This window comes from Haliotis cracherodii, unplaced genomic scaffold (genome assembly GCF_022045235.1).
Source record: "Haliotis cracherodii isolate W230 unplaced genomic scaffold, xgHalCrac1.p SCAF_13, whole genome shotgun sequence".
Lineage (NCBI taxonomy): Eukaryota > Metazoa > Mollusca > Gastropoda > Lepetellida > Haliotidae > Haliotis > Haliotis cracherodii.
The window spans coordinates 5,247,481-5,319,569 of record NW_027266268.1 but is presented as its reverse complement, the minus strand read 5'-3'; the positions used below and the strand labels follow the sequence as shown (position 1 = coordinate 5,319,569).

The window sequence follows — 72,089 nt, the reverse complement described above, 5'->3', positions numbered from 1 at the left end:
ACAATCCGATTGGGATAGGATGACATTCATCAACCATGTCAGCGAGAGTGACCACCCGATCCCGTTAGTCGCCTCTTACGATAAGCATGGGTTGCTGAAGACCAGTTGTCATCCGGACGTTCACGAGTCGCGTAGTGATTGGCATGTGGCTGATTGTTCTGGTCGGGACTACTAGCCCTCCGAGACACCATTCCGCAGCTTGATTTGGATACTTACTGAGACACGGTATACTGACTCTAAGCCGACCAGACCTTGTTTTATCCCCTTAAATGTGAGCGCCATGCAGGGTATATGCAACAAGTATATTATTTTAACCTTTTGGTATTACGCGACCAGGAGTAATGAACACTCGGTGAAATCTGTCGAGTGGGGTCAGCGTATTGGTCAGCACTATAACATCGGCATAACACACGCACGCGCGTCAACATTTACCTTTCGAGAGCACATAGAATCGGTCGTAAAATCTCAATTTTGTAACCCACCATGTTGGGTTGGAGAGAAGAATAATTACACAATATCGTTAAGTTATCTATTTCTGATGTGTGTTCGGCCATGTTTGTAAGAATTACATGTTTGTTTCTCATGACCCACCGCCCCTAATATTGCCCTGCTCCTTATATTTTAATTAATATTTTAGAGCACATTTGTACACCACAATCCGACTTCTTCAACGCGCCATGTCATTCGCATTGTGTCAGATTCGCACGGTACCTGATATGGTCACCATATGGCCAGACTCGACACGAGTCGCAGGGGGTCGGGCTAAAAAGGTCAAACGGTGCAATAGAATGAAGTTTACTTTTATTGATTGATAACCTACTGAAGATACACCCATCCCTTCTACGCAGTATGTTTTGGAAAACATCATGCCAAATAAACACATTTCAAAATGTCCTAAAACTATTTTCTAAGCGCTTGATCATGAGCCTATAAGGTAGGCACAACATAGCAGATATATATAATAATTAGTAAGAGACGACTACGGAACCCGGTGGTCAGGCTCGCTGACTTGGTTGATGCATGTCATCGTATCCCAATTACGTAGATCGATGCTCATGATGTCAATCACGGGATTGTCTGATCCAATCTCGATTATTTACAGACCGCCGTCAAATAGCTGGGATACTGTGAGTGCGGCGTTAAACAACAAACAAAGAAAAATATAATGATTTTATGTAGAAGGGAATTACTTATTTGCTGCAATTTTCCTGCCATTACTTTAATCGACGCAGATGTATTTATTAAAAAAAATAATGCGTCTTTGATCTGAAATATCATAGCAGGTTCTAGCAACATGAACGGTCAGATTAGACTAACATTAAATCACACAAATAAAGCTCTTATTTCAGATTATATATCTAAAAAATACAAACATAAAATCCAACTGAAGGGCACAACAATCCTTAAGTTCAGAACTGTGGCAATTTAGACTTGACAAATCATTTTAGACTTGAGTTGGACTCAATTTTTTATATCATCTTTTTTTATAATTTCTTACTATAGGCAATTCATACGATTTTTATCTGTAAATATGAGTCATGGCAGTAACATATTCCCATAAATTTTCGGAGAAAATAGTAACACTTCCCCATAATTACTAGTTGTTGGAAGATTCACCGGTGCATCGATGGATCGCGATATTTTACTTCTCGATACAAGAATCGATTACAGTAGCAAACAAAGAAATGGATATTGATTCTTATCTTAACTGCTTTTTTTAATACCAGTAACTGTTACACTTAACACTAATTAATTATTGGCGAAAACGTAAATATTTTCATCCATTGCGTTATACTTGACACTGCCAACTGTAAATCAGTAGTGTGCCAGGTATTTGGGCTTGGTCTATGAAAAAGATGGCTCACGCACCACAGATAAGAGCACATGCAAGTATCGTGATACATATCGGATCGTGAGCAAGGTACCAGATATGTATCGAGTCGCACTCGGACAGTATGTGTATCGCCCCAGTCCTAATAATTACTGGACATGACAGTAATTTTATACTTCCCCTATAACCATTGGCCAGGACTGAGCCAAGGGAGATAACTGGCCATGAAAGTCCAGTTTCCACCCTTGCTGACATAGGCCGGAATTTATAAGTAATATTTTTGGCTGAACTAACCAGTCTATGCAAAGTCTAAACAAAATCGTGTAACGAAACTGGGCTTCGACAGATATTTTCCAACTCTGTTCATGTTTTTGATAAAGTGCTCAAGTGCTGTGCTTCAACCCACATGCACTGGCACATAACTCGTAAATGCCACTGGTGGCGATACGGTCGAGCCCAGAAATTCCAACCTAGTTCGGCAAGGATGGAAACTGGACTTTCGTCAGTTAACTCCCTTGCCTCAAGAAGATGGTTAATTACTCGAAGTGACAGTTATACTTTCTCATTTATTACTTGCCATGACAATTATACTTTCCCAATAATTACTGGACATGACAGTTACACTTTTTCATTGATCACTGGACGTGACAGCTATAGGTTCCCATTAATTACTGGACGTGACAGCTATAGGTTCCCATTAATTACTGGATGTGACAGCTATACTTTCCCATTAATTACTGGACGTGACAGCTATAGGTTCCCATTAATTACTGGACGTGACAGCTATACTTTCCCATTAATTACTGGACGTGACAGCTATAGGTTCCCATTAATTACTGGACGTGACAGCTATAGATTCCTATTAATTACTGGACGTGGCAGCTATAAGTTCCCATTAATTACTGGATTTGACAGCTATACTTTCCCATTAATTACTGGACGTGACAGCTATACTTTCCCATTAATTACTGGACGTGACAAATATAGGTTCCCATTAATTACTGGACGTGACAGCTATACTTTCCCATTAATTACTGGACGTGACAGCTATACTTTCTCATTAATTACTATACCATCTCATCACTTGACATGACAGCTGTATTTTCTCATCACTTGACATGACAGCTATACTTTCTCATCACTGGAAGTGACAGCTATACTTTCCCATTAATTACTGGACATGACGGCTATACTTTCTCATTCGTTGACGTGACAGCTATACTGTCCCATTGGACATGACAGTAATACTTTCCCATTTAGTATTGGACATGCCAGTAATACCTGCTTCATCTTGTACCACATCTTCACTGTAAGGAGAGACTCGGATAAGCTCTTTGCATGTCTGTCCGTGTCAGTCTGCAGGGGCACGCCACATATAAATGAAGGCAATGCGCTCTGAGAGCACAGGGGCTGTGGGAGTTGATGGCTGGAACCTGAGTTAAAGGTGCCTGATTCGAATCCATATGTATTCGCGAGGGGATGTCACGGGTGAGCTGGTTCTTGGTTTTATTGGTTTTCACAAACACGAAAGAGTAACTACTCATGTGTAAACCACCGATCTAGACTACTATATATTCATTTCAAAGCAATTTATTTATATGACACACTATCTATATGACATATAAATATATATAAATGAGGAATATCACGTACGACCTTTTGTGGCTATATATATGACTGATGATTGCATCTTATTAGGCGCTTCTCCAGTAGCTTTCCTTTTTAAAAATATGGGCCACACCTGTTGTTTTCGTTGATAGGGGCGGTGGGGAGGCAGGGAGACAAAAATGAAATCATGCATTCGCCATCCAGGGACCTCAATTCAGTACATGGGTAATTTTGTGAAGCGAGTTCCTTCTTGAATGTTCATGATTATAAAGGTCGCGTAAAACCGAACAGAACGATCTTACTGAAAGTGTTGGACAATAAAATAAAATGTTACATACTGTTTGCTGCGAAACGTTATGTATGCTTTAGATTCAAGCTATTAGACGTAATGTCAGTATGAGCTGTCATGTATATACAAAATAAGACTTCTTTCGTATTGTTTATAATCGTATACGAGTCATTAAGATATTTAATTTATAAACAATATTTGTTGTAATATAATAATTTGCAGTACCCACCTGTGTGTCTTCGCCTTATGTCACTGAACAGACTGATAAGACAGCATGCTCTCACTTTATCTTTAAAGGTAGCTCACCTGATTCGGGTTTTCGCCAATCACTGAGAACCCTATTTCAAGTGAGGCGAGATGCAATGGGGATTAAGTAAATTATAAAACACGCCTGCGACAAATGTCAGGGCAAAGTGCCTTTCTTTAGAATATCCCTGGGTCAGGGAAATGTTTTATGTTTTTTTTATGCCTTTTTTTCGTTTACTGCCGTAATGGTACATTCGAGTGATAGTGAGGCTCCTGCACCTCCAGTGATGACGTCATATAATATGTTAATAACTTAGGGCATAGGTCAGTGTATCTGGACATTTACACCTTAGTTGTTGACAAACGAGACAGACATGATCGTTCGAGAAGTTTCGGGAAGTGACAGTTTCTAGAAGGTTGGCTGTTTCTATGTGGGAGTAACACGAGGGAGAGTCGAGGCCTTTTACAGCCTGACTTCGCTCGACTTTTCATTTGGCAAATGTTTCTTGTGATTATGTAAAAGGTTTTGTCGCTTGTATTAACATTGGAATTATGTACAATTTCCCAACAGTTGCGTTCCGATTAAGGAATCGATTTCCATCCACACTGACGGAAAAAGACATGTAAAGTTCAAAAACAATTATAATCTAAATAAATAATGCATCTTTCGCTACATATTCCATCTTCCCTAGGCAAGTGTGTTAACTGACTATAAAAGTCCAGTTTCCACCCTTGCCGAACTAGGCTGGTATAATGGAGTATAATTTTGGCTGGACTAACGAGTCTATGCATAGTCCAATCAAAATAGCGCAACGAAATCGAAATCCGGTTCGTAAAACGTCGTGCAGATTTCGGTCGATTGCAGGATTTGCAAAGCATGTTAACTGTCAACTCGTTGTCAACAAATATTCCCAAATCTTCTCATGTTTTTGATCAAGGTGCTCACGTGATTTGATGCATTTCGGGATGTAAGACACGTTTTATCACGAAATAGACCTTGATTATCGCCCAGATCGTCTTGAGTGGGCGCCGCTGTTTTGTTTGAAGCAAATGCAAGTGATACAAGAGGTGAAATCTGATTGGTCCATATGAGAGGCCTAGAAGGGACATAACTCTACAATCTAGCCCAGGAAATCCAGCCTAGTTCGGCAAGGGTGGAAACTGGAATTTTAAAGTCAGTTAACTCTCTTGCCTAGGGAAGATGTACATATTCATGAAGACATCTCATCGACTTTAGTGTCGTGATTCACAATTTATGCGTGCATGTAAATGTACATAATGTTAACGAAACATAAATGCACAATTTTGATGTTTGAGTGCTTGTTGGGAAACATGATACCCACACACGTTCTTGTTTAATGTGAACAACACACAATGATTGTTATGCTATCAGGTGCTCGTGAAACACTTTTCTGTAAGTAACGCTTACGCAATACCACGGCTTGCTGAAAATCAACATTTATGAGCCCAGTGCATGCAACAGTCAAGGATGGAGCAAAACGAGGTTACTTGTATAGTGTTGCATCACAGCACATAGGAGAGCACTACTCATTATTATTCATTTGAATGGTGTACGCTACTGGGACGACATCGTTCGAGATCATGATCTCACCTTGGTGCAAATACAGGGACGAAACGTCACGCTGCAGCAGGATGATGCCTGCTCACACATTGCACATGCTGTAACAGACGTTTTGTGGCAGATGGACTCTCCCCCATATAACATGTCTGGGATGAGATGGAAAGACGCCTACGACACGAACAAAACCAGCCGGTAACGCTAGCTCAGTTGGCGCAATCTTTGGAACAACATCCCCAGGCTGTTTTTAATCATCTGGTGTCTTCAATGTACCTCCACTGCATCGCCTGTGTCAACGCAAATGGTGGTCACACGCGATATTGACATTGTTAATTGAGTTGTGACACCACCCCTGTTTTGTGGGCGTGTCGCTCTGTCTCCTGTTGCAGGTATCGCTTTGTCATGAAAAAACATTTATCAGGCAAATGGCCAAATATTATGAGGTTGTTTTTATATCAAAAGATTTACACCACTTTAAATAAAGCACAGCACTTTTCCGCTTGTATATGTACATATATTATTGTATATGTCTAGAGGATCAACAATGATCAAATATGATAAAGATTTAAAAGCAAATGGGATTCAAGCCCATTGGCGTGTGAGTAAGGAGGTCGGTAAGATGTGAGCTCAGTATCAAAAACGATAAACATGTGGTACTAAGTCATTAACAGTCTCGCAAGTACAAGCGAGAAGACCATTAAATCTAACCCAACTATCTGTCAAACAAGTGCGATTTTGCTGACAGGCTCGGTGAAGTACTTGATGAGGCTGATTCACAGCTGTTGAAATTACTCACATACACCTTGATGATAATACCTTCCTAAGTGGCGTTATCCCCAATTCACACACATCCCTACTTCTAGCCATTAGTCATTTGCATTCTGTACATCTATACACATTGTTTTGGAAAATATAAACTACTGTTCCTTCAGTAACAGTTAGGATCTTTTTATCATGCAAATTGTTTTCTTTATTGGTGACATGTTAAGTTACATACCTAAACGTACCACCCATCTCTCGGGCCTTGAACAGTTACACTGTGTGTATCCACCCATCTCTCGTGCCTTGAACAGTCACACTGTATGTATAACCCATCCCTCGTGCCTTGAACAGTTACCCTGTATGTATCTCCCATCTCTCGTACCTTGAACAGTTACACTGTATTTATAACCCATCGCTCGTTCAATGAACAGTTACACTGTGTGTATCACCCATCGCTCGTTCCTTGAACAGATACACTGTTGGTATAACCCATCGCTCGTTCCTTGAACAGATACCCTGTATGTATCACCCATCGCTCGTTCGTTGAACAGATACGCTGTTGGTATAACCCATCTCTCGTTCCTTGAACAGTTACCCTGTATGTACAACCCACCTCTCGTTCCATGAACAGTTACCCTGTATGTACAACCCATCTCTCGTTCCATGAACAGTTACACTGTATGTTTAACCCATCGCACGTTCCTTGAACAGTTACGCTGTTGGTATAACCCATCTCTCGTTCCTTGAACAGTTACACTGTGTGTACAACCCATCTCTCGTTCCATGAACAGTTACCCTGTATGTACAACCCATCTCTCGTTCCATGAACAGTTACCCTGTATGTTTAACCCATCGCTCGTTCCTTGAACAGTTACCCTGTATGTACAACCCATCTCTCGTTCCATGAACAGTTACCCTGTATGTACAACCCATCTCTCGTTCCATGAACAGTTACCCTGTATGTTTAACCCATCGCTCGTTCCTTGAACAGTTACACTGTGTGTACAACCCATCTCTCGTTCCATGAACAGTTACCCTGTATGTTTAACCCATCGCTCGTGCCTTGAACAGTCACACAGTATGTTAATAATTCAAGATTGTTACACTCCAAGATCACCTTATACAGGAGCGCTGGCTTCAATGGTGAAAGTATGGATGTAAATGAGGACATGTCAAATTTAGGAGATTTTGACAACTCCGTTTCCTCAGCCATTGTACACGAGGGAGAGTAAGTCCACAAGTAAAACTGTTTTCAAGTAACTTAATTCCTTTATGATATATGTAGAAAACAAATGAAAATATGTTTTAACCTATAGCGTATTTCAGGTAGCAGTCATGAAACTATTAGCTGTGGCATTATTATATTTCTTTCAGTTGGGCGCTTTACAGCGAGATCAAATATGAGGGGAAGCGGATAATAATAAGTGAGGGAAAGTCTTGCATCACTCTCCCTGACATGAACAATACTGCATCTTCCATCGCAAAAATATAAGGTACATGTATGTTAATTTACTAAACTGACGGGTAAACGATGCTAAAATTTAGAACGTCCGAACTTCGACAAAATGATGCAACATCTAAACCTACAGCTTGATATGTTTGAACCAAACGCAGCCAACATGTCCGTGTGTGAAAAAAGTAATTTGATGGTTTGGATACGTAAATAAAGGCGACAAAACCCTTTTCTAGATTCAATAGAAATATCTGCTAAAAGCACTTACGATTGTACGATTCCGACTTTATCATGAAGATGTGTGTATGATCGCTATCAAATAGTAATGACACCAGGTGTTCACGAAAACATGGGGTATCCTGGCCAACCAGTGGCACTCTCCACGATCCGTTACTGGTTTCCTCAATCTGACCCTTAACGCCACCTTAGTTCCTTGTCAGATAGAGATTATCGGAAGCTGATGCTGACTGTGTGAGTGAGTGAGTTGGGTTTAACGCCGCTTTTAACAGTATTCCAATTATATCACGGCGTGTCAGCTTAATGTGGGAGGAAAGCCCCAAGTGATGCAGGTCTCAGACGTTTACCACTTCGGTGAAACCCACGAGCACGGGTATGGTGCTGACAAACCTAGAAACATAATCGGGGCGCACCAGGATTCGAACCCAAAATCATAGGTTTCTGGCGTGCCCAAGGGACGCAACTCTGCACAGCGAATCGCGGCGTCTTAAACAAATGGGCCACCCGTGCCCCCTTATGCTGATTTTAAAGCCTACTCCAATAGGGACTGTCCAATCATGTCCGTGCGTATATTATGTGGGTTGCTGATCAACGCTCAACAACTGGGATGTGTGATTTAATGCTATTGTGGGCATTAAGTCTCTTGCCACTTTTCGAGACCGCCTCCGTGGTCTAGTTGTAGAGCTTCCGCCCGGAGAGCGGAAGGTCCGGGGTACGATTCTCGGCCTCGTCATACCAAAAGACGTTGAAAGGTGGTACTTGTTGTTACCCTGTCTGGCGTTCGGCATTAAGGGGCTAAAACAAGGACTGGTCGGCTCGGAGTCAGTATACTGTGTCTGAGTGGGGTATTTATGTTATACTGTGGCATGGTATCTCAGTGAGCTAGCACTATAAATCGGCATCAGTCCGGACTAGTACAAGCAGCCACACAAACACACACACTTACATGCACGTTGCTATATAAGTGCAATAATCTTGGACGCGACGTTAAACCCCATTTCACCTCACCTCACCTCACCTTGCCACTTTTCTCACAGATACCTGTAAACAATTTGATGGTTCATGGCCAGGCTTTGACCAGCATGCTGAGCACATTCTATCAAATATAGCGAAATGTTTCAGTTGAGTTAGTTTTTCATCAAACATAGTTCATGTTTTATATCATCAGTGATACAGAAGCTCGATGTGTTCAATGGTCTATTTTTAAATTTTTATTTTGGGGTTGTTTAAATGGTGAGAACTGTACCAAATTCGTTTCAGTTATTTGATCATTGTAACTTTTCTAATTACAGATGATAACACGAAGTAGCAGATCTTCCATTGGTTGGTTGGTTGGTTGGTTGATTGGTTGGTTGGTTGGTTGGTTGTTTAACGCCGCATTCAGCAATATTACAGCTATATGACGGCGGTCTGTAAATAATCGAGTCTGGAGCAGACAATCGAGTGATTGATATCATGAGCATCGATCCACGCAATTGGGATCGATGACACGTATCAACCAAGTCAGCGAGCCTGACCACCCGATCCCGTTAGTCGCCTTTTTACGACAAGCATAGTCGCCTTTTACGGCAAGGATGGGTTGCTGAAGACCTATTCTATCCCGGAATCTTCAAGGGTCTCTTCCATTGGTGGAGTTAAGAGCTGATGATGTCAGTGTTCTCACATGGAGTCTCCTGCTTTCTTCGGCACCAACGCCTTATGACACTTCTGTCGTCCTTGGTTAGTATTTATCTGTATTTCTTTGCAACACTTATTGGTGTGTACGACTTTTTCGGTTTCACTATAATTATTTCATGAATAAAATTCAGTTCTCCACTGTATGTGTTCGTGTGTAGTTTGTTTTATTCTCCTCCGTGGTCCTGTGGATATAGCGTCTTCCCGGAGAGCGAAGGTCGGTGGTTCGATCCCTTGGTCGCGTCATACCATACGAGGTTAAAAGATGGTACTTGTTGTCACCTTGCCGGGCGCTCAGTATTAATGGGGATATCACAAGGACTGGTCGGCTTGTGTGCGGCTTAAGTTCGGACTAGTACAAACACACACGCGCACGAACGCACGCACGCACGCACCTACATACATACATACATACATACATACATACATACATACATACATACATACCACTTACTCATTTGTTTTGCGTTTATGTTCCAATAACTCCAATTAAAACAAATGTTTGGTCATGTCGCCAAAACACATCTCTCTCAACGTTCAACACATGTTCCTCGTGCACAACGTGAATTTTGAAATAATCCCTTCAATCCTTCATTTCCTCAATGTGTTAATGTCAAAACATCGACTCGGAGACCATTGTCTTCATGGCCTTCACAATGGATGCCAGTAAGTCCTACCAGTATTTTAATCATTATCATTAAGTCCATTCATGTTTCGGTCTTGTGTGTCCCTGTAACCAAAAATAGCTTCTTTTGTGGACGATGATCACTTCAAACCATGTACTAATTACAAAGATGGCATTTTTATGGCCCAGTTTTCTTTAGCACAGCAATTCGCCGTCCATAGGCATGTCAGAAACCTATTTGCATGGGTTCGAGTCCCGGTTCGTCATGATTATGTTTCTAGGTTTGACAGGACCATAGTCGTGGCCATGGGTTTCACCGAAGCAGTAATGGTAAACGTCTTGCATCACTTCAGGCTTGTTGTTGCCCTGCCTTGTGCTCTCCAGTGAGGGCCAACCATAGGCGGATCCAGAGATGGTGGGGGTGTGTTTGACTGCCTACATGTCTGAAGCCCATTGCCCGTGTCCCTCCGTCCGCTGGAACTATGCCGGAACATTGCTACCCCCGGCATAAAACAGACACTCTTCTCCACTCACTTACGTAATACATGATGTTACACAAAGTTGCAAAAGTTACACGGGGTTACCAAAGGTGCACGAAAGTTCTCACGTCTGATGGCCAGAAAAGCACTACTGAGCTGGATGTATCGTCGTAATGGTATGACTGAGAGAATGAATTAGTGTTAACGTCGTTTTGAAACTTCGAGTGTTCCAATTATACTACAGAGTGTCAGCTTGATGTGGAAGGAAAGCCCGAAGACGTTTACGTATGGTGGTGACAAACCTAGAAACATAATCGGGGCGAACCGGGATTCGAACCCACAATCATAGGTTTCTGGCGTGCCAAAGGGACGCAACTCTGCACAGCGAATTGCGGCGCCTTATGCATATAAATCGGCATCAGTCCGGACTAGTACAAGCAGACACACACACTTTCTCACACACACACACACCCACGTGCATGCACGTCACTATATAAATACAATAATCTTGGACGCGACGTTAAACCCCATTTCCTCTCATCTCACATCAGTTTTGGGATAAAGAAATCTGAATATTCTCGGAAAAGTCCAAATTTGGAATATATCATCCTATTAATATTTTGATAAATGAATAACGCTCGATACTGATTTAGATGACAAACTCCCCTGTAAAATTTGGAATATTACAAACTGTAGGTTTTAAGAAATGAATATATAACTGTCGGTACTAAACCAAGGACTGGTAGGCTTGACGTCAGTATACTGTGTCTGAGTACGGGTGTTCATGTTCAACTGCGGCATGGTATCTCAGTGTGCTAGCACCTTAAAATCGGCATTTGTCCGGACCAGTACAAGTAGCCACACACACGTGGATGGACGTCGCTCTATAAGTGCAATATTCTTGAACTCAACTCAACTCACCTCCAACCTCACCTCACCTCCAACCTCACCTCACTTCACCTCTTTCTTTTTGTGATCTGGCCGTAGAGGTTCACGCTTTGCCGGCAGAGTGAAATTAGACATTGAATATTTTGATTATATACTCACCTGTAAATTAATAAGATTCTTTATCTTTATTCATAAAGTAGAGAGTGGAGGCCGTAGGCCCATTCTACAGTTACATCATTGCTTGAGGGAGTAACAGCATATATACATGGGTACATTGATAGACATTGTTCACCCAAATGATTGTCTTAGTTGCATCGACTTATATACAAACTTTGCAAGATTTTTAACAGTTTCTGGATTGTTTTGAAAACATTAATAAGTAAATTTATGTAATTGTGGATATATGTAGTATTTTGGGGGTAAATACAAACTCCTGAGATTATCATAAACATTTCACACAAGTACAAGATGGTATTCATCCTCTATGTATCTTAGTTTGCGTACATGACATATTCTATCTGATTTTACGTCTTTAACATATTGTCATAGCGACTGATTTATGACTACCATTGTCTGAAGTACATTTGACTCCATAGGCAAATTACCCTGTAGCCATGTCTCCATAACTTAATTGTCATTACGTTTTAGGCGCTAATCCCCGTTGTTAATCCTCACCAACATTTCATTGTATATTGACTGACAGCCAAACTGGGCTGCTATATCACTTCCCTTACTTACTTACTTACTTACTTACTTTGGAGATTTAACGTGCGCTTTCCGACTGATGCGTATTTCGCACATGGGATATATCACTTAACTTTAACTACTGCTTTTTATAGTATGGCATTTATTGCCCTAATTGATCATCCCATGAACTGTATTGGTTAATCACGCCCACATGTCCAATGTCCAAAGCAACGTCGTTGTCTCTTTCTCTGTCCATTGTTGTTCATTACTATATATGTGCTACCATTACACAGTAACTAGGGTGTTAGTCAGGCTTGGTATTCCGAGTGCTGGCATAGGGACGACCTTGAGCAGGATGTGCCGCTCGTAGGAAACGCCCTGAGGTTAGCTGGAGCTCCGCTCACCTCTTGTACGCCTGAGCTGGAAGGTCCGCTCATCGCTGTGTTTGTGTTGTCAGAGCAGGTATTCCGCTCATTGTGCAATTGTTGTTTATTGTTTACATGTTGTGCATAAAGCGTTCCGGGACAGTGATGTCGATTTTGTCCTTTATTCTCCCAAGAGCTAATTCCCCGTCAACATGCGCGTTGACAATATCTACAAGTTTCAGTTTAAATTGTTAATTTAAATATAGACGGCTTAGGAAATTGACAAAATGTGTTCTTGGCGTACCGACAATTTGATAAACGAGCGAAAAAAAACTTTACCGTGCTTCATGTAAGTTTTGTTATTGAAAAAAATATATTTGGTCATTTTAGCATTAAGGAGCTATGACAAGGACTGTTCGGCTCGGAGGCGGTATACTGTGAAACAATGTTCCCTTGGCAACCAAACACTTATTGGGCGCATGGGACGACGGTGCCAGGCTGTGATCACATGACGTTGATTACACAGGTGTTTTTAGACAATGAATTTGTTTCCGTGATTTCTTTACGTATCAGTTTTGTTCAGATTCTCTTGACGTGTAATCTGACTGATTATTTGTCACATCTTGTTTGTTGGCACAACTGACTTTTGTTCATTAAACATGTCTTTATGCAAATATGAATTTGGCTATTTCAACAGATGTACAAAATGTGATGTATTACCATTTAAAGTGGTGATCCAAAGCAGACATTTAGAAGTATAGGCTGGTGGTCAGGTTCGGTGAGTCAATTATATACAGACTACCGCCATATAACTTAAATATGCCGTGTTAAACATCACTATCTTCACATCACATCATAGCGTATACAAGGAAGAAAGTTTGTGCACTTAAGTAGGGATCAAGGGAGTGAGTATGGTTTTACGCCGCTTTAGCGATATTCCAGCAATATCACGGCGGGGGACACCAGAAATGGACTTCACACAATGTACCCATGTCGGGAATCGATCCGGGTCTTTGGCGTGACGAGCGAACGCTTTAACCACTAGGCTACCCGACCGCCCCTAAAGTAGGGATCAAGGAAGCCCGTAAGTAATACAGGTGATTGTCTGTCATCGCACTCAGATTGCGTTCGTGCTATCAAGCACTAGTTTGCATAGTAAAACGTCGTTGATGGAAAGAGCGCAGCACGAAATAACTTTCTTTTTTCTGTTTTACCTTATTTCTCTTTAAGGCCCGTGAATATCCGGGGTAGAATAGGGCTTCATAACCCATGCTTGCCGTAAAAGGCGACTAACGGGATCGGGTGATCAGGCTCGCTGACTTGGTTGATACATGTCATCAATTCCAATTGCGTTGATCGATGCTCATATTGTCAATCACTGGATTGTCTGGTCCAGACTCGATTACTTAGAGACCGCCGTCATATAGTTAGAATATTGCTGAGTGCGATGTTAAACAACAAACAAACATATTTCTCTTTACAGATGACCAGGCCACCATCATACCATTGAGATGCAGTCGATATGGCAACGGTAAAGTTTGTTTTAATTGACCATATCTTATAACATTTCACGTTCACCGCATGTACTGTGATGTTAAGAAACAGAATTGAATTCTCCAGCACAATGTTGACCGTGTGAGTCAATACCTATTGACCTATGAAGATCCGTGTTATAATTCTGCAGGGGCGGTCGGGTAGCCTAGTGGTTAGAGCGTTCGCTCGTCACGCTGAAGATCCAGGTTCGATTCCCGACATGGGTACAATGTGTGAAGCTCATTTCTGGTGTCCCCCGCCGTGATGTTGCTGGAATATTGCTAAAAGCAGTGTAAAGCCATACTCACTCACTCAATCACTCACTCACTATAATTCTGCAACCCATGCTTGTCACTCACTCACTCCATCCCTTACATTTACTTGTGTGACGGTATTTTCAAATTCTAGATGACAACTGGACCATAGACGCTTCGGTCAACATAACGAAGGACATGTACATCGCGGAGGATGGTCTTAAGGGAATCGACACCTTCTCGTGTCACGGTTGCCACGAGACCCTATGGAACCCCACAACATTCACATGCCTCCACTCGTACTGCCACGAGTGTTTGGTCAAGCAGGTGACCACTGACCACAAAGGGCAGAGGACATTCAGATGTGGTCAGTGTGGAGTTGAGATGGACATGACCAAAGACGGAGTTCCGGAGATCAAGGCGTGGGTCTATGTGAATAGACTGCTGGACATATACAATGTCAATAAATTGCTAGGAGAATGCACGTACTGTGAAGCAAAAGGCGTTACGTCGTCAGCGATGCGCATTTGTCTCACCTGCTACGTACTCATGTGTGGAGAATGCAACACAACACATACCCTGGCTCCTGACACAAGGGCACACAGGGTAATGTCTGCACTGAAGTATGTGATGAATAACTACCAGGAGAAGTGGGAACAGCCATCAGCTACAGACTGTCTGGACTTGCATGGTCCTGATGTGGAGTATTATTGCCACACGTGTGAAATCGTTGCTTGTCTGTCCTGTTTCCAGCTTGACCACGCCGGGCATTTTTTCACCACCGTCAACCTAGCGCCTGCCTACACAAAGAAGAGGGTCAAAAACGTTGTTTATGACTTTGTATGGGAGAAGAAAGCTTGTTGGGGAACTGAGGTAGGGCCTGCGTTTTTGACAACTTCCAGCTACACACAGGTTTTCGTCCAGAAACTTGGTGGTATACATTTGAAGGCAATATGTGGCGACTTCGAGTCCACAACGGAAAGGATGTTCAATCCTGACCTTCAATGCGGGGTGAAGAAGGAGACCCTTTCAGGGGATCTGTACCAAAGCTTGAAACAGAAACAGTCGTTTGACAAGTTCTGGAACAGTATAGCTGCTAGAAGACACAACTTTGGTGATACACTTGAAGAGTTGTCAAAGACAGACACGGAGGTTGTTTCACGTCAAGATGGCTGTGACACAAATGACATAGATGAAGGGTTTGTAGATTTGAAATCTTGTGTTTTCACCTTGGAGGGCGAGATTCCTGATTTTCGAAAAGGATGCGGTCCACGTTCCATTGCATCACAACTGATGAGCACGTATAATCGTTACATGTACTTTGCAGATGCCGAATCTGAATCTGAATCTGAAAGTGATAAGGATTCCCAGTGGGATACCTCCTCATCAGTCAGCGTACCGACACAATCCTCACACGATTCCTCCACCGACTCTAACGATGTCGTGGAATGCTCAGAACAAAGCTGGATAACTCACGATTCATCTGATCATTCAGACTTCTCTTCTGATGAAGACGGTGACGAAACGTACCGTTGGTTTAAAGAATATTGTTCTAAAGACCTCCCAGGGGACTCCGAGTACGGCGTGAATCAATCAACACTCAACTCCCTCAGACACTTTCGTAGTCCTTCTGGAGGACTCTACACTGACCGGAATGGTGACATCAACACCTATGGGTGCCTGGTCCTCCTATATATGGGGTGCTGGCTGGTTCCAGGGCTTTGTGAACTTGTACAGTCTTGCCTACAAGCTTTATGAGTGATCCATGCATCGCTGTAAGTCAATACACAATGTGGTACGTTATACGTCTATCCGTAATGTGGTACGCTGCATTCGTTGCACCGCCATGCGTCAGTCCACAATGTGGTACATCATACGAACGTTGCATCTCTTTGCGTCTATCCGTCATGTGTTACGCTACATTCGTTGCATCGCCATGCGTCAGTCCACAATGTGGTACATCATACGGACGTTGCATCTCTTTGCGTCTATCCGTCATGTGTTACGCTACATTCGTTGCATCGCCATGCGTCAGTCCACAATGTGGTACATCATACGGACGTTGCATCTCTTTGCGTCTATCCGTCATGTGGTACGCTACATTCGTTGCATCGCCATGCGTCAGTCAACAATGTGGTACATCATACGGACGTTGCATCTCTTTGCGTCTATCCGTCATGTGTTACGCTACATTCGTTGCATCGCGATGCATCAGTCCGCAATGTGATACATCACACGGACGTTGCATCTCTTTGCGTCTATCCGTAATGTGTTACGCTGCATTCGTTGCATCGCCATGCGTCAGTCTACATTGTGGTACATCATACGGACGTTGCATCGCTATGGGCTACTCCACAACCTGGCACACCATACCTACGGTATTGTCAATCAACGATGCATCACGATACGTCAATTTATGATGCGATTCGCCACACGTATGAACAATCGGAATGTCAGTCCAGGAGACGGTATGCCATGCAATTAGGTCCGCATCGTAATCAAAAATCGGTATGCATCAACATCATAGGACATGAACTATAAACCAATAAAAAAGCACAACCACTATGTTGGATTATTTTTATTTGTGCGTAAAAAAGCAATTGATCAGTTGGCACAGAAAAACAAGAGCAACAAATCGTCTTAAATGGCATGCAAGTTATTTATTTGTCGGGGGCACTGGTGGCCCAGTCGTCTAAGGTGCAACGATTCGCTGTGCAGACCTGCGTCATTTGGGCACGCCAGAAACCTATGATTGTGGGTTCGAATCCCGGTTGGCCCCGATTATGTTTCTAGGTTTGTCAGCACCATACCCGTGCTCGTGGGTTTCACCGAAGTGGTAAACGTCTGAGACCTGCATCACTTCGAGCTTTCCTCCCACATTAAGCTGACACGCCTATATAACTGGAATACTGTTAAAATCGGCGTTAAACCCAACTCACTCATTCACTATTTATTTGTCCATACCACGTCCCCACCAAAAGAAGCGTCGCGGTTATTTGAAAGAAGTGTCAATACTGTTCTTACATTGTTAGATTTTATGTGTATGTGTATGTGTGGTGCACGCAATACCAGCTGATATTCTGCGCTCTGTCCAAATGTACGTAATACTGTCCTGTATTTGCATAATGGTCCTGACCCGTGAACATTCCGTGGTAGAATAGGTCTTCAGCAACCCATGCTTGCCGTTAAGGGCGACTATGCTTGTCGTAAAAGGCGACTAAAGGGATCGGGTGGTCAGGCTCGCTGACTTGGTTGATCCATGTCATCGATCCCAATTGCGTGGATCGATACTCATGGTATTAATCACTGGATTGTCTGATCCAGACTCGATTATTTACAGACCGCCGTCATATAGCAGGAATATTGCTGAGTGCGGCGTTAAACAACAAACGAGCCAACCATAATGTTCCTGTGGCCCCTTTACGTCAATAAACCATCGACATCAACTCGTCGCCATAATTTCAGACATTATCATTGACATTGACTGTTGTTACAAGGGGATATGCACTGTAAACAGAACAGCCCAAAATTCGCACATGTTATGCCAACCTACAACTGTTATAAAATGTCAAATGAAAAGTCTTAATCAGAAGCGTATCTTTCTATTGTAGTTATAAAACGGAATATACAATGAGAATCGGTAAAATGCAGTGCAAGCGATGATGTTTGTATTGTACTCATCGAATTTCAAATGCAAATAAGAAATTAAACAGAACGAGAGCTTAATATATCACAACAATACGTTGCATTATGAAAATGCAAAAACGCCATGACAATGTCTGAAATTATGGTGACGAGTATAGACAAAAAAATAAGATTTGCCATTTAAGACGAATTGTTGCGTTCGTATTTATATTTATTTAACGTTACTTTGATACGATTTTGCAGCAAGCGTACTGTAGTGTTGAAATGTTTTCCATGTGTACGTAGACATTATTATTCCATGACGACCAGTTGGACCAACTGAAAATTTGGGTAGTGCTATTTTCGGAGCAGAACTACAAAACTGTTAAATATTTCTAGATGAAACTTGCTGTACAGATCAGTCTAGCTATGAACTGGTGCCTTTTGATGATTTACGATTTTTTTTTTCTTTTCATGACGACCAGTTGGACTTACTGAAAATTAGGGTAGTGCTATTTTCGGAGCAGAACTCCAAAACTGTTGAATATGTCTAGATAAAACTTGCTGTACAGATCAGTCTAGCGATGAACTGGTGCCTTTTGATGATTTGGGAGTTTTATTTATTTATTTTATTTTATTTTATTTTATTTTATTTTATTTTATTTTATTTTATATTATATTATATTATATTATATTATATTATATTATATTATATTATATTATATGATATTATATTATATTATATTATATTATATTATATTATATTATATTTTTATTTTTTTTATGTATTTATTTATTTATGTATTTATGTATTTATTTATTTATTTATTTATTTATTTATTTATCTATTTAAGTTGAACTGTACTGAAAATGAGGGCAGTGAAATACTTAACAACATTATTTTTCTTCACGGAACTGAAGGTATTCAATGGCAGTGAAACGAAAGTGTAAAGGTAGCCAAACTCCCGAATTGCACCATCTCCTGATGACACTTGTTTTTTTTATATTTTTCGAGTGTGCATTGTTGTGAATATGTTTACTGCTTCAAAAATGTATTTTTGTCGAACTGAGTATTACCTAAAACGTGCATTATTGTTTATTTGACCACTACTTTAGCTCGTATTTGTGTATCCTTGTCGGTTTTTGTGAGCACGTTTTTAAATTTATAGATATATATCACTGCTTCATCATGCTTGATTGTATACTAATTCATTATCTGCACGTCAATTATTGTATATGAGTGATTTCTTCAACGTGAATTTGTAAATATGGTCACTTCTTGAACACGCATTATTGTATTGTCCATTACTTGCACGTGCATTATTGTACAGTTAAGGGCTGTTGGAAAGTGCATTATTATGTACCGGGCAGCTGTCTGAACGTGAATTATTGTAAATATGGTTACAACTTGAACACGTATTATTGTATTGTCAATTACTTGCACGTGCATTATTGTATTGTCCATTACTTGCACGTGCATTATTGTATTGTCCATTATCTGCAGTGCATTATTGTATTGTTCATTACTTGCACGTGCATTATTTACGGTTTGGGTTTTTTTGAAAGTGCATTATTATGTACCGGTCAGTTGTCTGGACGTGAATTATTGTAAATATGGTTACGGCTTAAACAGGCATTATTGTATTGTCCATTACTTGCACGTGCATTATTGTATTGTACATTACATACACATGCATTATTGTATTGTTCATTACTTGCACATGCATTATTGTATTGTTCATTACTTGCACGTGCATTATTTACGGTTTGGTTTTTTTTGAAAGTGCATTATTATGTACCGGTCAGTTGTCTGAAAGTGAATTATTGTAAATATAGTTACAGCTTGAACAAGCATTATTGTATTGTCCATTACTTGCACGTGCATTTTTGTATTGTACATTACCTACACATGCATTATTGTATTGTCCATTACTTGCACATGTATTATTGTATTGTCCATTATTTGCACATGCATTATTGTATTGTCCATTACTTGCACGTGCATTATTTACGGTTTGGTTTTTTTTGAAAGTGCATTATTATGTACCGGTCAGTTGTCTGAAAGTGAATTATTGTAAATATTGTTATAGCTTGAACACGCATTATTGTATTGTCCATTACTTGCACGTGCATTATTGTATTGTACATTACTTGCACGTGCATTATCGTACAGTTTGGGGCTGTTGGAAAGTGCATTATTAAATGCATAGGAAAGTAAGGTAGTGGTTAAAGCGTTCGCTCTTCACGGCGAAGACCCGGGTTCGATTCCCGACATGAGTACAATGTGTGAAGCCCATTTTTGGTGTCCCCCGCGGTGTAATGGTGGAATTTTGCTAAGAGCAGCGTAAAACCATACTCACTCACTCACTAATAATAAACTGATTTTCCTGCTCATGGTTGCATTCACTCTTTAACAAAATAATCAAACCAAATGCTCTGAATTACGTCTTTAATCAGCGGTTCAATGCATCCAAGTTGGTTCTTTGATAGGGGAAGCTGAGGAATGTTTGGGCAACTCCCCCTCCAAGAATATCGGATGGTCGGTGAAACACATGGGGAACGTGAGACCACAATGACTGCTGTGCATTAGTAATTTCCTTACTATACTGAGTGTTTTAAATTATGACATTTAGATTGTTTAATTGCGCTGAGATAAACCCTGTGGACTTTCTAAAGATACTTTGGTTCACAGTTTAAGTTCTGTTTTTCTCTTCCCTGCCAGATAGTGAAGCCAGAAGTAGACCTTACCCTCAGCCAGCTAAACAAAATCCTGAACTAATCCTTTGGTATATCAACAGGAACATGACCAATTACGAACAGCTTAGGCCTGTATTAAACAACAAAACCAAGATAAATATTTCATCATCTTTTCAGATTCATTGTCATGCCTTAAAAGTGTCTCCTCAAAATAATCCTATAATCCTATACATTTTAAAACTTTACAACGTTCTTTCTACTGTCCAGCAGATACGTCCTTTCACCTACCCTTCTAACCTAGCAGATATTGGCACTGACATCTGATTCGTCCTTTCATCTTCCCTTCTAACCTGGCAGATATTGACACTGCCATCTGATACGTCCTTTCGTCTTCCCTTCTAACCTGGCAGATATTGACACTGCCATCTGATACTTCCTTTCGTCTACCCTTCTAACCTCCCAGCTATTGACACTGCCATCTGATACTTCCTTTCGTCTACCCTTCTAACCTGACATATATTGGCACTGCCATCTGATACGTCCTTACATCAGCAATCTGTACCATTGGCAGTGCATTCTGATATAGTTCAACTGCATCATAATCAATCTTTATTTTGCTCAAGTTTTCAGTTTTAAGGGAATGTGTCCAACAAAACAATGTCTTTCGACAGTGAACAAAGAACATGTTTAATCCAAATTTACGCAGTACATTACTTTGTATACATTAGAATCTGCTTCTTCATCCTATGTTCATGCCTTGATGAGCAATGCTCATTATCTGTAACAGTGAATATATCTAAATCTGATAGGTTCACACAAATAATGGCAATAATAATTGACACCTTGTTCGGACTGAGCACTGGAGTTATTTTGTTGAACTTGTGAAAAATACAAACGATTTTGAAAGGCCTTTGTGCCCAATTGGAAAAAGCACACTTTGAAACTACAGAAATCTTAAAATAATTGTGATCAAATATGTTCATATGTCAACTTGCTGTGTTATAAATCCAAATATGCCAACATTATGAGGGAAAATGTCCAATTCTTATCAACATGACCACATCTGAATCATTATTATTCATAACGATTTCTAAAAGGTTCAATGTGTAATAGACAAACGAATTCCTCATCTGACTGTGTCCATTCGAAAACTTTTCCAGAGCTTACCTTTCCGTAACGGTCGACAAACTCCTTCTCGGTAACTGCGTTATTATCTACATCATAAATACACGGACATTACACAATCAGAAGCAGTCATCATTTTTTTAAAATCCATTAACTTATTATTTCCTGAGGTTCAATTTGTGCGTGTAAAATAGGGTTCGTTTACAATATATTCCATGTAATGTTTTATCGGTTTGTTGTTTTACTACTTCTGATGCCACTACTACCATTATAGCGATTAACAAGATTATCTACGGTAGAACCTGGTACCTGTATTTTGTTTCCGCTTTTGTAGTTCTTAATTCCTAATTCTTAATTTTGCAATATAGAAGGCAGAGACGATGCTACATGTACTCACAGTTGACGTCGAATGTTTTGTAGATGTCTGTGATGTCTGCCCTAGTGATGACACCATTCTTATCTTCGTCAATATAATTGAATTCATTGCGGGCCATCGTCGCGTTCATGCCGGTTGTCTGGATGAATTCGGCTTCGGTGATAAGGCCATCGCCTGGTTGACAACCACAAATGTATAAACCCCGTGGGAATCCCTTGTAAGAATAGGTCCCCAGCATCCTGGGTCATAAGAGGCAACTTGGTGGTCAGCCTCGCTGTCTTGGTGATTGCCTGCCATGGGTCAACGGCGTTGGTGTTCACAATACCAACCACTGAATTTTCTGGTCCAGACAGGCCACTATCATATAGCTGGATTATTGGCAAAAGCAAGCAACCCAAAGCTATTCATGACTCGATAAACTGAAAAACACCGAATTTGTTTTTGGATAGCCTTTGCGAACACGAAGAGGAGAGGGAATACAGAGATGCGACCATGTTTGTTTGATGTTCAGTGATCCACTCAAGCATATTCCAACTATATGACATCTTCCCGAGGCAAGAGAGTTAACTGACTTTAAAAGTCCAGTTTCCACCATTGCCTAACTAGGCTGGAATTCCTGGGCTCGATCGTAGCGCCACCAGTGGCTATTACGAGTAATGTCCTTTCTATGCCTCTCCTATTGACCAATCAGATTCAACCTCTCGTATCACTTGCATTTGCTTCAAACAAAACAATGGCGCCCAGTCAAGACGATCTGGTCGATAATCAAGAGCTATATTGTGATCAAACAAGTCTTACATCGCGAAGTGCATAAAATCACGTGAGCACCTTGATTAAAAACATGAAAAGGTATAGAAAATATCTGTTGACAACGAGTTAGCGGTGCACATGCTTTGCAAATCCTGCATTCGACCGAAATCTGCATGACACTTTACGAACCGGATTTTGATTTTGGTGCGCGATTTTGATTGGACTATGCATAGACTCGTTACTCCAGCCAAACAGTAACTCCATAATACCAGCCTAGTTCGGCAAGGGTGGAAACTGGACTTTTATAGTCAGTTAACTCACTTGCCTCGGGAAGATGACTTTAAGAAGACGTTGGGCGTTGCTCATTACATCAACCAGTGGATTGTCTGGTCCTTGTCCCCGTCATATAGATGGAGAATTGCTGAATGCGGTGACAACAGACAAACTCACTTTATTGTTGTATGGGTGGTTTTTGTAGTAGAAGAGACTTCTTTTGTGATTGTGTCTGTGGTAGCAGATGATTCAACTGCTAATGAAAGGTGTCAAGTGCTGTCTTGCCAAACTTCCCCCTTACATTTTTTTTATATTCTTACTTCAATACCAATTACATGATAGTTGAAATGAAATAGAATTTCAAAGTTACAATCAAGAAAATAATTTAGCTGGGTGAAAAATAGTCAGCTTTACTATAATCATCACTTCCTTGTAAAACATAACGTTCAGTCAGTCGCCTGTTCAACTCCATGTCATCTTCCCGAGGCAAGAGAGTTAACTGACTTTAAAAGTCCAGTTTCCACCCTTGCCTAACTAGGCTGGAATTCCTGGGCTCGATCGTAGCGCCACCAGTGGCTATTACGAGTTATATCCTTTCTATGCCTCTCCTATTGACCAATCAGATTCAACCTCTCGTATCACTTGCATTTGCTTCAAACAAAACAATGGCGCCCAGTCAAGACGATCTGATCGATAATCAAGATCCATATTGTGATAAAACGAGTCTTACATCGCGAAGTGCATCAAATCACGTGAGCGCCTTGATTAAAAGCATAAAAAGATTTAGTAAATATCTGTTGACAACGAGTTAGCGGTGCACATGCTTTGCAAATCCTGCAGTCGACCGAAATCTGCATGACACATTACGAACCGGATTTCGATTTCGGTGCGTGATTTGGATTGAACTATGCATATAGACTCGTTACTCCAGCCAAAATGTAACTCCATAATACCAGCCTAGTTCGGCAAGGGTGGAAACTGGACTTTTATATTCAGTCAACTCACTTGCCTCGGGGAGATGACTCCATGTATGACAGTGGATATGCCTTCTACGACCTGACGTGCATCGTATCTGATTGCCAAGTGCGGATTGGGGACTCATTTGTAAACACATTCCTGCCAGCTTCAAACATATGGATTCAAGCAAAGAGACCGGCAACAGTGACAATATTCGTGAGTGCATATAAATTAATGAAAAGGCCTACTACTTAAGGACTGCCTCCGTGGTCTAGTCGTAGAGCGTCCGACCAGAGAGCGGAAGGTCCAGAGTTCGATCCCCGACCGCGTCATACCAAGAGACGTTAAAAGATGGTACTTGTTGTTACCCTGTCTGGCGCTCGACATTAAGGGGCTAAAACAAGGACTTGTCGGCTCGGAGTCAGTAAACTGTGTCTTAGTGAGGTATTCATGTTAAACTGCGGCATTGTATCTCAGTGAGCTAGCACTATAAATCGGCATCAGTCCGGACTTAAACAAGCAGCCACACAAACACACACACGTACATGCACGTTGCTATATAAGTGCAATAATCTTGGACGCGACGTTAAATCCCATTTCACCTCACCTATTGCTGCTATCATTATTTGACCCATTGTATTGCCTTTTGTGATTGTAAACCCCAGACTGTGTTTAAATTTAATCAATTAAATATTTGTTGATCTTGTGTGAGTATTTACTGATTCCATAAGTTTATTCTTTGCTAAGCGATTGCTTGGTTAACCTCTGTGTTCAATTCGTAAACACCCAGTTACAATATACATATCAGCTGTATGAAGTATACTTTACCGTGGAGATCATACTGATCGTAGTAATTCTCGAACTCTGCGAGAGTGACAGAGTTGTCACCGTTGGTGTCCAGGAGCTCAAAGGCTGCGTGGTGGCTCTGCATCATAAAGACGTGCATCAGGCTCGACCTGCAACATGAAACAGTTCTTCGTCAATCGCATTCGCGACCAACTCGTGTTATTCCGGGACAAGCCGAATAGCGACTCGTGCCCCGCTCATGGCCATTTTTGCGACCGGGTTCCGTCTCAGCGCAAACGGGCATACCTAAAACAATTGTCAACTTGTTGCGTAATGGTTCACTTACATTTCCCCATATATCATATATATTTCAAATGCAATTTAAAGCACATCGGGACATGTGGAATTATGCAGTATGATTGAACTCATTTAACTGTGTCTTTGGTTTATTTTTAGATGCAAGCCATATGTAAAATCAACATTTGTCAACACCATATGCGTGCTCGTGCGTTTCATAAAAGTGGCAGATGTTTGAAAGCTGGATCACATCGGGATTTCCTTCCACATCAACCTGGCATGTGATAATATTGGCTGTATAGCCTTTATTATTCCGCCGTTTTTTGTACCAGTCATAACTCAAGAACAAGTAACCAGAAGGTCTTTAACAAATTCACCAAGGTATCCATAGTCCTGAAGCAGTGCCCACAAAAATCTCAGGATTAAGGGCAGATAATTCAACCTTAATTAAAAAAATTCAATTTTTTATAGTTCATACCTCAGAAACTAACACTCCGAGAGCTTAAAGAATTTTTGTGCAGCTGCGGAATCAGATGCCAAACAATTTCGCTTCGGCTTCGTATGGCCGCCATATTGGATTGAAGGTTGTGGCCATGTTTTCACCATTTTTCTCAGTCCTTGTCTCCAAAAAATTGCTAAGATCAAACTATAAGCTCAAACGCTTCGAAACCTTCCATATTTTGTGGTCATGCATAGGTTAGACTGATAGTCAATGTCACGGCGAACCTAGAACAGTAATTCTTTAGACTATAGACCTAATGACAACGAAGATAAACTCTTCCTTCTCCCAGACTACTTAAAAGCTACATGGCCCTGTGTCCACATAGATTCTCATTTTAAAGTTAACTGCTTTCACCACCTGTATCTCAGACACCAGTGGTCCCATTCGACCTGAAACTATGTGTCCGTATAGAGATGATTGTTGATGTTCTCTAATTACAGCCTCATAGTTGAGTGAGTGAGTTGGGTTCAACGCCGCTTTTCACAGTATTCCAGTTATATCACGGCGTGTCAGCTTAATGTGGGAGGAAAGCTCAAAGTTATGCAGGTCTCAAACGTTTACCACTCCGATGAAACCCATGAGCACTGGTATGGTGCAGACAAAACTAGAAACATAATCGGGGCGAACCGGGATTCGAACCCACAATCATAGGTTTCTGGCGAGCCCAAGGGACGCACCTCTGCACAGCGAATCGCGGCGCCTTAGACGACTGGGCCAACCGTGTCTTCCATAGCTCCGAAGGCTCCAGAAAGAAAACATAATTCACGTAAAACAACGATCTCTTTTAATCTATTGTTCCTTAGCAGACCATTCAATAACTTTCAGGCTTGGCACTTTTACCTGCAGATGTCTGTCAATATTCAAATGCATTCACAAATCCAATGTATGATTCCCATATGTGCAACATACACCACGGGCGGTCGGGTAGTCTAGTGGTTAAAGCGTTGCTCGTCACGCCGAAGACCCGGGTTCGATTCCCCACATGGGTACAATGTGTGAAGCCCATTTCTGGTGTCCCCCGCCGTGATATTGCTGGAATGTTGCTAAAAGCGGCGTAAAACCATACTCACTCAATCAACAGACACCAAGCTGTGATCTGACATGATCTGACATGTCATGCTGTGGTGAGACAGAGATTGTAGACACTTCAGAAACTTACTTTTAAACTCGTATTTTCAACGGTTCTGTATAGAAAACATTGAAACCTGGTTTTATATCATAATATCAACATAGCATGTTGGACATTTTTTGTTTTGGCATGCATACTGAAAGTAAGGCTGACGGTTAAATTTGGTTTCAGATGTATTAACCGAAGGAAGCGTCTTATAAATATACGAATAACCCCCATTTGTTGTCTTTCTGTTGATGCAAGACCCATAAAGAGTGTTGTCGGATGGACCCGGTGGTATAGGCTATATGAATTTTAAAAGCTAGTACGTGACCTTTGTGTATAGTTTTCAGGTGAAGTGGGTTTGTGTTTACCCGCTATGGACTACCGAGTTCAGTTGTGTGATCCAGTGTTGTGCATACTGCTGGTGGACAACGCAAGTAGAAACGGACCATAGAAATCTATTTACGTTTAGGCTCCTATCTTGAACGATTCTGAACATACATCATTGACACTTGGTATTATATATCAACATTTGTCTTTTTGTTCTTGGATGCATGTAAAAACTAAAGCGGCGTGTCGGTTATATTTGATTTTAAGTTAAATCTATACATTTCAAACGACTCTAGGCCGTCTCCAATTATTTTCCCGAGGCCAGGAAGTTAACTGACTGTAAAAGTCCAGTTTCAACTATTGCGAAACTAGACTGAATTTCAGGGCTCGACCGTAGCGCCACCAGCAGAGTTTTCGAGTTATTCCACTTCTCATATCATTTGCATTTGCTTCAAACAAAATGGCGGCGCCCAGGCGAAAATGATCGACAAACGAAATACTTCGCGAAGACACCAAATCACGTGAGTACCTTGATTAAAAACATGGAAAGATTTGAAAAGTGTCTGCTGACCCTAAGTTGACAATACACATGCTTTGCAAATCCTGCCGTCGACCGAAATCTATACGGCAGTTTACGAACCGGATGCTGATTTCGTTTCTATGCATAGCCTCGTTCGTCCAGCCAAGATATTACTCTATAATTCCAGCCTAGTTCGCCAAGGCTTGAATCTGGACTTTTACAGTCAGTTAACTCCCTTGCCTCGGGTAGATGTCTCCGGGTGTGATGTGATGCTGTGTCCCGTTCCGTGGTGAACTGCATCATGCAATCTGCTCACGTCTTCATCAGCTGATGAACGTCAACAAATACAATAGTTACTTCAATCCTAAAATCTATGCATAAAGATTCAGAAAAACAAACTTCTCTCCACAAGATTGCATGACTGCATGTATAAGAGGGATGGATGACTTCATCTTTCCCTTTACGCCCAGCAACATGCCAGCAGCTGAGCGTTGTGTCAACACTTAACAAAGGTAAAGGACCCGTGAAGATTCCGGGGTACAATTATAGGTCTTCAGCAACCCATGCTTGCAATAAAAGGTGACTATGCATGTCGTTAAAGGCGACTAACGGGATCGGGTGGTCAGTCTCGCTGACTTGGTTGATGCATGTCATCGATCCCAATTGCGTGGATCGATGCTCATGATATTAATCACTGGATTGTCTGGTCCAGACTCGATTATTTTCAGACCGCCGTCATATAGCTGGAATATTGCTGAGTGCGGCGTTAAACAACAAACCAACCAACCAATAATGGTAAGGTACAATCAAGCATGTTCTTTCTTCGAAAATTTCAAAGAGCATCATGCGTTGTTTGATCAAGGTTACCACATTGAAGACCTCAGTGATGCTTTTAACTGCGTTAATGCGTATCTGTATTCATCTACTCTTCGTGTAAGTAAGAAATATTTATTATTTAATTTGTTTAATTTGAATGTTGTTAATTTTCGGTTTATCGACTTGCTATATTGATTCTTTTGTAGTCGACAATATTCCAGCTATATGTAAGCGGCCTATACAAATCGACAACCCTGTGATTGATATTAGGAGCAACGATTCACGGCGTCTGGATACGATGACTTGCAATCAACAAAGTCACCGAGTCAACAAATCAACAAAGTCACCACTCGATCCATTAAGTCGCCTCTTGCGACCAACATGAGTTGGTAGGAACCAATTCTAACCTGGAATACTCGGGGTCTCCAATTTAGTAACGGCTTGCAAGGGGGTGTTTGGGAAACATTCTACCCCGGGCCCATAGGGGCTATTCAACTGAAAGGTATCTGAAGAAACAATACTCAACCCATGAATACTGGGGGACGTCATCGTTTGGGCGTCAGCCAACACCGAGGTCAAAACCAGGACAAGAAACACACGCATCTTTCTTGACCTGTAAAAACATGAGATTGATTGACCTGTAGGTTCTTCATTCAAGTGTATTGTAGGCACAAATGTACAAGCGGAAAATGTACAGTGGAAGTTCGAGGATCACATTTATGTATTTAACAGGGATTGTCTAAGCTACATGGCTTTAACAATAAACAAAGATATACTTTGTACAGTTGCTCGATGGACAGATGATATTAAATGTTGAACTTTTGCCTTGTTGGAAATTCATAATATTTTCTTGCTATAAATTCTGCCCTCAGAATCTGGTAGCATTTGCATTTTAGAATAAAATGGTACCCATCTTCAACATAATTGTATCTACATGCTTTGCAAACGTGTTGGATTCTTTATTCTCATGAAACCATTAACGGTGGTATCAGAACAGATTTTACACGTAGTACACACAGATCCTTACGGCAAGTACAAGTTAATTCTTTTGGATGTGATGTACAATTACAATAAAAAGCACATATTCTTGACTTCACAATATTCCTGGAGACATGCCTTTAAAAGGGTTAGGCCACATTTACAAACGCGAAGATATGTACACAGATTTCAACTGATTAAAAGCTGATTTTGGAGAGGTTGTGAAACTCGTCACAAATAGCATGCATGATATGCAAATCTCTGTTCGCTTTATGTGACTTCGAAAAGAGTGGGTCTTGTTTTGATACAATGATGTAAGGGAACTATCGCTACTTCACTGTATTGATGTGGTTAAAAGCCACAATTTTTGCACAAAGATAAAAGTAATATTCTTAATAATATTTCTGCATGTTATCACAGTCGTCAGTCCTAACCTATGTGCGAAACGGTCGACATTGCACTCGCTTGTGTAAACATACTGCATCTATTCCTTGACCTATACATACTTTCTGTTATTTCAGGTTTGATCTGAGTTTGATGAATTGACTATTATGATATTAAACACAATAACTTGTCTAGTAATATGCTCGGTGATGTATTCAGCTAACACATCTTTGAATAATGATCACGTAAATGCCATGAAACTAAAGTGCTAGCATTGTGTAAAAAAGAAACATGAATATTGTAAATGGCAGTTTTAGACGAGATGAACTGACTGGGCTTGCAACCTGCACGTGGGAGGGTTGAGGTTCATTTCACCTTTACAGTCGCGTTAAATTAGGTGAATTAAGTGAATTAGGAGATAAACATACTGTGTTTTCAATGTAGAGCTAGGTTACCTGTAGGTTTAACCGCACTAAACTGATTTGGAACCGAACGCGCACCGTGAGGTTTCAAATGTTGAATTTAGCGCGGTGAAAAACGTACTATTCTTAATATATTAGCTTCCGTGGTGATGCGGCCGTTAAATCGGCTGTTTCAATTAGAGGGGGGTTATTGTTATTTGACATATCCTATTGACCAATCAAAATCGAGTATTTTCCAAAATTTATTCATGATAGAATTATGCTTTCCAGTATTATCAGAAACATATAATGCTTTTCAAATAAATTAATATCAAATGGTCAGTTTCTAATGCAAAGAATATTATAATCTGTACTTACCAGTCACACAGACAGACAGGTTTGTGTAAGGTCGCTACGAGAGCGAGAGCTAAATATATCACAGGCAGCGTTCCTGATCTTTGATAAGAGGTGCTTAACGCCGCAGTGAGCAAAAAAATGTTTCGTATGAATCGCGACAGACAAGCTGGTATTTGGAAGTTGAGACCAATTACCAATTCTAAAGAAACCAAACCCACGGGAACAATGCCCACTGTCCATTCTTCACGATTGTCTTCGATTGTGTGTTTTGTCTGTGCTTTTGGACCATCTGAAAATAGAAATAGGTAGACATGTAAATCACTGAATGTCAGTGATAGGGTATTCTTTAATGATATTGATAATATTTAAGATGAATCCGACGAAATGCTCCATTGGACGATTATCTCCGACAACAGTTAATTTCATTTGTTATTGCCAGCTGTCAAAGCGTTTTGTCTTAAATGGAAATGAGAATACTTTGTCTTTTAACACACGGAAAGGTGTTAATGTGTATATATGTATATAGCTTATGCTTTTGTAATGTGTAAATATGATATGATATGATATGTGCCTGGTTGTGAGCTATGGAAGGAATAGGTATTGAAGATGTTATGTCAAATCATGTCGAGATTGCAATTTGAATTGTATTTTATGTACAAGTTTTTATACTTTGGGTATTGATTGTTACATTTATTAATGTGGTTTTTTTTTCATTTTAACAAATTTGCTTAATATGTGGTAGTACAAAGGTCAACCAAAAGATGGATGTGGATATTTTAATAATTCAATCTCAGAGCAATACAGCACACACAGTGGGTCGAGTTCAAAAACCAGAATCGAAAATATATTTTTTATTATATCAAGAGTTATGGCCCTTGTTGAGCTATTCATATTGGTGCACGGTAACGCTAGTGGGGACAATATTTCCTAGAAAACACGATGCATGACATTTTTAATAAATCAGAAGGTGATGAATATGTTATCAAGTTTAATAATAGTTATGACCCTTGTTTTTTTCTTTTCTGTATTTGCACAAATAAGAGTAAGGTTCGTTTCAAGAACAAACCTTATAAACGTTTAACATATCTTAACGAAACTCTGCATGTACTTCAGGCAAGGGCTGAACTGGTGCATGTCGATGGTCTGTGAATTTGAAAAAAATATCTTTGCAACAACTTCATAAACACGTACGGTTTGTTTTTGGTGCCAAACCTTTCATTGTTTTCCTTACCAATCTGTTAAGAAAGGACTAATGTCCGTCGTTTTTACAGAAATCTTAGGTTAGTTAATTATAGCTGTAAGCTTGCAAGGATGGCGGGGCAATGAGTGACTCTGTCTTCTTCGTTTTGTTACTTTGTTTAGGTATGTGGCATGATTAGCAGTGTACAGGACATTTTTAAGATCATGAACGATTAATTTCTTAATTTTTGTTATGAGTACTTTGAAGGGTTATACTTGTTTGCATATATAAATTAAATATTTATTTCTGACACTCTTAGTGGATATGGGGGCATGGGTGGCCCAGTCGTCTGAGGCGCAGCGATTCGCTGTGCAGAGTTGCGTCCCTTAGGCACGCCAGAAACCTATGATTGTGGGTTCGAATCCCGGTTCGCCCTGACTATGTTTCTAGGTTTGTCAGCACCATACCCGTGCTTGTGGGTTTCACCGAAGTGGTAAACGTCTGAGACCTGCATCACTTCGGGCGTTCCTCCCACATTAAGCTGACACGCCGCGATATAACTGGAATACTGTTAAAAGCGGCGTTAAACCCAACTCACTCACTCGCTCTTAGTGGATATGTTACATAATGGTTACATGTCCTCTCTCACGAATACGTTACAATGATTAAAAACTCAAACGATAAGCGTCTGAAGACCAATCCCACATATGTCTGAGGGCATGACACCAGAGGCTGATAAAGATTACTGCTGACGAGATTACGACGCAACTCCAAACCTTTGTATGTTTTCCGGACAGGTTTAGATTTTCACTGCCACTGTAGTTGAGCTTGGATAAAGATTACCGACCTTTGTGCCTTGTGTTATGTAGGTCAACATTAGATGAAACAGGGTCGAGATTAAAGCATACATTCTGGTGGTTATAGACAGACGGACACACACAGACACACATACAGACACACACAGACACACATAGAGATAGACAATTTAATCTGTAAAAGATCACCAGCCCATAATACATTAAGTGAGTGAGTTGTGTTTAACGCCGAGTTTAACAGTATTCCAGTTACATAGGCATGTCAACTTAATCTGGGAGGAAAGCCCCAAGTGATGCAGGTCTCAGGCGTTTACCACTTCGGTGAAACCCACAAGCACGGGTATGGTGCTGACAAACCTAGAAACATAATCGGGGCGTATCGAGATTCGAACCCACAATCATAGGTTTCTGGCGTGCCCAAGGGACGCAACTCTGCACAGTGAATAGCTGCGCCTTAGACGACTAGGCCACCCATGGCCCCCATGATATACCTAACAACAAACGTTCCTGTGAAACCAATATTTTAGTGTATTTTTCAAACAAGTAAAGTTTGGTTTTCAATATTGTAGTACATGTATGGTATCAAGTCACAAAAACGCTACTGCTACAGAAAAGCATGCATTCCATGCAAAAGTTGACTTTATGCAAGCTCCATGCATTTCACTACCCAAGAATGGGTATTAAAACATGTGCGTTAACGGGATTCCATATGCATTGTTTAGCATCGTGCTGACAACAACCCCTCAGAAAAACAACAAAATTACGCAATTATTCAACATTAAGAAATGCCACGCCTGTCCAAAAATGAGCGTCTGCGAGCCATTGGTATGCTTGAAGCAGGGTCGAATCAACGTGATGTTGCAAGACAATTTAACGTCCACAGAAACACCATTTGGGGTTTATGGCAACGTTGGCAACATACTAATGCTGTCAGAGACCATCCTCGGAGTGGCAGACCACGCGTAACTAATAATCGACAAGACAACTGGATTCGAACAACACACCTGCAAAATCGATTCCAGCCAGCAACAGTGACTGCAAGAAGCATCCCTGGTCTTCGACGAATATCTTCACAAACCGTACATCGTCGCCTCAGATGTGCAGGGATTGTCGCCAGATGACCCACCAGACGTCCCATTTTGACAGGAAACCACTGTCAAGTACGTCTACAGTGGTGCAGACAGCGTCTATGCTGGACGGCCATGCAGTGGGGACAAGTTCTATTCACTGTCGAGAATCGTTTTTACCTCAGCCACAGCGATGGACGGATTCGAGTGTACCGACATTCGAGGGGAACGTAACGTCAATCATTGTGTCATGGAAGAAGATCGGTTCGGGGGCGGCAGCGTTATGGTATGGGGTGGGATTACAGCAAGGCAGAGGACCCGTTTGATACTGGTAGAGGGAAATCTCAATGGACAGCGCTACCGCGACGAGATCATCGGCCCTGTTGTTTTACCGTTTTTGCGTCGCCATGGCCCAGGCATTACCTTTCAACATGACAACGCCCGTCCTCTTATTGCTCGACTTGTTCAGGATTCTCTTCAACAAAACAACGCCAATGTCGTCCACTGACCGGCTCGCTCCCCTGATCTCTCACCAATCGAGCACATGTGGGATGAGATGGATCGGCGCCTTCGACGTCAACCATGTGTTCTACAGACACTCCGGGACAGAACAGATATCCCACTGGACTTTGTGCGACGCCTTGTCCATTCCATGAGACGAAGATGTGTGTGAGTGAGTGAGTGTGTGAGTGAGTATGGTTTTACGCCGCTTTTAGCAATATTCCAGCAATATCACGGCGGGGGACACCAGAAATGGGCTTCACACATTGTACCCATGTCGGGAATCGAACCCGGGTCTTCGGCGTGACGAGCGAACGCTTTGACCACTAGGCTACCCGACCGCCCCTTGAGACGAAGATGCGTTGCTTGCACCAAAACCAGAGGTGGACACACACGCTATTGATTTGTAAATTGACATTTTGGCATGTTCATGGTTTTTTTTATGTAATCAAGCATTTTCTGAAGTCAGTATGGCAAATTAAACCATTTGAACACTTACAGGATTCTGTTGCAAATCGAATTTATTTCAGATTTGGTAAAAAACACAACTTTGCTTTAAATCTTATTCATTGTCACAGGAACCTTTGTTGTTCAGTATACATTAGAATAGAATGATAAATCACGTATGCTGGATTAAAATTTATATAAGAAATTCATTCATGAAACAATACGTATTTATGTGTTTCTTAATTTGTGTTTCTTATCTATTATAATTTGTTGGACATTGTTTGAAGGATAAGTTTATCACCCGTTTGCATCAGCTGTGGGAATTTCATCATAGATGGAGATTCAGTGTAATATGGAAAGGGGTACTTTCTTCTTATTGTGGCATATTATTCACATGTAAACATAACATGGTATCCAATATATTCACACTGTTTTTTGGAAACAGAATTGGCACTATCGTTCATTATGTAATGTAACTGTCTTAAAAGCTCCACATTTAAACTGAAATTATTACATCTAAACTTTGACAGGTATCCATTCATATTTTGATAGTACTTGATATATTTGATTGATATGTTTTCTTGAGCAGAAAGACGACTGAATGTGTTGCTCACGACAACTCTGGAGTAAGGATCGTTCCTAAATTAATATTCACATTTTCAATTCTTTCTCCTTTGAAATACCATTTTTGTTGCTTTTCAATGTTCAATGTTCTCGCCAAAACACAATAACGTCAATTTCATTTAAATTTACTCTAATTCCAGTGGATTCACGAATATTTTCAAGAACGTTTATTTTCATTGTGGCTGTTTTGACGTTTTTTGACGTTATTACCAATTTCAATATAATCGTTGTTCTGTTAGCAGTTCTAGCAGTTCTGTTGGCACCAACGTTATTGGACCGTTAAAGTGCGTAGTCCATGATTAGTGTTTTTGTCTTCCCTCTCCCAGTTCCTTTTGTCAGTATAGTCTGACTGTTCTAGTTAACTGCGGAACACTCGATCACAACACGCCAAAGGTCAATGCGTGGAAGATAGCGACTTTGCTTAAATACAGCCCTTGGACGCTGAGGCGGATGGAATAGCCACGAAATAGCTTTGGGTTTTTTCGGGGGGGTGGGGGTTGTTGACCGAGAATACATATTCAAAGTAAAATAAAATGAACGTATTTGCTGGTAAGTTTGAGATTTTAGAAATTGTAGAAATTCTGCAATATAAAGAAGGAATATGCTTTTACACCACGTTTTTTCAATATTTCATCAACATCTCGGCGGGGGACACCAGGAATGGGCTTTATTGTACCCAGTGTACCCGGTATATCGGCTTGACGAATGAAAGACTTAACAAGTTTCGCCATGAATAAATACTTTGCAATTCAAATTTAAAAGATTTTAAGTTTAAGATGTATACCTACAAGTTATTGTAATAGTAGGTGCACCTTTTCACAAGTTAAATATAAATGTCTGGGGTCTCCGCTTCTCTCTGACTAAAACTACAATAGTTACCAGTCCTCATACATTTCTCAAAGAAGGAATTAGTAGTGATACTCTGTGAATCACTCTACATTGAAAATTACAAGTTTAAGTATCGATAATGATATATAATTTATTTCAAAGCATTTGGACAAGACTCATTTGATATAGGGGTGCCTCATTTATCTCCCACTTAAGGCATAAACAATTTAGACTTGTGCTAATTTGTTTACAAAATAGCTTGCATCAGAAAGTTTGTTGTTTTTCTCTTTAAATTTTCACATACTTGTGTCATTGGAGTTTCGATGTCCAAATGCCAGGTATAATTTATTAAATATATATGAAGAACGATAGGAATGTGCAGTTTAAGCCATGCTCTTAACGAGAACATACTCGCTGTTTGAGTTTGCCACATACCACTTGAAGTCAAAAGTCTCTTCACCATTTGACTCTCATATAATTACAAGAGAGACTACATCTAGCATTATTAAACATCTAATTCCATATACACTTTGCTGAATGCGTTTGCAGTTGTAAAATTATCTTTCTTATATGTCTGTACATCGCCTTACTGCTCTCAGCACTCCACAGTTCTCCAAACATCCAGTGCCAAGACTGTCCCCACAGTTTAGGATTAGTAACTTCTTCATTGAATGTATAGTGTAGAGGACTGCTTCAGTTAAAGGATTAGTAATATAATTTTAATTATGATATTACTGTCATTTTCAGAGGGGTTTATGGATATTATTTCTAACATTGGCACAGTTCTTATTTTTTATAGGATATTAGAACATGCACATATTTAAATTTAGTTTGTATTATAACATTTGTATTATTTTGAAATTGTTACCGTCCCTGTGCTTATAAGTACTGCTAAGATTTCAATTGTTTTTCAATGCATCATAGAATAGTTCGAAGCCGAAATCGATGCTAAAAATTCAAGAAATATAAACTGGATGAACTTGGACTTTTCGAACCATGTTTCCAGCACGCCTAAGGGACGCAACTCTTCACAACAAATAGACGCGACATAAGATGGCTTCACACGAGAAACCTTGTGTGCGACCATTATGAAGTTTCACAAACTGTTGGCTAGAAATGGAATCGGACTATATTTTTATTAATACTTTGGCCACCATTTTAGTGATGTCAAACTAGATTTTGACGTGTAAATGGCTCTCAAACATATTTTGATAGCTTACAACCCATCAGATACTGCGTCCATACCACGTGATGTTTACTAATGTCTGCTTATTTATGTAACGTCATGAGAGAGCAGTGAAGAAGAACTTAGTTCCTCACTAAGTTTCTCAGCATCAAGCCGTACTCGTGGGCGTGATCGGTGCTCAAGCTCTCTGACTTGCTTGTTGAATGTCATCGTATCGTATTTGGGTAAATCGATGCTCTTGATGTCAGTCACTGGATTGTCTTGTTACAGACCGCCGTCATACAGCTGGAATATTGCTGAGTGCAACGGTAAACAGTGTAAACAAACAATCAAACTTGATTTTTGATCCCGATGAATATACATGAATGGCCTAGTCCATTACATTCCAGGGGTGATGTGTCTATATTACCACATTGGGTACATTATTGGCTAAAGTCAAAGTGTGACAGCAGCCGACAAACAGGACATTGAATACGGTCCGATGTTCAGCTGAAATAGGATATTGTGTAGCGAGTCGCGGGTATGAGTGACTGATCATGACATACGCATGCGCCGAAGCAGCTCGAGTCTGTCACGTGGTCACGTGTAGCTACTCCGCATTCTTCGAGGAATTCGGCCTGTGGGTGTGTTTCGCCCACGAGTTTAGAAATGGAGGTTAAACACGTTTATGTTTGCCTTTAACGTTTATTGACCAGACAAGTTCTTTTGGACCTGCGCGAAAATCTGGAAGAAAAAATAAAAAATAATTAAAATGAATCATTTGTCCTCAAATTGTACGCACAAATGATAAATGTTTCACTTGACATGCTGAATGATCTGAAACAATATGTAGTGGGTCAAAAAGACGTACCATCTCTTAACGTATTTTGGTATGACTCGGTCGGAGATCGAACCAACCCACTTCCGCTTTCCGGAGAGACTTTCTATATGATGACGTCATTAAGGGTTATTTCGTGGAACTACTCAAATTTTGCCTTAGCCTAAAGCAATACGAGAACTGTCATGAAATGTCGTTTCATATACAGTAACGTTTTGTGTTCAAATACAATAAGTCTGCATATCGTTAGAGTGAGTGGGTATGGTTTTGCGCCGCTTTTAGCAATATTCCAGCAATATCACGGCGGGGGACACCAGAAATGAGCTTCACACATTGTACCCATGTCAGGAATCGAACCCGGGTCTTCGGCGTGACGAGCGAACGCTTTAACCACTAGGCTACCCGACCGCCCCTCATATCGTTGGAGTTATACAGGATCATCTGCCAAATATATATATATGGTGTGTGTGCGTGCGTGCGTGCGTGCATGCGTGCGTGCGTGTGTGCGTGTGTTTAGGCTAAGGCAACTTTGAGCCTTAGACGCTGCCATTCGCTAACAAAAGGAGATAAAAGTGCACTTTATATCCAGCCTGGCGTGTACCACGAGCAGGAATGTAGGACTGCTATCAACTGAGGAGCAATGAAACAGTACCTCTCAGTTGAGTTCATCATATGTTTGATTTTCAATTCCCAATATGTTAACTTAGCGATATTACTCTCTTATATATCCATGCTTAAGTTTATCTATCACGTATCATGGTATTATTTCTCCAAAAATAGTTTGATTTGAAACTTTTAAACATAGATCAGTGACCTGCTCGCTGTACACAGGACCACGTACCGCCACACTTCAAAAGTATTCAAATGACCGTGTTCTTCTTCCAGCTCAAACTGTGTACTTTGAGATTGATGTGCAAATTTGTCAAAAGTAGTTGGTCAAAATGCCTCCTTGTAAGGGCGAGGGTATCTTACCTCCTTGTACTTAGTAACGAATTCGGCGAGACTGATGAGGCCATTACCTGAAAAGATCATGACGTGGATTAGCTTTGGGTCGTTTTTAGGATAAGAATACTATTGAATTAGGTTAGGTGAAATGGGAGTTTAACGTCGCGATCGAGATTAGTGCTCTTATATAGAGACGTGCATGCATGTATGTGAGGCTGCTTGTGCTAGTCCGGACTAAAGCCAATTTTATAGTGCTAGCTCACTGAGATACCATGACGCAGTTTCAAATGAATACACCACTCAGACACAGTCCGAGCCGACCAGTCCTTTTTTAGCCTCTTAATGCCGATCGCCAGACAGGGTAACAACAAGTACCATCTTTTAAAGTCTTTTGGTATGACGCGGCCGGGAATGGAACCCCGACCTTCTTCGGGCAGATGCTCTACCACTAAACCACGGAGGCAGTCTTCTGTTAAACTAACAATCTGCTTATGTAAATAAATGTTTTATAATTTTAACTTATTAACATCATTTACGTACACAGTGAACAGAGGCAGATCCATGATTTTGAAACAGGGCGTGCACATATTACCTATGTCACAAAGTGACGTGACCGAGGGTGCAGGTAACATGTAAAATAGGGGGTTGCGCACCCCTGCACACAGCACCACCCCATCCCTAGGTGCAGGTAATATGTAAAATAGGGGGTTGCGCACCCCTGCACACAACACAACCCACTCCCTTTCTTTCTGGATCCAGTGCTAAAACTCACAAAAACGTCCGGCTGAGTTTCAGTAAAATTGGTTTTACTGTAGTGATAAGTACAATCACTGTGAGCATGTGTTCATCGCAAGTCAAGGTTTATTACCGCTGGTGTCGTATTTCGCGAAGACGCTGTTCATATCACTTCTCTTGATGGCATTGTCATGATCGGAGTCTATGGTCTTGTAGACCTCCTGAGCAAAGGTTTTCGGCACGTGAGTACTAGTCATATACTCTTCAATTGTCATTTTGCCATCATCTAAAATTGAAAACATTTTGATTATTCAGTGGAAAATATTAATTATTAAAAGTTACACCACGTGTATGCAATTTGGTTTCTTTTCAAATTCGTCCAGTTAGAGTGAGTTGGGTTTAATGCCGATTTTAACAGTATTCCAGTTATATCGCGGCGTGTCAGCTTAATATTGGATGAAAGCCCGAAGTGATGCAGGTCTCAGACGTTTACCATTTCGGTGAAACCCACGAGCACGGGTATGGTGCTGACAAACCTAGAAACATAATCGGGGCGAACCGGGATTCGGGCCCACAATCATAGGTTTCTGGCGTGCCCAAGGGACGCAACTCTGCACAGCGAATCGCGACGCCTTAGACGACTCGGCCACCCGTCCAGTTAGAAGTTATATTTAGTAACGAACGCATGCTTTTATATTTACCTAGTACACAAGTAATACTGACGTACGAGCAACAATTGGTCAGGTAGGTGGGTTCACACCCGTTTACAGTGAAACCCTGTTTATCTGACCCCTGTTAATCTGCAGTACCCGCCCTCCGAACGATTGCTGAACACATCAGGAGACATTTAAATAATTTCATGATTCGTTAAACCAGATATGTGTTATTAATCTGATTTCACAGGCAGCGGCACCGTCCGGGTAAACGGGGTTTCACTGTGTCCTGTCCCATCGGTGTATTGCCCTGTCGATGCGATTCGAGATGCATTTAGAACAAGATACTGTATGTACACAGCGAAGCGTGGTAGTACACTGTCTCTCTCGACACCACACCCTCCCGACGATGTCAGTCTTAATCAACATAACTCTGAAGAATACTCTTCGTTTCCAGGACAGATAAGGCCCCTGGTACCCAAAGCTTGTCGCCGTATATGTGCACAGTGAATCTGTGGAAGTACCGTCACTGTCTCTCTCCATACCACACCCTCCTGACGATGTCAGTCTTGGTCAACACATACACTGACGATTAAGGGATAGAATAGATTTCCGAAGCAGACTAGATCTTAAGCATTGATTGCAAGAGTGATATCATATGATATAGAGATTTTTGTAATACCTCGTATGTTTCATACCGTAAATATCATTAAGTTATAATGCTTGTCAAAGGCTAATTTGGGAAGAAACCCTTAGGTACGCAGGTTGTAGACGTTAACCACTTTGGTGAATCCCACTTGGACGAATAGTAGCGCCGAAACCAAATATCACCATCAGGAATCTTGCTTTCGATCTCGCGATCAACGTATCCTTGCACGGCTAACTGACTCTATACAATGAATTGCTACGTCTTAAACCACGGGGCGTCTTGCGTCGCCTACAGTGGCAATATGTGTCTAAACGAAACCTACGGTTGAGATCATACTGGTCAAAGACCTTGAGGAATTCTGACACATCAACAGAGCCGCTCCCATCAGCATCGATTCTGTTGAATGCTTGTGAGAGAAGCGCCGTTAAGTTCGGTGCAGTTCTAAAGGGTAAAGAAACGGTAAAACAACAACATTAGAACAAAGACATTTTTATGCTGCAGTAAACAACACAACTACAATATCGACACCTACATGCTGCAGTAAACAACAGAAGCAGATATCGACAACTACCTGCTGCAGTAAACAACAGAAGCAGATATCGACACATACCTGCTGCTGTAAACAACAGAAGCAGATATCGACACATACCTCCTGCAGTAAACAACAAAAGCAGATATTGACACATACCTGCTGCAGTAAACAACAGAAGCAGATATCGACACATACCTAATGCAGTAAACAACAGAGGCAGATATCGACACCTACCTACTGCAGTAAACAACAGAAGCAGATATCGACACCTACCTGCTGCTGTAAACATCAGAAGCAGATATCGACACCTACCTGCTGCAGTAAACAACAGAAGCAGATATCGACACCTACCTACTGCAGTAAACAACAGTAGCAGATATCGACACCTACCTGCTGCAGTAAACAACAGAAGCAGATATAGACACCTACCTGCTGCAGTAAACATCAGAAACAGATATCGACACATACCTGTTGCAGTAAACAATAGAAGCAGATATCGACACCTGCCTGTTGCCTGAGTGACTGAGTATGGTTTTACGCCGTTTTTAGCAATATTCCAGATATTTCATGGCGTAGGACACCTGAAATGGGCTTCACACAATGTACCCATGTCGGGAATCGAACCCGGGTTTTCGGTGTGACGAGCAAACGTTTTAATCACTAGGCTACCCGACCGCTGCAGTAAACAATAAAATCCACACCTACCTGCTTAAAGTAAACAACAATACTTCAATGTCGACACCTGCATTAAACAACAGTAACAGATATCGACACATACATACAATTTTGCATTTGTAGATCTTCCTTTCAGAAATTAGAAATAGTACATGCTCTACACGCTTGGGAAACCAATACTTTGTTTCGAAATATTGTGTGTATTAAAAATGTATCCACGTGTTTTATGATAGATAAACAAATTTTGGAGAAGGCAAACACGGGCGATTTTTTTCAAAGAAAATTTCGAATTGATAAATAAAATCCTCGAAACGTCATAAATTAATTCAATTTAATTTAAATTTGTTTTTCTAATTCTAATTATTTTCTTACGTAATTGGAACTTACGTCGGGGCACTTAGGGCACCGCAAGCAAGAGCCAGCACAAGGAAGCAGATCATCCTGGAAAACAAAGATGCGAAATAAAAGCAAACCGATTATTTCATTAAAAATAAAGTTTACCATTATTGTGAATCAACTCTCTAGGGTATGTACAGAGATCCGTCTCAGCGCAAACGGGCATACCTAAAACAACTGTCAACTAGTTTCGTAGTGGTTCACATATATTTCCCCATATATCATATATATTTCAGATGCAATTTAAAGTACATCGGGACATGTGGAATTATACAGTATGAACACATTAAACTGTGTCTTGGGTATATTTTTAGATGCAAGACATATGTAAAATCAAAAATTATTTCTGAGGGATTCTTTGACGAAGAACTTGAAATCATACGCGCATTCTGATTGGTTTGTCGTATTTTCGCACATGACATTCATTGATAGGGGGACGAGTCTTCTTGCAGGTTACGGAAAAGGGCGAGTGACGAATGTCCTGAAAAGCAAAGCGTCCTGTGACGGGTGTAACCCTAACAGGTTACTGTGAGCGGCAAGATTGGGGTGGGCTAGGCAACATCAGGAAGAGCTGTGCGTTAACACTATGTTTTACAGACGAAGCAAGGTTTTGCATGCGATTCGCAGATGACAGAAAACGTTGTTGGCGACGTAGCGGCGAGTGCTAGGCCAGTGCATAGTCCTTGACCATGATCAGTTTAGGGGCGGCAGTGTAAGAGTGCGAGGCGGTGCTGACTTGGTTATTGTGAATGGACTTTTGATTGTTCAGCGATACGTTGACGAAATTTTGCGTCCTGTCGTTGTACCGTTCGCTAGAGACCCGTGAAGATTCCGGGGTAGAATAGGTCTTCAGCGACCCATGCTTGCCGTAAAAGGTGACTATGCTTGTCGTAAAAGGCGACTAACGGGATCGGGTGGTAAGGCTCGCTGACTTGGTTGATACATGTCATCGATCCCAATTGTGTGGATCGATGCTCATGATATTAATCACTGGATTCTCTGGTCCAGATTCGATTATTTCCAGACCGCCGTGATATAGCTGGAATATTGCTGAGTGCGGCGTTAAACAACAAACCAACCAACCGTTCGCTAGAATTGTCGGCAGTCATTTTAACAGCAAGATGACAATGCCAGACCATATCATGCTCAGGTCGCCACCGATTATCTTCAGACGATACATACGGACATTGGACTAGTCCCCTAAGTGCTCTCTTGACCGCCTCCGTGGTCTAGTGGTAGATCTAGAGCGTCCGCCCGGAAAGCGGAAGGTCCGGGGTTCGATTCCCGGCCGCGTCAAACCAAAAGACGTTAAAAGATGGTACTTGTGGTTACCCTGTCTGGCGCTCGGCATTAAGGGGCTAAAACAAGGACTGGTCGGCTCGGAGTCGGTATACTGTGTCTGAGTGGGGTATTCATGTTAAACTGCGGCATGGTATCTCAGTGAGCTAGCACTATAAATCGGCATTAGTCCGGACTAGTAAAAACAGCCTCACACATACATACACATGCATGCACGTCGCTTTATAAGTGCAGTGCAATAATCTTGAACACGACATTAAACCACATTTCCCCTCACCTCACCCTAAGTCCTCTGACCTGTCCCCATTAGAGCATCTGTGGTATGTTCTTAGGCGGAGAGTGTACGCCATAGCCCCCGCACCTGTCAATGTGGCCTAGCTTGGGTGGAATGGCGGGCAATACCAGGGCCTAGGGCAACCGTACGCAAGGGTATCCTCCCAGAATAACTACAGGCCAAAACCACTACAGGCTCAAACAACAAATAAGCCAGTGAGCAGGTAATCCCTGCCTGTTCTCTTTATTCCTATATGGACTGGTCTTACAACATACAAATAGTGAGTGCGTGAGTGGGTTTAACGCCGATTTAACACGGCGTGTCAGTGTTTTCAGCATAATGTGGGAGGAAAGACCGAAGTGATGCAGGTCTCAGACGACGAGCACAGGTGAAGCCGACGAGCACGGGTATGGTGCTGACAAACAGAGAAACATAATCGGGGCGAACCGGGATTCGAACCCACAATCATAGGTTTCAGGCGGGCCCAAGGGACGCAACCCTGCACAGCGAAGCGCGGCGCCTTAGATGACTGGGCCACCCGTGCCCCCTCATACAGATACCAAAAACACTGAATGTTTACAATAGAATGATTTTTTATGAGTCAGAATATTGTTATGTTAACATTTCCCATATCATTGTACCTGACTTAAAATTTGTATTTCTTATTATCGCGATAACAGCACGATGGTAAATCTAAAATTTCAATATATATTCATTACAAACTAGTAGAATAATTTTACCAAACTATTTATCTATATATGATTCAAGAAAATCAAGTTACTTATAACAGAAGGATTGTAATTGTATTTATTTTACGTGATCACGAAACATGTGGGGTTTACCCCTGTTGCCATGGTTGTTTCCGCTCAACCAATCGATGATGTAACAATCCAGATTGTTTTTTTAATATTTAAACCAAAAGATGCTTATTGTTAGAAATTACGAAACATGTGTGTTTTCTTTTCATCATGGAACAAAGCATAAAGATCAAATGAGTATGTTTAGATGTGTTCAAGTAACTGACCATCCCTCAGAAACGCCACACTTTGACTTACCTGATTAAGGTGTAAAAGAGCTGGTAAAAGAAAAGAAAACAACAATGCCTATCCTTAACAAGCACTTGACATGTGACCAAGATCAGGTGAACCAATCTAGGAAAAAACAAGCTGTCATCTCCCATGACCCAGGTCAGTAAGTATATGTGATCTGTATTATGGCTGATCGTGTGTTTCTAAGGAATATACCACAAGATATACTTGTATAGTTACGTTGTGTGGACTACAAGTATAAATTCACACTATCACCATTTTACTTTAATAATGCATATATCTTTTGAACACAACTGTGACACCCGTATCAAATACATCAGCATCGAATAAACATTTCTTGTTCGTTTTCATATTTAGCCACCATCAAATTAACATGGGTGTATAACGCATTTGTAAATTTTGTAATCTTAAGTGTGTTGAAGATGAAACCCATTTTCTTTTACAGTGCCCATTTTATCATGATATTCGTACATCTGTTTTACCAAACTTTTTCAATAACCCTTCTTTTATAGATAATATTCTAGATGAGCAAATGCAGCGGTTTTTAAATAATAATGGCATTCTTAGCAATCTTGGTCAAATGTATTTTAATATGTAATCCCGAAGAAAGCGTTTTGTCAACACATTTTAAATAACTGTATGTAACCTTTTACATGAAATATATATATATAAATTTTTAATACAGAATCATTGTATTATATATACTAGTAATAGTGTCTCCTAGGCCTGCCCAGGCCTTGCATAAAAAAATATGATGTATTTTATCTATATGGCTATTAATCTGGATTTTATGCGTGACACTCAAATAAACAATTCATTCATTCATTCATTGTATACTTCCTTTTGCCCGGAAGTCAATATTACTGTCAAATAAGCCAGAAAATGTTTTTTATAATGTAAGCTTGTATGTCTGTTATGCAATGATTGTAATGATGAGAAAATATGGTACAGTATGTTAGAAACTGTACTACGGGGTGTTTATTACGACCCGCCGAGTAATAATACTGTTGAGTTGGGCGATAAAAAACAAGTCTAACTGTTCTTGTTGATAGTCCCATCACTCCATGATCCGTGCATATCGCATGAAGACCATTAAAGCCGTTATCATAACTCCATGTTAGAATTATGAGATCTGATTGGTCCACGTGATCTTGATAAAATACTTCATAATACCTCCATGTCGGATTATGATATCTAATTGGTCCACGTGATCTTGATAAAACACTGTGTAACCCGCCTCGGTGGGGAATACATTTCTCAACGGAGGAATATATCTCTTATACCCCGTCGCGAACAATACAGGCTGCACGTGGATTTCTGAGAGACAGAATAAATCCCTTCAAAGCAAAAAGCCGCACGCTTTTTTTGAGTCAATTGAAGTCACGTGACATAGCATAAGTTAACCTCAGCTCAATCGAACATCTGTTGTTTATCAATTTTGAAATTGTGTTAATTCTTTTACAATGTCACATTAAAAGATATCGGTAAGATATATTCGTTGTATCAGGATCACATGATGTTTTATGCGTCCCGCCTGGTATTATACCCCAGGCCCCAGAGACGCATAAAACCTCACGTACCACGAGGGATCCTGCTACAACTCATACTGTCCATGTTGCTGCGTGTTTCCCATGGGATTCCGGGACAGAATGCCTTCCTGGAACTGAGTACTTATCTCCACACATTATAGTGAGTGAGTGAGTTGTGTTTAACGCCGCTTTTAACTGTTTTCGAGTTATATGACGGCGTGTCAGCTAGCCTTCATGTGGGAGGAAAGCCGAAGTGATGCAGGTCTCACACGTTTATCACTTCGGTGAAACCCACGAGCACGGGTATGGTGCTGACAAACCTAGAAACAAAATTTGGGCGAACCGGGATTCGAACCCACAATCATAGGTTTCTGGCGTGCCCAAGGAACGCAACTCTGCACAGCGAATCCACAGAAAATATAGTTTTGAATTACCCCGTGGCTGTCTCCCATTCTCTGGTGACTTTGGAGCATTAAAAAAGCATTCATCAACACTCGTCCCTTTTCGTATCTAGCAAGAGGACATTCGGCTTGTTCCTAATGACACGAGTGATCACGACTGAGTCAAGAGGTGCTGTTTAATCGATGAGTCTCTCCGCATGGCATGAACATTGCAAAACATTGCAAAGTGAACAAGGCCATCCAGGCCGCAAGTGTGTGTCATAATTATACGTTGTCAGAGAATATGTAACTGGTTGCGTATCGAGTGTTGTCCTGTTATCAATGCATGTCACCAAGCGAGTTATTTGAGGAACATGCGATACCTCTGTGCGGCCTGGCTGCATTGCGTGTCGCCATGGTTTGATTGTTTTTTAACACCGCACTCAGCTACTTTCCAGTTACATTACGGCGGTGGGTGGGTGTATGGGTGTGTTGGTGAGGTTGGTTTGACGCCTCTCTGAACAGTATTTCAGTTCTAGTTCGGCGTGTCAGCATAATGTGGAAGAAAAGCCCGAAGTGATACAGCTGTTAGATGTTTACCTCTTTGATGAATCCCCAAAACACGGGTATGGTCCTGACAAATCTATAATATAATACATTGCGAACCGGGATTCGAACCCCGTGCTCGACTAAAAACACAAACAGCTACATAAGTTACTGATATTTATTAATCACAATTCACACGAGGTACAGCGTCACCTGCAAAATAGAATTAAAATTTGGAAGTGTGAAGGACATTCATATAGCACAATTGAATTAAATTTGAATACGTCAATAAGAAAGTACCAGAATTTGAAATTGTTAATAATAAGAATTTACAGTCGAATTTCGGTGAACGCGTTTATGGTTGGCCGGGTAGACTCAAGGCTGGCCTACGCCAACCACGCTGCTCTGACTCTGACCCTCCATCACACACACACACACACACACACACACACACACACACACACACACACACACACACACACACACACACACACCTCTTCCCCCGCGGCGCACCCCCCCAATGCTATGTCTTTTACCTTAGTGTTTTGGTAGAGTTTGTTTAATCGCGTCCAGCTTCTGAAACACCAAATTTACAAAATTATACATAAACGTAGTGAAGGTAAATAGAAGAAAGTGAAAAACTTTCTTTATGCTGAGTGGATAAGTGTGTCTATGGAATCAGCCTACCTAATATAATAATACAGTGGAGTGTGCCCACTGACAGACGGCGGTAATCCAAACTGTACTTTTTCATCTGCATTTGTCGAAACTGTAGGATGTTTCATCTACGTATGTGGAATTTTTTTTGTTTCATCTACTTCAGTGGTAGGTGTGATCTATGTTGTTTCATCTACTTCAGTGGTAAGTTTGATCTATGTTGTTTCATCTACTTCAGTGGTAAGTTTGATCTATGTTGTTTCATCTACTTCAGTGGTAGGTTTGATCTATGTTGTTTCATCTACTTCAGTGGTAGGTTTGATCTATGTTGTTTCATCTACTTCAGTGGTAGGTTTGATCTATGTTGTTTCATCTACTTCAGTGGTAGGTTTGATCTATGTTGTTTCATCTACTTCAGTGGTAAGTTTGGTCTATGTTGTTTCATCTACTTCAGTGGTAAGTTTGGTCTATGTTGTTTCATCTACTTCAGTGGTAGGTTTGATCTATGTTGTTTCGTCTACTTCAGTGGTAGGTTTGATCTATGTTGTTCCATCTGCGTTAAATGTTTCTAGAACGTCTGTCCGGGAGCGGAAGGTTGGTCTTTCGGTCCCCGGCCGCGTCAAACCAAAATATGTTAAAGGCGGTATTTGTGGTTACCCTACCTGACTTGGCATTAAAGTATGGTCGTCTCGGAGTCAGTATAACGTGTCTGAGTCTGGTATCCATGCATGTTAAACTGCTGCAATGTATCTCACAAGACTAGCACTATAGAACCGGTATTAGTCCAGGCTATGTATAGTTACTATTGTATCTACGTTAGTCGGAATTATGCCGTTTCATGTCAGAAGGTCGAAACTTTACTGTTTCATCTACGGCAGACGAAATTGTTTTGTTCTGTTTTTTAATCTGCTTTAAATGTGTACATGACACATCCCCCACAAAATGGTCTAAATGCGCCAGTCCAGACTGTGATGCTTTATCTGCGCCAGTCCATACTATGATGTCTCATCTGCGCCAGTCCAGACTGTGATTTCTCATCTGCACCAGTCCAGACTATTATGTCTCATCTGCGCCAGTCCAGACTGTGATGTTTCATCTGCGCCAGTCCATACTGTGATGTTTCATCTGCGCCAGTCCTTACTTTAATGTTTCATCTGCGCCAGTGCATACTGTGATGTCTCATCTGCGCCAGTCCAGACTAGGATGTCTCATCTGCGCCAGTCCATACTGTGATGTCTCATCTGCGCCAGTCCATACTATGATGTCTCATCTGCGCCAGTGCATACTGTGATGTCTCATCTGCGCCAGTCCATACTATGATGTCTCATCTGCGCCAGTGCAGACTATAATGTCTCATCTGCGCCAGTGCAGACTGTGATGTCTCATCTGCGCCAGTCCATACTATGATGTTTCATCTGCGCCAGTGCAGACTATGATGTTTCATCTGCGCCAGTCCATACTGTGATGCTTCATCCGCGCCAGTCCACGCTATAGATCCCAAGGTGGTGTTTTTTTTAAAGGAATTTCAGGCTCAAAGTTTTAGATTTTAAAAAAATATGTTTTTTTACCTGGAGGTGCAAAAATATCTAGTCTTGATACAAAATCTTGGTACTGAGACTACATGAATCATCATTCAATCATTTGTCAGCATTACTCACGTTTGTCATCCAGGTGACAAATTCGCTTCGGGTAATCGCGCCGTTTCCTGCAGAACATACCAACTATAATTATAGTAAATGTGTGTTGTATTACAAAGAAATAATAAATTAAGCATTTGATTAACATGGGAATATTATTACTCAACTCAATAAGCCTTCAGACTAGGGGTTGATAGCATGAGCAACGATATCACCAGGTCAAACTTCGGAACATCCTGGTGGTAATACAATTCCAGTCATAAAGGACAGTATGGGTGAAGAAGTCACAATTATGTCATGAGTATGCTATACCTCGTAGATAATGGAGTAAGTACATTTAAACCCTCTTGTCCTTCGTTGTTTTAAACACATGCTTAGGGAATAAGTAGATATGTCCTATGTATCAACTTGATTTATAGCACCTACCTTTTGGTCAAAGAGACAAAGCTGACCGCTTGAATCCAAAATATGGGAAATACTGTTTGTGTAACGCGGGGAACATACCGTTTGTGTCGAAAAGACTGTATACACTGTGCATGTTTTCGAGCCACAGAACATTTTCATTGAGGGTGTCCAGTTCCTGGAAGAGACCCACCGTCTCCGGACAAATCTCGGGGGTGTGAAGACAGAGACCCATGTAGAACTCCTTCTCGGTCAGACGGTTATCACCTGTAACGACAAAGCACCTGTTATGATGTATCACCTGTAACGACATAGCTCCTGTAACGACATATCATCTGTAACGACGTATCATCTGTAACGACATATAACCTGTAACGTCATATCAGCTGTAATGGTATGTCCCCTGTAACGATATAGCACATGTAACGACATATCATCTTTAACGAAATAGCACATGTAACGACATATCTGCAGTAACGTCATATCACCTGTAACAACATAAAACCTGTAACGACATAACACCTGTAACGACATATCACCTGTAACGACATATCCACTGTAAGGACATATCACATGAAACGACATAACACCTGTAATGGTATATCACCTGTAATTGCATATCATCTGTAACGACATACCACTTGTAATGGTATATCACCTTTAATGATGTATCACCTGTAATGACATATCACCTATAAAGACATACCACCTGTTGTGATGTATCACCTGTAATGGCATATCACCTATAACGACATACCACCTGTAATTATGTATCACCTGTAACGACATACCACTTGTAATGGTATATCACCTATAATGGTGTATCACCTGTAATGGCATATCACCTATAACGACATACCACCTGTAATGATGTATCAGCTGTAACGGCATACTAGCTGTAATGGTGTATCACCTGTTATGGCATATCACCTATAACGACATACCACCTGTAACGATGTATCACCTGTAATAACATATCACCTGTAACGACATACCACCTGTAATTATGTATCACATGTAACGACATACCACTTGTAATGGTATATCACCTATAATGATGTATCACCTATAACGACATACCATCTGTAATGATGTATCACCTGTAATGACATATCACCTATAACGACATACCACCTGTAATGATGTATCACCTGTAACGACATATCAGCTGTAATGTACAGTTTTGAGAGAGTGATGGATTACAGGGAGGAAGGTGTAGAGAGAGTGACGGATTACAGGGTGTACAGTATAGAGAGAGTGATGGATTACAAGGAGGAAGGTGTACAGGGAGTGATAGATTACAGGGAGGAAGGTGTAGAGAGACTGACGGATTACAGGGTGTACAGTCTAGAGAGAGTGATGGATTACAGGGAGGAAGGTGTAGAGAGAGTGACGGATTACAGGGTGTACAGTATAGAGAGAGTGATGGATTACAGGGAGGAAGGTGTAGAGAGCAACACTCAACAATAATACCATTAGTGTCATATTGATGGAAGACCTCGAGCAGTTCTGAACCAGAGACATCACCGCTCCTGTCTGTGTCCACAAGCTTGAACAGATGCCCCGCCACAGCCTGGGTGTCCTTGTGGTGATCGTGTTGGCTGGAATAAGCGGCCACATCTTTATCACTAATATTACAGCTTTATGATAGTTTAACGTGGTCAAGGCAGAATGGCATCCTTTATGAGATCCACATCATTAAAGATCAATTCATACTAGCCAGCTACGCCAACCGGTCGTCACTTCAATCGACAATCAAAGGGACCATTTCCGACCGCCGAAAATATATTGAAAACACAACAATTAAATATACTCGGCATCCATTGTGTCCAATCGACCCTTACATCAGGGAACGCACGCGCGCGCACACACACACACACACACACACACAACCACACACACAACCACACATGAATGTTTGATTGTCGCTATATATGCAATAATCTTGAACGCGATGTTAAACCTCACCTCACCTCACCTCACCTCACCTCACCTCACCTCATCTCATCTCACCTCACCTCAGCCCCAATTACGACAATCAACGATATTTACAAGGCTCCAGTTTTTAAACCTAGAGTTTAGTTTGTTGGAGCCTCAAAAGATGCCTTAGTTTGTACAGATACCAGGCGAATTGTAGTATAATAGCTTTCCAGGTGTGTCGATCCAGATTGTGAGTAAATTTTGTTTCAGCCCCAAATAAGAATGATAACATATCTGTGTCGTCTTGCATTTCAAAATCAACATGTTTTTGAACGTCAAGTAAGTCAATGAGAGAAGAGAAAAACGCATTTCTTTCTGATATAAGCGCTTCACAATGTAAAATAATGTGACTGTCATCGTCGAAAGCATGCCTAATACAGAGCATGCACTCTTTCGAAAGTTTACTGCGTGATGAAACTTTCACACAAAGTTAGGCTCTCCACAGATTGTCTTTGAATTGACAGGGCTTGCAATGGACGCGCAAAAAATATCTTTTGCAAAGTTATTACAGTTAAGATTGCATAAACGACCAAGAAATAAAAGTTTGCATTTATCAATATATGCAGTAATTGTCCAAAGTCCAAGGTTCGAAATAGTAGATTCTGAAGGAGATCAAGACCCTGTACAATGTGGGCAAAATATCTTTGCGTACCTTCCAACAGAACGGCATGTTGACCCTTGGTGTCATAGAGTAATTTGCATCCATAAAGGCTGGTTTTGGATATCATTCTGAGCCATATTTTCACGCTTGAAATTGGATGAAGATCAAAACTATCTAATCCTAAAGATCTTAGGGAGTTAATATTTTGTCTTGCTTTGTTTTACAAGACAGGTTACACGTTAAAAGCATTCCACCATACACCGTAGAGTCAGTTTACAAAGTTTACAAAGAAAGTTATATCCCTTTCGTTTTGCTTTGGTGGACCCAGTTATTGCGCTTTTTGATGGATTATATGTTAGGCGCCACCTTGAGGCATATGTATGTACACTATCAAGGGATGTTTGTAAGCCTCTCGGCGATGCGCTAATAAGTGTAGTATCGTCGGCAAGCAAGACTGTAGGAATATCCATACCATATGCACGAATGCCATATTATGCTAAATTGTCGGCAATGAATATGTCTTTGCAATTCAGTAAAGAGATATACATTACGTGTTTTGCGATGTAAGGTGTTGTTATTGGTTATCCAATGCCCGGAAATTTCAATTGAAACCGACGGCATTTGTCATGTTAAAGTTTAATAAGCGTATGAATCAGTTGAGCATGGTCTCTGAATCAACACCAAATTATAAATAACAATTAGTGACTATTTGATTTTTTGTGCACCTCCTCTCTCCTCATTTTAAAAGAAATTGTGCAATCCCCAGCTCGCACATATAGAGTATCATGGCCATAATACCAAGTTCAATATAAAAAATAGCAATTAAACAGTTAGCTGTAATACGTTTAAACAAAGCATATGTTTGTTGCTTTATATGAAAGTACTACCAACCTTAAAGCCAAAGCCGCTAGAGACGACAAAACGACTAGAAACTTCATCGTTCACTGGGGATAGATCGAAAAGAATAGAATGACCCGTGTGTGTCGATACATATATATAGGTATTTTTTGTGTTGTGTCATCAGCGTTTTTGTAATTCCTAAACTATTTATGACACAAATACGGAATATATATAGTCAAGATAAAGGCAAAATAGTTACTTTTCACTTGATGGGAATACCTTTGAAGGATGTTATTTTTAACAATATTGGTATTTTTTAAGGAGAGGCATATGGTCACATACCTTCTAGAAGGCTAGATTTTGAAGAACAGTTATCTATCACGTGATGTTACAACTGGCTGTTCACAGCTGATTACATCTGATTTGCTGAATAAGCAAGCCATTATCTAACAACGGTCTGTGAACTACGCCTAGTGGTCTAAAACGTCATTTTGTAGAGATGCGTTACTTAGGTGTGCAAGGGTCCGATAATCCTTGGTTCGAATCCCAACTGACCCTTGTCCCATCAACGCCTCAGAAAAGTGGTAAACGTCTTCAACCGGCGTCACTTTGAACTTTCACCAACAGTAAGTCGGCAACCCTCTGGTTTAGCGTACCGCAATTTGCAGTACGGACTTACATCCCCTAGTCGTGACAGGATCCGCTGGTTGTGGATTGGAATTTCAGATTCATTCCGATGATGCTCATCGGTTTTATGCCACTTTACCCGTGCTCATGGGTTTCATCAATGAGGAACACGTCGGCAACATGTGTCTTTTTAATGAGTGAGTGAATGAGTGAATATGGTTTTGCGCCGCTTTGAGCAATATTCCAGAAATATCACGGCGGGGGACGCCAGAAATAGGCTTCACACGTTGTACCCGTGTGAGGAAACGAACCCGGGTCATCGGCGGCACGAGCGAACGATTTAACCACTAGGCTACCCTGCCGCTCCTGTCCCTATAAGTTTTCATAAAAATCTCATAAGTTTGGTTTCACGCCACACTGAAAAGAAGGTCCCGGTTTCAGTTTGACGTGGGACAAAAGACCTCAGTGATGCATACCTCAGATAGTAACCACTTAGGGGGGCTCGGGTGGCCCAGTCGTCTAAGGCGCCACAGTTCGTAGTGCAGAGTTGGGTCCCTTCGGCACGCCAGAAACCTATGATTGTGGGTTCGAATCCAGGTTCTCCCCGATTATGTTTCTAGGTTTGTCAGCACCATACCCATGCTCGTTGGTTTCACCGAAGTGGTAAACGTCTGAGACCTGCATCACTTGGGGCTTTCCTCCCACATTAAGCCGACACGCCGTGATATAACTGGAATACTTTTAAAAGCAGCGTTAAACACAACTCACTCACTCACTCACTCACTCACTCACCATTTGGGTAGCAACCCACGAGGAAGGTGCGATGTCAACTAACTGAAATAAACTGCCCGCAAAAGATAGTATATACTTATGTTTGATGGTGTCTAAAAATGAAACAATTAAGAAATGTTTTCCGAAGGTGATATTGTTTCGGGGACTGTTTTCAGGCTAGTAACATTGAGTTAACGCTTTTTGGTCAATTCCAATTTTTAAGTCTATACTTTCTTTTGCCCGGCACGTTAAGTTAAACACCGTCAAACCAATTTCCTGCTACGTAAAGACCAAGACATGTAGGTAGAGCGTCCATATCAACAAAAAGCCGAACGTGGTTCGGTTCCTGTTATTATTCCTGAAATTGGAGAATCGGATGCTTACAATGTGTTACCTGACTGACTATGTATCATCGTAGCCTGCCGCCCCTGATATTTGTTCATGCTATCACTCACTGGTTTGTCGAGGCAAGACTCGTAAACTTACAGGCAGCCGTGATTTGGCTGCAATATTGCTGATGTTACCCTCTTGCAAATTAAAAAAAACACATGCGAGCTGGAATATAAGCCCCGTGCGGCAATATGTTAAATATATCATCACGATGAATTACAACACAACCATTATAAACATGAACCAATGAATACAGTTCGGTTGTCTCACGTCCTAATAATAAAACAATACGTGAAAAAGATGAACCCCACATGCAGTCAGTCTCTTACAAGCCCCAGCGGTCAGTCCTACAAACCTTGCTGTCGGTCTAAAACTTCAAGTTCATGCAGTCAGTCTCTAACCAGCCCCAGCGGTCAGTCCTACAAATGTATATATGTTACACTAAGTTTATGAAACTAAGGTTTACACAAGCATGAAATCCGTGACGAAAACAGATTTCATGAAGTTACTGAAATGTTTAGGGATTTCACGAAATCCCAAGTTTCACAATCTTACTGTTACATATACGTCATAAATTAGACCCGTAAATAGAATAACGTCAAATCCGTAGGTATTTTTTTAAACGTTTTAAAACCACCAATGCTTTCTCTTGTACCAATATGACACGTGTCAGGAGAATATTTAAGTCTGTGTTGGCGAGCTATCTGTCTTCTCTCTCAGGATCTCCCGGTAGGTGCGTCCAATTCAGTCGCTGATAAGGTGTTCGTTGTATAACGCCACAGTCAGGAATATTCCAATCTGGACAAGAAAAACCAGAGGCTGATATTATGAACAACAACCCACGCCGTCGGGGTACGATGACACACAATCAAGCAAGTCAGTGAGCCTGACCACCGGAATCCTCACGGGGCATATGTTTCGTGTTCAGTTGGTGAAGCTGTACCTTTTCCATTGCCGTGGGGATTCCAATTTTGAAGAGGTGGTCAAGCTCAAAGACTGGATTGATTGTGTGTCATCGTACACCGAGGACGTGGATCGTACGTTGAGAATCTCCCCCACCCCCCTCCCTCACACATGCAGGTAATGAACTTCAAATTTTCGATCAATTTCATGTCATTTCTGTCGACCTTTTTATATTATGCTTGTTAGCAGATGTTTCTCTACACTGAAAACAGACTCTGTATCAAAAACAATTTATATAATCGAGATATATTTTCCTCTTAAATGGTGTTTTCCGAAAGTATGAAATACTCTATTTTAAAATACATTTAGACATGTGATAAAATATGTTTCTTTTCCATTTTGTTAATTTGTTTTAGGTAAAGTGAAGCTAAGCTTATATTTACATTTGATTATATACCCGTGAAGATCCGGGTTTGAATTGTCTTCAGCAACCCATACTCATCCTAAGAGGCGACTAACGGGTTCATCTGGTCATGCACACTGACTTGGTTGATGCATGTCATTGTATCCCAAATGCGTAGATCAATGCTCATGATATCAATCACAGAATTGTCTGGTCCAGACTCGGTGATTTGCGGCCAGCCGTCATATAGCTGAGTGTGTGAGAGAATAAGTGCTGGCGTCGCTTTTAGAACTATTCCAGCAATATCACAGAGTGACACAAGATATATCACATGTTGTACCCATATAGGCATTCGAGCATGGACCTAGTTTTAACCGCTAGGCTACGCTTCCTGAACAGAAATGACGTTAGCAATACATAGCTATCATCAGCTTGAGTAAAGTGGTATATATTCATTCGAATTAAAGATAATCTATTTGTGGTACAAATATGAGATACTATGTATTTGTCGCGGAACATAATTTGGATCAACTCGGATTTGCTAAAAGATTTCAAGATAACTGTATGATCGATACATAAATTGGATTTGACTAAAATGTTGTATTTGTTCTTCCAGATCGAAATGAACAGTCTAGTAATCTTCTCGTGTCTTGTCGCCGTGGCGTTTTCAGCGTGAGTTTCAATTGTAGTGGCACGGGTCGTTTGAGGCGCTGCATTGCGCAGAGTTAAGTCCCTTAGGTGTGCCAGGTACCAATGATTGTGGTTTCGAATTCCCGATTCGTCCTGATTTTGTTTGTAGGTTTGTCAGCATCAAACCCGTGTTTGTAGGTTTCACCAAGTTGTAACGGTCTAAGACCTGCATCACACATCATTGTTATATACTAACGGACAAAAGTAACTGTGCTTCATATAAAGTTCAATAAAAATATATATATTCTGAAATTATATTCTGCATCTTCCAATACTTGTTCATGAAGACATACCCTCGACTTTAAGGTCGTGATGCACAATTTGTACGCGCAAATGCGAATGCACGGCGTACACGTTTAATGTTTGTGTGTTTGTTAGGAGCATTAAACCATTACTTGTCATGCATGTCATCGTATCCCAATTGTGTAGATCGATGCTCATGATATCAATCACAGGATTGTCTGGTCCAGACTCGGTGATTTGCGGCCAGCCGTCATATAGCTGGCATATTGCTGAGTGTGTGAGAGAATAAGGGCTGGCGTCGCTTTTAGCACTATTCCAGCAATATCACAGAGTGACACAAGATATATCACATATAAAATACTACTAGTATTTGGTTTTGAAAAAAGGTGGTGTGGGAGGGGTGGGGGTGCGGACCCCCTGGATCACCCCTCTGGATCCGCCTATGCTAATAAAAAACACTTAAACCGTAAATAACGTTTACGCAATGTCACGGCTTGCTGAAAATCAACATCTGCGCTCCGTGAGTATGCTGCAAACAGGAATGGCGCAAAACGAAGTTGCCAGACATTTAATATTCATCGAAACGCAATATTATCTCAACAGCAGGGCACATGTGACGACATGTCAATAAAACAACCACATTCGGATGGTGCATCTTCGGAATCGATACCGAATTGACACATTAACAGCTCGGTAAATTCCCGGGTTGAGACCAACTGGTAACAGAACCGTATGCAACCGGTTGATGGAGCACGGCATACACCAAAGTTGGCTTCCACGTCACCGCCAGGCACGCCTAGCTTGGTCTAGACAGCATCTGAGGTTCAGAACACAAGAGCGGGGCAAGGTTTCCTCTGGACAGCTCTGATGGTCGTGCAAGGGTCGAAAGGCGTCCATGAGAACGTTTAGTGACGCTTGCTATGGGGTGGCATCACAACTCATGGATAACACATCTCATCATTGTTGAGATCTTGTGCTACCCTTTGTGCAAATACAGGGACGTAACGTCACGTTGACCGCAAACAAGTTGCATTTGTTGTAATGACTTTTTGAGGCAGCATAACATTTCTGTACTGCCATGGCTGGCTGTTTCCCAAAAGAGTATGTCTGGGATGAGATGGAGCTACGGCAGGACCAGGTCCTGTTGGACCAATCGTTGGTTGACATTTGGAACAACATGCCCCGGGCTGTTTTCAATCATCTGGTGTCTTCGATGCGCGCGCATGGTGGTCACACCCGATACTTACATTGTTGAGGGAGTTGTTACACGACCCCACTGTTACACTTGTCGCTCTGTCTCCTGTCACCAGGTATGGGTTTCGTCATTGAATTTTAAAACACTGATCAGACGAATGACCAAATATTATGTTGTTTTTTCAATAACATTAAGTTTACACTAGTGAGTGAGTATGGTTTTACGCCGCTTTTAGCAATATTCCAGCAATATCACGGCGGGGGACACCAGAAATGGGCTTCACACATTGTACCCATGTCGGTAATCGAACCCGGGTCTTCGGCGTGACGAGCGAACGCTTTAACCACTAGGCTACCCGACCGCCCCACGTTTAAACTAATTCACATGAAGCAAAGTTACTTTTTTCGTTACAAATACAGTTTTATCTTTAAATTCAGCCATACTTTGTAGCTTCTGGAGTTGATTAAATACTTAGCAAGGAAGTTCGAGATAAGTAAAGTAAACATAGCATTTTGTTGACAATTAAAAATGATGGTCATAAAGTTTGTTTTTTCTAATAAAATCATTACCGTCAATTCCGGATAAGGCAAAGTCCATAAAGGTAATTGTATTCTTCGAACAATGATTCTACCATATAGCTAACGCAATTATTTCTAGTGAGATATTGAGGGCGTTTGGTTACGCTTATTTTAGCAAACATCCAGAAATATAACGGCGAGTACACCAGTAATGAGTTTCACATATTGTACCCACGGGTTTATCGTCCGTGGTCACGTGTCATGTTTTCAGATGAGTCCCGATTTATTTTGCACTTCCTTGATAGGCGTTGTCGTTTCTGGCGACGTCGTAATGAACGTCAAGCCAATTTCAACTTGAGACCTCTTGAAAGATTTGGCGGTGGATCGGTCATGATGTCGGGGGGTATCACATGACTAACGGACCCTACTCCATTTTGTGCAAGAGTGGTTCACTGGACAATACTATCGGGATAACACCCTTTGTTGTCGACGTTTGGCGGTATGGCGGTCCGTAAATAATCGAGACTGGATCAGACAATCCAGTGATTAATATCATGAGCATCGACCCACGAAATTGGGATCGATGACATGCATCAACCAAGTCAGCGAGCCTGACCACCCGATCCCATTAGTCACCTCTTACGACATACTGTCATACTTGACAACCGGTTTTGAAGTGTTCCCAATTCGTTCATTATTATCATACAACTATTACTAGCAACTAATATCTCTTACAGTTATTTCCAAGTATCCCTACTTCTGTAAATTTTATATCTTCGATTATGAGATTTCACCCGCTTGTAGAACAATGGGACAACGTCATAACAGGTTTCTAAATTGTGCTGACATTGACAAACTCTGTAAACTGGATGTTCCAATGTACATGGAAATGATGTTTTCTCTTCGATTTCAGCACCGACTCCCCCGTTGTAGCAGCTCTTAAAGCGGCTTTTACCTCCGTCGACTCCAACAAAGATGGTCAACTCTCAGAAGCAGAATTTGAATCTATTTATGACATGTACGATAAGGATGGTAAGTCTTGTTTTCTTTTCCCGTTTCTTGGCGAGCTAGCTGTCTCCTCTCGCGGGATCTCAAGAGATCTCGCGGTTGGTGTGAGTGAGGACCAGACAAACCAGTGATTTTAATTGTGTTTATTTTGTTTGTTGTTTAACGCCGCAAGCCGCAATATTCCAGCTCTATGACGGCGGTCTGTAAATAATCGAGTCTGGACCAGACAACCTAGTGATTGACATCATGAACATCGATCAGCGCAATTGGGATCGATGACATGCATCAACCAAGTCAGTGAGCCTGACCACCCGATCCCGTTAATCGCCTCTAACGACAAGCAAAGTCGCCTAGAACGTTCCACATCGTCGGGGTACGATGAAACGCAATCACAAGAGTCACCGAGCATCATCACTCAATCCAAGATGTAAGAAAAAACGAAGGTTTCGGTATATTAATATATAATATATAAATATAATATAAAAAGTTGTATTATCAGTTTTCCTGAACATCACGCATACGGATGCTTGCAGGTTTCTGAAGTTAAGTATTATGCAATCATTACCCCAAGACTTATCTCCCCTAGGTGACGGTCACATGAAGCTGGCCGAGTACATTGCAGCATCACAAGTCCCCCAGGCCTCTGCTCAAGCCAACTTTGACTACTACGACACCAACAAGGATGGCGACATCACGAAATCTGACGTGAAGAAAATTTTCGGAGACTACGATGGGAATGGTACGTGAACATGAGCATTTTGCTTGAAACCTACACATTTCTATCTTTCAAAGGGGAGCCAAACGATTTTTTAAACGTCCGACTCATTCTTTTCAGGACTCCCAGTAAACAATATTACACATAATGACTTTTTTCACAGTAAAATCTTAAACAAGTACTCTTAACACTTATAATAATAACACAGTTTTTACAAATCTAAGGCGCCGCAATTTGATTTGCAGAGTAGCGTCCCTTAGGCACGCTAGAAATCTATGGTCGTAGGTTCGAATCCCGGCTCGACCAGATTGTTCCTAGGTTTTCACCAACGTGACAAACGTCTAAGAACTGTATAACTTTTGTCTTTACTCAAAATCAAGCTGACACGCCATGATATAAGTGCAATACTGTTTAAAGCCGCGTTAAACCCATCAAAAACAAATGTATCGGGTACCGGTAATATAGCATGCTTATTCATTGACTCTGACCATTTATTAATATTACAACATTGTCGGACGCCTGTGTATGCCTGTACTCCACTTGTTGTCCAATAAAATCCTCTGATTACATGATGGTTCCTTATTCTAACAGCTGATGGCGACGTGTCTTTTGGGGAATTTGCGCATCACTATGCAATGGTAAGTAATCACCGGAAGACATTGGTCGTCTAAGGCACCGCAATTCGCTGTTCAGAGTTGTGCCCCTTAGGTGTGCCAGAACCTTGAGATCACGGGTTTCACCAAATTGATAAACGTCAAAAACTTGCATCGCTCCTACAGCAAGCTGACATTGCGCAAATATAGTTAACGTACATTCTTAAAACTTTTGATTTTGGTTTGGTTTGTTGTTGAGCGCCGCACTCAGCAATATTCCAGCTATATGACGGCGGTCTGTAAATAATCGAGTCTGGACCAGAGAATCCAGTGATTGATATCATGAACATCGATCCACGCAATTGGGAAACGATGACATGTATCAACCAAGTCAGCCAGCCTGACCACCCGATCCCGTTAGTCGCCTTTTACGACAAGCATAGTCGCCTTTTACCCGGATCTTCACGGGTCTAAAACTTTTGAAAAGATTAAAATAATAATTTCCGGATCTTCACAGGTCTGAAACTTTTGAAATGATTTAAATAATGATTTCCTTTTGTGTAATATCTATTTTCATTCGGGATCGTTAGCATTGTGGTTCATGTGTCCTTGGCGTCTCTTGTTTTCTTGCTGGAGTAAGTGATTGAGTGAACGAATATCGTTTTATGCCAAAGACAGTAGAAATCCTGCCATATCTCAATGACATCTAAACCAGTCGTTGACAGCATGAGAAACGACCTACGCCGTGGGGTACGATGACACACAAATAAGCCAGAGCACACAATATGTCCACCCGATCCCCACCCTAGTCCGCTCTTGCAACACACCGGGGTGACTGGAGATCTATATTCCACCCGATCCCCACCCTAGTCCGCTCTTGCAACACACCGGGGTTACTGGAGATCTATATTCCACCCGATACACACCCTAGTCCGCTCTTGCAACACACCGGGGTGACTGGAGATCTATATTCCACCCGATCCCCACCCTAGTCCGCTCTTGCAACACACCGGGGTGACTGGAGATCTATATTCCACCCGATACACACCCTAGTCCGCTCTTGCAACACACCGGGGTGACTGGAGATCTATATTCCACCCGATCCCCACCCTAGTCCGCTCTTGCAACACACCGGGGTTACTGGAGATCTATATTCCACCCGATACACACCCTAGTCCGCTCTTGCAACACACCGGGGTGACTGGAGATCTATATTCCACCCGATCCCCACCCTAGTCCGCTCTTGCAACACACCGGGGTGACTGGAGATCTATATTCCACCCGATACACACCCTAGTCCGCTCTTGCAACACACCGGGGTGACTGGAGATCTATATTCCACCCGATACACACCCTAGTCCGCTCTTGCAACACACCGGGGTTACTGGAGATCTATATTCTACCCGATACACATCCTAGTCCGCTCTTGCAACACACCGGGGTGACTGGAGATCTATATTCCACCCGATCCCCACCCTAGTCCGCTCTTGCAACACACCGGGGTGACTGGAGATCTATATTCCACCCGATCCCCACCCTAGTCCGCTCTTGCAACACACCGGGGTGACTGGAGATCTATATTCCACCCGATCCCCACCCTAGTCCGCTCTTGCAACACACCGGGGTGACTGGAGATCTATATTCCACCCGATACACACCCTAGTCCGCTCTTGCAACACACCGGGGTTACTGGAGATCTATATTCCACCCGATACACACCCTAGTCCGCTCTTGCAACACACCGGGGTGACTGGAGATCTATATTCCACCCGATACACACCCTAGTCCGCTCTTGCAACACACCGGGGTGACTGGAGATCTATATTCCACCCGATACACATCCTAGTCCGCTCTTGCAACACACCGGGGTGACTGGAGATCTATATTCCACCCGATCCCCACCCTAGTCCGCTCTTGCAACACACCGGGGTGACTGGAGATCTATATTCCACCCGATACACACCCTAGTCCGCTCTTGCAACACACCGGGGTGACTGGAGATCTATATTCCACCCGATCCCCACCCTAGTCCGCTCTTGCAACACACCGGGGTGACTGGAGATCTATATTCCACCCGATACACACCCTAGTCCGCTCTTGCAACACACCGGGGTTACTGGAGATCTATATTCCACCCGATACACACCCTAGTCCGCTCTTGCAACACACCGGGGTTACTGGAGATCTATATTCCACCCGATCCCCACCCTAGTCCGCTCTTGCAACACACCGGGGTGACTGGAGATCTATATTCCACCCGATACACACCCTAGTCCGCTCTTGCAACACACCGGGGTTACTGGAGATCTATATTCCACCCGATACACATCCTAGTCCGCTCTTGCAACACACCGGGGTGACTGGAGATCTATATTCCACCCGATCCCCACCCTAGTCCGCTCTTGCAACACACCGGGGTGACTGGAGATCTATATTCCACCCGATACACACCCTAGTCCGCTCTTGCAACACACCGGGGTTACTGGAGATCTATATTCTACCCGATACACATCCTAGTCCGCTCTTGCAACACACCGGGGTGACTGGAGATCTATATTCCACCCGATACACACCCTAGTCCGCTCTTGCAACACACCGGGGTGACTGGAGATCTATATTCTACCCGATACACACCCTAGTCCGCTCTTGCAACACATCGGGGTGACTGGAGATCTATATTCCACCCGATACACATCCTAGTCCGCTCTTGCAACACACCGGGGTGACTGGAGATCTATATTCCACCCGATACACACTTTAGTCCGCTCTTGCAACACACCGGGGTGACTGGAGATCTATATTCCACCCGATCCCCACCCTAGTCCGCTCTTGCAACACACCGGGGTGACTGGAGATCTATATTCCACCCGATACACGCCCTAGCCCGCTCTTGCAACACACCGGGGTGACTGGAGATCTATATTCCATCCGATACACACCCTAGTCCGCTCTTGCAACACACCGGGGTTACTGGAGATCTATATTCCACCCGATACACACCCTAGTCCGCTTTTGCCACACATCGGGGTGACTGGAGATCTATATTCCACCCGATACACACCCTAGTCCGCTCTTGCAAAACACCGGGGTGACTGGAGATCTATATTCCACCCGATACACACCCTAGTCCGCTCTTGCAACACACCGGGTTGACTGGAGATCTTTATTCCACCTGATACACACCCTAGTCCGCTCTTGCAAAACACCGGGGTGACTGGAGATCTATATTCCACCCGATACACACCCTAGTCCGCTCTTGCAACACACCGGGGTGACTGGAGATCTATATTCCACCCGATACACACCCTAGTCCGCTCTTGCAACACACCGGGGTTACTGGAGATCTATATTCCACCCGATACACATCCTAGTCCGCTCTTGCAACACACCGGGGTGACTGGAGATCTATATTCCACCCGATCCCCACCCTAGTCCGCTCTTGCAACACACCGGGGTGACTGGAGATCTATATTCCACCCGATACACACCCTAGTCCGCTCTTGCAACACACCGGGGTTACTGGAGATCTATATTCTACCCGATACACATCCTAGTCCGCTCTTGCAACACACCGGGGTGACTGGAGATCTATATTCCACCCGATACACACCCTAGTCCGCTCTTGCAACACACCGGGGTGACTGGAGATCTATATTCTACCCGATACACACCCTAGTCCGCTCTTGCAACACACCGGGGTGACTGGAGATCTATATTCCACCCGATACACATCCTAGTACGCTCTTGCAACACACCGGGGTGACTGGAGATCTATATTCCACCCGATACACACTTTAGTCCGCTCTTGCAACACACCGGGGTGACTGGAGATCTATATTCCACCCGATCCCCACCCTAGTCCGCTCTTGCAACACACCGGGGTGACTGGAGATCTATATTCCACCCGATACACGCCCTAGCCCGCTCTTGCAACACACCGGGGTGACTGGAGATCTATATTCCATCCGATACACACCCTAGTCCGCTCTTGCAACACACCGGGGTTACTGGAGATCTATATTCCACCCGATACACACCCTAGTCCGCTTTTGCCACACATCGGGGTGACTGGAGATCTATATTCCACCCGATACACACCCTAGTCCGCTCTTGCAAAACACCGGGGTGACTGGAGATCTATATTCCACCCGATACACACCCTAGTCCGCTCTTGCAACACACCGGGTTGACTGGAGATCTTTATTCCACCTGATACACACCCTAGTCCGCTCTTGCAAAACACCGGGGTGACTGGAGATCTATATTCCACCCGATACACACCCTAGTCCGCTCTTGCAACACACCGGGTTGACTGGAGATCTATATTCCACCCGATACACACCCTAGTCCGCACTTGCAACACACCGGGGTGACTGGAGATCTATATTCCACCCGATACACACCCTGGTCCGCTCTTGCAACACATCGGGGCTACTGGAGATCTATATTCCACCCGATACACACCCAGTTACGGCCTTTCTGCCAACTGTATGACGCACAAGTTCGGTCTGGCCGTAACCTAATATGGCATCTTTATTACCAGTTACACCTTCACTAGGCCATAACTGTATCGCTTCATTAGGTTATTGGTTAAATCTGCCACGCACCCAAAGGACATACTTACCACACTCTCCTCCCAAACCTTTTCCCGTTCCCCTTTTCGCGTCCATGCTGTGTCAATGTAACAGGCGATGACTGCCAACAAACATAATTTCATTTTAATATTGCTTTAACGCAGTAATAGCCCACGGTTACGTCTGTAACTGGTAACACAGATGCCAGATGGCCTCATCCCAAGCCCAAGTGTGTCGTACTGATGGCAGAGTGGCATCCAGAGGCTGTGTTTCGCTGCCTTTTTTTGCTTCGGAATCCCCCACTGGGGAGGTGATGCTCGCGGAGGATCGCAGCGAATTACTCTTATATGCCTCTTGATATTCACATACATTGTATCTATCCGGTAATATTTACTACTTTTGATACATTTTTGGCGATTGATACATTGACTCCTCAATCCTCTAATTTCTGTCCCAGTACGTTCTCCAGCAAGAGTATTAGGATTCGAGATATTCGTTTTTATGTCCAATTTCTGTAACCTCTCATGTTCATAGTGATGTGTTTTGAACTAGTTGGTGTACGGCGACCACATATGTCAGACATGTATTTCGAAATAACATTTTAAAAGAATTAAGTCACGCGACCAACAATACTTTTTGAGATGGCTTAACAGAACATGTTTATTACGAATATCCGTATTTCGACCATCATCAATGCTTTTTTAAAGAATACAATATAATGATAATTAAACATCTGAGGCCTAGAGAATGAACAAATTCATAAAGGTTTGTCAGACAGCCCAATGATGGAGTATTTTTGCTTCCTATAACATTATTGTCATGTAATACACAATGATATCTTTTACTTTCAAACATTACATACCATTTTTCACAAATAATATTTGGTTCCAGGTGGAGAAAGCCATTGCTGCTGCTGGGACTGGTGTTGGCAAGTAACTGGTAAGATGTTTGTTTGTTTGTTTGGTATTTAACGCTGCACTCTGCAATATTCCAAGTTATATGACGGCGGTCTGTAAATAATCGAATCTGGACCAGACAATCCAGTGAATGATATCATGAGCATCGATCCACGCAATTGGGATACGATGACACGCATCAACCAAGTCAGCGAGCCTGACCACCCGATCCCGTTAGTCGCCTCTTACGACAAGCATAGTCGCCTTTTACAACAAGCATGGGTTGCTGAAGACCTATTCTAATCCGGATCTTCACGGGTTCCCCAACATGTACAGTACTTGATACATATACAGAACGGCCATCATTCCAACCCGAACTTGAAAAGATATCATGTTGATTTCCCATTAATGACTCCATAAATTTCAAGCAGTCGAATATATACAACAGGTTGCAATGACATTAACTATATACCTTTGGGGTATTGTATAATCACTTCTTTTGACAATTTGGATTTATTTTGAACCACTCAATAATAGAAGTAATTAATCTTGTCTTGAGTAATATTTGTTAATTGTTTTTCTAACTGTGACCCTTTTGGGGAATAGTCTGAGATGGAGGACCTTACCCATGTGTATTCAAGCCTTTCAAAAGTGTACCTTTTTTCTAGTGAGTGAGTATGGTTTTACGCCGCTTTTAGCAATATTCCAGCAATATCACAGCGGGGGACACCAGAAATGGGCTTCACACATTGTACCCATGTCGGGAATCGAACCAGGGTCTTCGGCGTGACGAGCGAACGCTTTAACCACTATGGTGTACTTTTTTATAATTTGAAACCTCGATGTAAAGCGCCCGGTGTAAATCAAAATATAGGGTGTCTAATCTAGAGTCAGTTTATCTCAAATTTCAGAACAACGTAGCTTTATCTCCTAAATAACCAGCGTGTTTTTAAGGATATGGAGCACGAAACGTTGTTTTTGGTAAACACTATTTTTTTTAAATTAATTCTCCTGTTCATATGTTCAAATCTCGCAACTTGAGCAAACAATGGCGTAATATTAATTCTTTTTTAGATGCAACGTTTTACTGCTTTTGTGCCTGATCGGTTTAATGATTATGACTCTACATACAGTAAACTGCGTTTATAACGAACACGGTTATAACGAATTGGCGGATATAATGAACTTATTTTTTGGATCCGGCCGTTTGTGTATCTGTCAGTTTTTCTGGATAGGTTATTAAGTAGTTACTTTTCCATGTTACAAAATCCAAGCGATATATCATTTAAATTAAGGAGGACATTACGAAAACAAGGGATAAATTTAATGGGGTCCAATATAACACGAATGAGACTTCTGATTGTTGGCCGTTTTATTCTAAAAGATCATAAAACTAGCTCATATAGAAAAAAGAATGATATCCCCAAATTCAGGGAAATCATCATCATATTCATTCAAAAACTTTTTCTTTGAAGATGTTTACTGTACTGGTGTTTAAATGGAATCAAACTTGACAGCGCAGTTTTCCTAGTTAAGATGTTAATTGGGTTTTGTTTTAATTTTAAAAATGTAAATGTTTACAAAATTCAAACTTTCAAAATCATAAAATAAGTTATAATTACATGTATGATTCAATCATTGCCCATTAGAGAGTTACTGCATAGCTTACTGACTTACTTATATTGGAGATTGTACGTGCGTTTGTCGCACACGGGCCCGCCAGGCCATTTATTGTGTTTCCGAAAGGGGGAAAAGGAAGTGGTGGGGCAACCAAGGAGGGGGGTCCATGGGATGCTTATATAGTAAATTTGAGATTTGGAATGAATGCCAATCGAAAGGGGGTAAAACTATGAGGTGTGACTTTCTTCTTGACAAAGAGGTGTCACGCCACCCTGGTAGATGTTGTATACATATATTTTGTGTAAAGTTATATTTTGTTTTGAGTATAACACTAGCATATGACGAAGTTACCAGAAAGTGAGTAACTAAAACGTATTCTCTTTCAGGCTTACAACCCAACCAAGCAGATGGTAACGTCGTCGTTCTAACCATCTTTCCTCATACAATAAATTTCTTTGCAATAAATTTTTTTTCGTGTTGTCAATTACCATAATTCAACCATTAATGCACTGCCATGCTGTTCCGCAGCAGTAGACACGCAAAACGCTGATAGCCCAATGCAGAGTTGCGTCCCTTAAGCGCATCTGGATCCGTTGTCAGTGGACTGTCTCAGATAAGTCGCCATATAATATGGTTCTTGGTTTGACAGAACCATACCAGTCGTTCCGGTTTGTCCAAAGATACATCAGTCTCCAGTTTGCAGGGGGCGTTTTCTAGATACATAAGGGCACCGGCATTAGTTTTGGTTTTTATACCCTCGCCCTGCCAGCTTGTCCAAAGTCATCACATTTAAGTGACACGTGTTACAACTGTAAAACTGTAGAGCGGCTTTGAGAAAAAGCCACGAACTCACATTATTACATATGATGCTTTTCTTGAAAATCATATAATACCTTGTTAACCCACTTTGTTCGTTAGCACTTATATTTGGAGACAAGGGGATCGTTCTGCAACGCACGTAGCAACAGGTTCATTCCTGTGACTATGGATCTTGGAGCGACGAAAATATGACCCCTTGGCTTAGTTTAAAAGGTTGAAAGTGTAAAATTAGTGAGTATGGTTTTACGCCGCTTTTAGCAATATTCCAGCAATATCACGGCAGGGGACACTAGAAATAGGCTTTACACGTTGTACCCATGTCGGTACTCGAACCCGGATCTTCGGCGTGATGAGCGAACGCTTTAACCAGTAGGCTACCCGACCGCCCCTGAAAGTGCAACGGAGGGAAACTATTCAGGAACGCTGGTTAAATTAACTGTTGGTATAAGGGTAATGCTATTTTTCAGGGCATTATCATTTGCAGAAGCCCGAGGTCTTCCATTAACTGCCCGACGATGAGACATGCATCAACCAAGTTAGCGAGCCTGACCACCTGATCTCGTTAGTCGCCTCTTATACCCCGGATCGTCACGGGTCCTTGTAAATAGTGGGCAATGTGGTGTTCAGTTACTGGCAATGTTGTCCATCTCTTGGTTACAAGATGCCATCAACACTTGAGTCATATTCTGTCCAGTAACGCACTGGAAACAGTCTCCATGGTTCAATATAAGATACCCATCAACATGTGGACGGTCCAACCTGACAGCACTGTGGTAGATCTGTTTGTTGGTTGACGCCAATCGATGCTGAGCTAGCCTCACTAATGTGCCAGGCTTTCCTCACCCATGTGAAGCTCAGAGAATATATGATAAGATAAGACAACACTTTATTATCCCGAAGAAAATTTGTTTTGAACCATGTAGCAGTCTCATATAGATACGTCATAATGCATATAACATATTATATTGGAGGCACGGGTGGCTCAGTCGTCTGAGGCACCGCGATTCGCTGTGCAGAGTTGCGTCCCTTGGGCACGCCAGAAACCTGAGATTTTGGGTTCGAATCCCGGTTCGCCCCGATTATGTTCTAGGTTCTGCCCCATACTCACCAAAGAGGTAAACGCCTAAACCTGCATCACATCGGGCTTTCCTCCCACATTAAGCTGACACGTCGCGATATAACTGGAATACTGTTAAAAGCGGCGTTAAACCCAACTCATTCACTCAATTTTAGCGGTACGCCGAGTGTGGGTCGAGTGCTCTGCCTTAGCGCGACGAAATGCACGTTTGTAAACGACGGCGGCCAGCACAGAAAAGAATCGGCAAAACTCCTATGGACGCTAAACACACACCCTAATTTTGAAGTATGTATCAGAAGAACAGAATACACAGTTATTAATCGCTGTCATTAGCTTGCGTTCTCTTACGGACACTCGGTACAATGTGACAACAGACACCCAAAACATGGAGGATAGCACAAATGAGCGGCAAACAGTTACTCAATAAGAGTTGACCAACATTTAAAAAGGTTTACTCCTAAAATAAAAACGTAATGCTTTAGCAGTAGCTTCGCTAATTTTTATTGCCTGGGATGTGTGAACCAGTGTCTATATATCTGCCCTTAGAGAAAACATTTTGTTAGTTACACTCTCCAAAAATAATTCCTTGACCACCCATATTCAGCATTGGTTTTCGATGAGATTATGGAAAATGGCGTGAGAATGAAAACTATTTCTACTTTTGATCAACGACGTGTCAAGAAATAATCAACTACTAGGTAATTCCTGAATGAACATCATAAAGATGTACAATATAATAGATCTTCAGCAACCCATTCTTGTCGTAAGAGGCGACTAACGGAATCGGGTGGTCAGGCTCGCTGACTTTGTTGATGCGTGTCATCGTATTACAATTGCGACATCAATCACTGGATCGTCTCGATTATTTACAGACCGCCGTCATATAGCTGGAATATTGCTGAGTGCGGCGTTAAACAACTGAGAAAGAAAGAAAGTATAAAGATATGCTTATAAAGATACAATGTCACAATGATCCAAACAGTTAAAGGGCAAGTTCACACGGAAATG

At 41.7% G+C, this 72,089-nt stretch overlaps 5 protein-coding genes across 7 annotated transcripts in view; 1 reads left to right on the top strand and 4 right to left on the bottom strand.

Annotated features, from left to right (window-relative positions):
* The window catches only part of LOC139458778 (calmodulin-4-like), a 14,912-nt gene extending 10,894 nt beyond the window's left edge, over positions 1-4,018 (bottom strand). Inside the window, exon 1 of the mRNA XM_071240195.1 lies at positions 3,958-4,018. The gene's annotated coding sequence lies outside the window, so the exon portion shown is untranslated. The remainder of the gene's footprint in view (positions 1-3,957) is intronic.
* Positions 4,019-21,511: 17,493 nt separating this feature from the next.
* Positions 21,512-30,888, bottom strand: LOC139458777 (uncharacterized). The gene is made up of 6 exons (XM_071240194.1): positions 30,816-30,888; positions 29,201-29,287; positions 25,141-25,268; positions 22,354-22,506; positions 21,999-22,045; positions 21,512-21,609 (listed from the first exon to the last, which is right to left on the bottom strand). The coding sequence occupies exons 2-6, from the start codon at positions 29,275-29,277 to the stop codon at positions 21,571-21,573; spliced, it is 444 nt and encodes a 147-aa protein (XP_071096295.1). The 5' UTR covers positions 29,278-29,287; positions 30,816-30,888; the 3' UTR covers positions 21,512-21,570.
* Positions 30,889-38,106: 7,218 nt separating this feature from the next.
* Positions 38,107-45,597, bottom strand: LOC139459531 (uncharacterized). Its single transcript, XM_071241060.1, has 6 exons — positions 45,473-45,597; positions 42,836-42,889; positions 41,564-41,682; positions 40,073-40,225; positions 39,232-39,278; positions 38,107-38,165 (listed from the first exon to the last, which is right to left on the bottom strand). Exons 1-6 carry the CDS (start codon positions 45,595-45,597, stop codon positions 38,127-38,129), a joined length of 537 nt encoding a protein of 178 aa, XP_071097161.1. The 3' UTR covers positions 38,107-38,126.
* LOC139459533 (uncharacterized) lies at positions 45,581-69,649 on the top strand. 3 transcript variants are annotated; one of them, XM_071241061.1, is made up of 7 exons: positions 45,581-45,604; positions 57,749-57,804; positions 60,692-60,810; positions 61,373-61,525; positions 62,093-62,139; positions 67,560-67,607; positions 69,571-69,649. In XM_071241061.1, exons 1-6 carry the CDS (start codon positions 45,596-45,598, stop codon positions 67,602-67,604), a joined length of 429 nt encoding a protein of 142 aa, XP_071097162.1. In that variant the 5' UTR covers positions 45,581-45,595; the 3' UTR covers positions 67,605-67,607; positions 69,571-69,649. The 3 variants fall into 3 exon arrangements, with proteins under 3 accessions (XP_071097162.1, XP_071097164.1, XP_071097163.1); XM_071241063.1 differs by lacking the exon at positions 45,581-45,604 and adding an exon at positions 56,537-56,559; XM_071241062.1 differs by lacking the exon at positions 45,581-45,604 and adding an exon at positions 56,884-56,906.
* Positions 48,089-54,427, bottom strand: LOC139459534 (uncharacterized). Its single transcript, XM_071241064.1, has 7 exons — positions 54,381-54,427; positions 54,090-54,142; positions 52,091-52,218; positions 50,720-50,884; positions 50,237-50,283; positions 48,458-48,497; positions 48,089-48,134 (listed from the first exon to the last, which is right to left on the bottom strand). The coding sequence occupies exons 2-6, from the start codon at positions 54,134-54,136 to the stop codon at positions 48,459-48,461; spliced, it is 426 nt and encodes a 141-aa protein (XP_071097165.1). The 5' UTR covers positions 54,137-54,142; positions 54,381-54,427; the 3' UTR covers positions 48,089-48,134; position 48,458.
* Positions 69,650-72,089: the final 2,440 nt, after the last annotated feature.

Excerpts from the sequence above, each read along its gene's own strand:
- LOC139458777 (XM_071240194.1), bottom strand. The coding sequence starts at position 29,277 with ATGCGTGTGTTTCTTGTCCTGGTTTTGACCTCGGTGTTGGCTGACGCC. Across the intron at positions 25,269-29,200 it reads ACGTCCCCCAGTATTCATGG|GTCGAGCCTGATGCACGTCT; the intron begins GTTGAGTATTGT and ends TTCATGTTGCAG. Across the intron at positions 22,507-25,140 it reads CGATCAGTATGATCTCCACG|GCGATGGCCTTATCACCGAA; the intron begins GTAAAGTATACT and ends GTTGTCAACCAG.
- LOC139459533 (XM_071241061.1), top strand. Across the intron at positions 61,526-62,092 it reads CGGAGACTACGATGGGAATG|CTGATGGCGACGTGTCTTTT; the intron begins GTACGTGAACAT and ends TTATTCTAACAG. Across the intron at positions 62,140-67,559 it reads TTGCGCATCACTATGCAATG|GTGGAGAAAGCCATTGCTGC; the intron begins GTAAGTAATCAC and ends ATTTGGTTCCAG.
- LOC139459531 (XM_071241060.1), bottom strand. The coding sequence starts at position 45,597 with ATGGGAGATGACAGCTTGTTTTTTCCTAGATTGGTTCACCTGATCTTG. Across the intron at positions 42,890-45,472 it reads CTCTTTTACACCTTAATCAG|GATGATCTGCTTCCTTGTGC; the intron begins GTAAGTCAAAGT and ends TTTGTTTTCCAG. Across the intron at positions 40,226-41,563 it reads TGACCAGTATGATCTCAACC|ATGATGGCAAAATGACAATT; the intron begins GTAGGTTTCGTT and ends TTTCAATTTTAG.
- LOC139459534 (XM_071241064.1), bottom strand. The coding sequence starts at position 54,136 with ATGAAGTTTCTAGTCGTTTTGTCGTCTCTAGCGGCTTTGGCTTTAAG. Across the intron at positions 52,219-54,089 it reads CTAGCGGCTTTGGCTTTAAG|CCAACACGATCACCACAAGG; the intron begins GTTGGTAGTACT and ends CGCTTATTCCAG. Across the intron at positions 50,284-50,719 it reads CAGTCTTTTCGACACAAACG|GAAACGGCGCGATTACCCGA; the intron begins GTATGTTCCCCG and ends TATGTTCTGCAG.